Here is a 72089-nt window from a genome sequence, read left to right as displayed (position 1 = left end):
TTATCACATCAGAGTAGAATGGAATCAACATTGAATGCTATATCAAAGAAAGGTTAGGCTAATAGCTGAAGGCTATCACAAAAATAACTTTAAATAAAAGCTTCAAATAAACCTATCACAAATATAAGCAAATATATATCATCAAGCATTATGTAATGAAGAATTAACTTAAAGGTGATGCTTTTACAAACACAGAACAAAGGATGGCATCCAGAGATCGAGGAGAAGCTGACTGCATGAAATGTGATCACTTATATTTCTAGAGAACTACCACAGGGGGGCGCCAGAACTAAAACAACTATATAAAACAATACAAGTGACATTTAAAGTAGAAGCAGAACAGAATCTTTCGATTTAAAAAGAAATGGCTTCAACAATCAAGAGAAGGATAAAATCACTAATGTTACTTCCTGCTTGCGTTAGGGGTTGTAATGGCAATATAGTTGGAATTGCCCCCTTCTTCAGTATCAAACGCTGAGTGAAGCCTGCTTGATATTGTCCCAGGTTAGACAAACTATCAGTGGTGAAATGGGCAGAGCAAACTAACAACTTTGAATTAAAATGGTGCGGTATCCTGTTGTAGATAAACATCAACCATGCCTTGTTGACAGTTCGATTTTATGGAAGGTTATGAAAAATGCTCACATCCCCTGCACAGTCTGGAACATAACATTTATATTTATGATTTGCATGATTAGAACATGGGCTGGTATATGCAGATTTTCGGGGCATAAATATTAATGATCCCGACGGCAACGTCACAGTGAATTTTTCAGTGGTCCATTTTTCAGTGGTCTTTTGCAAACACGAGATTTACATAATTATGAAATAGGAAACAATGGTGTTTGAGGCTCACGGTATGTCATGGCCACCAAAGCGCTTTACATATTGCCTCACATTCACCCATTCATTCACTTATTCATACACCGACGGCGGTGTCAGCCGTGCAAGGCGCCATCCAGCTCGTCGGGAGCAGCTGGGGTTAGGTGTCTTGCTCATGGACACCTCGACACTTGGTCAGGTGGAACCGGGGATGGAACCACCAACCTTCCGGTTTGTAGACAACCTACATGAACCACTGAGCCACTACTTCCCAAAATTCTTTTGCAAATTGTATCACGTAGCCTAGAATATTTGCTCCAAAACTATGTGAAAATCATCCTGGGTACTCATTCAGATAAAACAATATATTGATTTAAAATTTGTAAGATATGTTTTGGGTAAGAAAGCTTTATGCAAGGAGGTGTGAATCATCATGAATATTGATGTGTTTCACACCTGACAAAGACCCTCCCATAATGGCTCTATCAGGTGCTATCAGGCCCTATCATTATGAGGAACATTGCACAAAGAATGAGGAGATTTAAAAAATAATTTATTTACAACACAACAATCCAAAGATGCACAACAAAGGACAAAAAAAAAAAAACACATTACTGAACACACTGAACTAAAGACAGAGACTTGAACAGTCTGACTTGACAGTACATACCTGTGACTTGACAGTACATACCTGTCATTTCCATGGTGTTTTATTTTTCATTTTACCATGTTCATGTACAGAGACTCATGTGAAAGATGAAGTCAGCAAGACTCATCAAATGGCATCTGGTATAAAAAAAAATAAAAAATAAAAAACACCACCTGTAAACATGCTGATATCAAGAGAAACTATAGGGCTGCACGGTTTTGGGGATACATTTTAGATTTTTCTGGTTAAAATTGCGATTTAAAATGTACTAATATATATATATATATATATATATATATATATATATATATATATATATATATATATATATATATATAAAATGAACACCAAGTTTGTTGTGCCTTGTAGGCATATATGTATAGGGCTAGATAAAATAATAACAATAGCATAGATAGCAGGCGGCCTATAAATCAGTAAAAAGAAACACTTCAGTAACACTACACTAGAGAAAAATATATGGATTATCATATGTTACTTCAAATGTTTCCATTCGTTATGACATTATGAAATGAGATTGGAGTAAAACATGAAGCCTAATGTTTGGGGCGCTTTGCTTTTCAAATGCACAGTGACTCAAACTCACAGCGCGTGCAGAGAACATTTACTGAAGCGATCAAGCCGCTCCAAACTATGAAACATTATTGTTACCATATTATACAGATCTACGTTTGAGCAGATATTCACAAACACAGTATTCAGCAAACACAGGTCTAAACATTATAATATTCACCATATTAGACAGAACACTCATACTAGCCTACTTGTATATCATGCTGTGTTTTATTATAGAACATAAAAACATCCTTGTGTCGTACAAGTATAAACATTTAGCATTAGGCTTCATGTTTTTACTCCAATCACATTTCATAACGTACATCATTAGTCACCAGTTTAACTAGTAGCTACAATGTAAAGTTTATGCAACAATAACATGCTTACGATTATGAGTGTCTTACCTTAAAAATCTTTCTCATAATCAAATCGTGTTCTTCTAATTCTTCTGAGGTAAATTCAAGGTAAACAGCACAGCACAAACACAGTCTTCCAAACTCGAAGAAAAGCAGAGGAGTATGTTACTGAAGTCTCAGATTCTTTGTTTTTGAGGTAATGGGGCATTTACAGCTCTGCATTCCTCCACGTGGACTATTTGCATATCAATCGCTCATGTGCACGTGGGTGTGGTCACAGAGTTAATGAGGACCCGTTTGAGAAACTGTACATGTCGTTGCTATCATACGGATTACTTAAACAGAGAATATTTGTTTTTGATATGATTTACATCATTTAAAAATGGAGACTTCAAGCTTTGTAAAGAAATATGTTTCATGTCACAGTGGACAAGCATTTGCTAAGTTACAGATCGTTTTCTGTCGCGTTTCAGAATGAACTTCACATTGATAGAGACGACAGAACGTGCACCATGTTTATTTTCTTTATTTTACGAAAAACAACATTTTGTTTTTATTATTAGTGTACACAAATAAAAGAAGTCATTTCACAGTTTTGAATGATGTATAACACTTGCCTGAATGACAAAAATCAACTTTTCAAGAAGTCAAAAATCAAGTTATTTGAGTATCTTTAGCACTGATAAGAAAAAAAGCGCGACCCCAGGGGGTTAAGGACCTCCCAGCGAGAGTCCTGAAAACTATCTCAGAGGCTAGAGCTCAGTCCACGACACGTCTCTGCAGTCTTAAGTGGGTCTGTTTTCTCTGACTGATGCTCAGTCCAGAACCAGAACCCTTTTTCATGTGAAGTACCCCTGGTACTCTCCTTATTGCAAGAGCTAATGAACGCGGATCGCACCCCTCCACGTCCAAAGACTATGTGGTGGCCATAGCAGCTTTCCATGATCCTGTGGCTGGCCAATCGCCGGGGAGAAGCGACCTGGTCGTCTGCTTTCTGAAAGGGGCAAAAAGGCTCAACCCGCCTCGTCCTCTTACCGTACCCTCTCGGGATCTATCAACGGTCCTTGGGCCCTCCATTCGAGCCACTACATTTGGCCGAGATCCGCTTAAGACCACACTACTGCTAGCATTAGCATTGGTCAAGCAAGTGGGCGACCTGCAAGTGCTCTCCGTCAGCGCTTCCTGCCTCGAGTTCGGGCCTAACGACTCTGAGGTCGTCCTCAAGCCGAGGCATGGCAACGTGCCCAAAGTGCTCTCTACGCCTTTCAGAGCACAAGTTATTACACTGTCCATCTTCCCGATTCGGAAGACGAGCGTCAACTTCACTTACTCTGCCCTGTTTGGGCTTTATGAGTATACATACAGCGCTCTGCCCATTTTAGACAGTCAGAGCAGCTTTTTGTATCCTACGGCGGTCGCACCAAAGGGCTTCCGGTCACGAAGCAGAGACTATCCCGCTGGATAGTGGACGCCATCACGTTGGCTTATGCTTCTGTGGGCCTTCAATGCCCCATCGGCATGGCACCCATTTCCTATGGGGACAGGGGGGACATGGCCCCCCCCACTTTTCGAAAGCCTGTTTGTGTCCCCCCAACTTTCAAATTCCTTTATGATTTTTAACCGTACGCCGTCATCGCCACAGAGGAGCAGGGCCGAGCCTGTGTAGATGCACGCGTCCAGGAACGTCGCGTGCACACTCTAAAAATAGCTCACTGAACGTTCTATTGAGCAGGTATGGCGGTTGCGGCACAGACAGCGATGAAATGCCAGTGACTTTAGGGGAAAGGAAAGGAGATGCAAGTTGATTGGTTGATTCAGTAAATTAGCTCAGGTCAGGATAATCATATTTTCTGTCTACACCTGTTGATGTTACACTGCTGCTTGGTAACTTCAGACTGTTAGCTAAATATTTAGCCTACTAAAAAAACAAGAACTAAAACATTCAGTAGGCCTACCATGTAAATGAGCTAAATGACCACTTTAAACCACAACATTTTCTGTCAGCAATGAATGAAGTAGTGCTGTCAATCCTGTCAGCAGCGGCAGATCTTAAAGTGACAGCAGCCACTAATTCTCTGTCAGTAAAGTTAACCAAAGAACAAAGGGAACAGAGAAAATTACTAACTGCTTTTGACTAAATAACGGATTAATCAAATAAAATTGTATTTTAAATTTAATATAAAAAAATATTTAAATGAATAAATATTTAATTTATAATTTATGCAGTGCGGACTGTATGATAATCTTTTTCAATTTCTGTATATTTCAAACCTGTTAGACAGGAAAGGCACAGGTAAATATAACATTTATTATGGGATTATGTGAGGTTTGTTTTAAGTTCACTTAAATTTAAAGTTGTTATATTTTTTGAAGCCTAATAAATGTTTAAAATTTGAGACATCAGAGTCATCGAGACATCAGTAGCTATATTAATATCAGTGATTGTGGCGTTTCATAAAAAGATGCAATTAAACAATTATTTAAAATATACTGTCTTTATGTTGTTTGTGTACAGCATGACCATAATAAAATGACATTAGTAGTATACTCAATAATCGGAAAATACCGATTGTCAATTTTACGTCACATTTATTTTAAGAAAGAAATAGTTAATTCTAGCATTAAATATGTTTTATATTTAACTGTTTGCCTATGGAAGCCAATATCTGCCACAAAAAAACAAAACAAAAATCATGCTTTGCTAAATCTTAAGAAATATGAAGTCATATGCATTTAATAATGACTAAATAATAATTATGAGATTAAAAAAATTAAATTAAGTGAAATTATTAACCTTTTATGTCAACATAACTTTTTATGTCATAGTGAATTTATAAAATGTGTCAATTACATCAAGTGCAGTGAATTTATCAATTACAACAGATTAGAGATTATTACAAGAGATTATTAAATGCAGAAACAATATCCAGAATTGAATAAACATCCATACCAAGAACCTGAAAGCTGAAACACAAATACAACATCCCTAAACAAAAGATGTGGAAATAGTGATAGACTTCAGCTACCATTCCTGCATTTGCTCTGTAAACCGCTAAACTGAGAGAATATTGATACACATCCATGTTCAGTTGGGGTTTGATCGTAATAATTCAAGTACCTGCAAGATGAAAAAATGAATAAATACCTGTAAAAGAACAGTGTTTTTCTGTAGAACGTTTAATGAAAATTTCTGTAAAAGTTTTTTGCACTTTTTTAAAATTAGGACATAAGGAATTACTGTAATTTGTCATTAATGGAATAATAGTTAAAACAACAGCTGAGTTGTTAATTTTACAGATATTGTTTGTAATTTTAAGTTTTGAGAACAACTTAAAAGAAAACGACTGTAAAAAAAAAAAAAAAAGTTAGTTATTTTCCGTAAAATTAGGAAACGCAAGTCTGTTTAGTGGCGTCACTCTTCTGGTCCTTCTTTTGGAAGACATTCCCATCGGATTGGGTTCTCCACGAAAGTTTAGCTTCTCCTGACACTCCCTTCTCCTTCAGGATCTGCTCCATCTGAAGAACACAAACTTTGAACAATATTTCTGCAGTGGAATTACGAGTGGTAAGCAGAGCGAATCTCACCTCGGCTAGAATCTTGTTCATCACTTCCGGATCATTCAGATTTTGACTTGATTTCACCTCCAGTTTCACAATCTGTCTCTTCCGATCTGTGGGACGAACACACGGATGAGGAATTCAGTCATAAAGAACAATGTACAATCAATAATTAAGCAGATCTTCTTCCATAAATAAAATGTCTTGCTCTGTTAGACATAAATGTATATGATTTGCTCAACACTAAATGAACATTTAGTGTTTAATCATTATTTTCAGAGTTTTGATCAGCAGATCTCATGATCATGATCTGATTTAAAGTTGTCCCCGCTGTGAATATGTTCTCATTAAATTATAAAAACTTTATTTTTGAATGTTCTTTAAAAAAAAAAAAATTCTTGATTATGCGAACTTTAAGGGAACATTCTGTTTTAGAATTTTGCAAACATTATGAGAACGTTTCAGAAGGTTTAGAGAACATTAAAAAGTAGCAAAATAATAAAAAAACGTTCAAAAGGTATTAGCTAAAACGATGACAATCTGAATTAAATCTAAGCATGTGTAAGGCAAAACACATTCAACTAAATGAAATTCTGCAAAAAAAGTGTATATATTAAGATAATAACTCACCAAAATAACACACAAAAGGATAAGTGCTCAAACACCAGCTGTCATACCAAACACCCCCATAAACTTTAACACACAATTGACTGCTTGGTTTTCCAGGTGCCCATTTTGAGAAAGTGGAGTTGCTCTGATCTGACCAGGCGTAGGGTCGAGGATTTGTAGTGCGAAACAATCCAAGCCATGCATCTCCCACTCCCACAGTTTTCAGCAGCTGATTGTGATCCTGCTGGTCATCGACGGTGGCGAGATCCGTGTAATGCTGTCTGCAGTACTTCTGCGCATTCGCCCAGATCATGGGCTGGGACACATAGACAAACTCATGAAGCCTAGAGAAGGTCACGTGCAACAGAGCTGAAGAAAGAAGAAGCCATCAGTTCACATTCATGATTCAGCCGTTAAAGGCCCGTTCACACCAAGAACGACAACTACAAATATACTAGCTTTCACACCAGCTAAAGATATCGTTCTGTTTATTATAAGCGCACGCTCGTCTGTCGCTTTAAATGCTCAAGCTCGTTACAGCAGGATGGATTCTGATTGGCTGTCAATGTTCAGCTGGATAAAATCGTTCTGAAAGTGATTCCAGCGACATCGTTTCTCTGTGCCGTTATCGTTATAGTTGTGCTGTGAACTCTGCTATTCTTTAATATCTTTATCGCTATCTTAATAGTTATCCTCCTGGGTGTGAACGGGCCTTAAAATAATTAAAATATCCGTTTCACCCCCTTTCCTCAGCTAACAAAAATAGCGATTTTTTTTTTTTTATGTTCAAAACATTTGAATTTAAAGGGAACATTCCATTGTATAATTCTTCAAACATTAAGTGAACGTTACTTTAGAATGTTCTCTGATCATTCCAAAACAAGTAGTTACAAATTAAAAAATGTTAAACCAACATTCAACCAAAATGTTTCAGAAATAAAAACATCCCATGATTGATGTGCAAATAATGTTGTTGTGCTAACGCTTTCAGAACATTATTAAAGATCCAAATAACATTGAACGAACATTCTATTGAGGTTACTGGAAGAACGATTGGTCAAAACTTTGCCAGAACGTTCCCTGTTTTGCTACTCGGATGGGAAAATCATTTTGAATGAGAAAGTAACCAGAGGTGTAAACTCCAGGTTCAGAAAGTAAAAGTCCTCCTCAGTATTTTGTTCCAATAACCTGGATTTTGCTAATTAGTTTTTCAGCCAGGAGAGAGAGCTAATTAGTGAAATCAGCTGAGTTCATGGGTGGAATAAACATATGGCAGGGCTTTTACTTTCTGACCACTGGACTTTACACCTCTGAAATGAACACATTTACAAAACCATAAACTAACCTGAGAAAAGAAGAAACTGGAAGCTGTTCCTCATGACGAGACGCCTATGAGAAAGACAAACACGTTGACTTAAACTGTTCAAATGCTTGTATTAAACATCATGTTTTAATTCAGAGTGCTCAAACTGCTCTTTGATTAGTCAAAACATATTTACATGTAGTTTTCACTCCTCTGAACGTCCGAGATGCGAGAGATTCCTGACGTCTCTGTGAAAGCGAATCGCAGTGCCTCAATATTTATGTCTCAGTGTTTAATTCAATGAGATCTTCATGTTACAATCTCAGCATGATGGGAAATAAAGGTCTATTGTTAAAATCACAAAAGGCCAATCATAGAGATTTAATTAAAACCAAAAACACCTTTCCAAAGTGACCAAAGAGTTTAACTTACATCCAGAAAACGCTTTCAAAGTCCAGAAGAACTGCTTGAGCGTTTCCAGGATCCTGTTAGATTCTCAGAATCAAAACTTCAGTTTTAAAACACGGAGATCTTCCTCAAATAAGCATGACCATCATTTACCAGCAGCGGACAGACTGAAGGACTATTTAGTCTCAATTTGTAAGTTATCACATATGGCATATGCAAAAACCTGTCGTCTCAGATGCAAAATCTTTTTGTATGAAGACAGACATTGATTTACATTTCGAATTTGCTAAAGCAATTTAAATGAATTCGCAGAGCGAATAGCCACTACAGCCATATATTGAAAACAGCCACTAACTGCTTACAAAATAGGCCTACAGTATATCTTAAAGCTCGACCATTAACATTGAGTTTTGTCTGACATTTGCTGCATGTTACGTCTCCATCTGAAAGGTCAACGTGTTTAGGACGACGTTGAACCATTTTCTCCTACAGACAGCGGCTTGCAGTTTACAACACAGATGAAATCCAATTACACAATAGATGCAATGAAGACATTTTTTGTTGAATCATCTGACGCATACATCGCAGAGTATAGAAGGACGTAGTCGTGCCTTGGCTTGAGGATGACCTTGGAGTCGTTAGGCCCAAACTCAAGGCATGGAGCGCTGACAGAGAGCGCTTGTAAATCGGCCACTCACTTGACTGATGCTAAGGCTAGCAGACGTGCAGTCTTGAGCGAAAGTGGCGTTAGTTCGGCCGACTGCAGCGGCTCAGACGGGGGCCCTTTGAGGGGCCTGAGGACCGTTGATAGGTCCCAGGAGGGTATGGTGAGGGGGCGAGGCAGGTTGAGCCTTCTTGCTCCCTTCAGGAAGCGTACAACCAGGTCACTTCTACCCAATGATTGGCCGGCCACAGGAGCGTGGCCACCACATAGACTGAGTGTGGAGGGGGTACGACCCGTGTCCAGCAGCTCTTGTAGAAAGGAAAGTACCAGCGGTATTTTACATGAAGTAGGGTCTTGGCTCCATTTGGAGAAAACAGACCACTTAAGGGCGTAGATGCGTCTCGTGGACAGAGCTCTAGCCTCAGATATAGTGTTTAGGAGAGGTCCGTATCAACTCTGGACTCACAACTCAGGTCCATATCAACTAAAGCAGCTGAATCAAGTCGGGGAACCAAGGCTGGTCAACAGTCTTGGACTTGAAACTCCCCAACCTGTGTTAGAGGTGTCCGTGGTGACCACCTTCCTACTCGAGACCAACCTCATGCTTACTCCCAACTAATAATGATTGGGGTCCTTTCAAGGGGCCAGGGCTCTGATGCAGCCTTGGTCCACTTTGATGCGAAGGCGACCTGATCGCCAGGCGTGGGTTGGGGCCTGGGGTGGGTTTTAGCCAGTACTGCAGGTGTACAGCAGGCCCAGCAGAAGTACTGACGATGTGGAGACCATGAGGCCTAGCATTCTTTGAAAAGCTCTGAGAGGGGGAAAAGCCCCTACTCTGAACGAAGTCGCGAGCCGCTAGACAGTCTGAACGCGCTCGGGTGTCAGCCATGCTCACATTTGGTTTGAGTCTAAAACTGCTCCCAGGAAAGAGATCCTCTGGCTGAGTCCAAGGCATTTCAAATGGCTGAGGAGCACAGCTGTGAGAGATCAACTCTTCCTCCGACTGGGCCAGGATGAGCATCCCCTTCTGTCTCAGGGGGAAAAGTGCTGCATCCGAATGGTAATTAATAATTAATTAATTTAACTTGGCGTGCCACGACTTAGTCAGTTCAGTGTGAACTTCAGGGAAGAATGGTGCTGATATATAACTTGGCGTCCAGTCCAGCTCTGGCATCGCTCTGGTCTCTAGCCGGCGTGAGCTCACTTACATCGGTTCGCTCAGTCCTTTCTTCGAGGTTCCTGGGAGAAAGGAAATGGGAGAGTGCGAGGGGCGGAGTCATTATCTGAAAAGAAAGCGATCCGCGAGAGGAGCGTGAGAGAGACATACTCTCGCAATGAGAGCAGCTCGTCTCTGTGAGCGCAGCTTCTGCGTGAGAGATTCACTCACTGTGAATAAAAGGCTTCAACAAATCGCAGAAAAAGGAGTTTTCCCCAAAGCGTCTAGCAGACGCAATAAGAGTAACCGTTTTGAAAGGGAACTACTATTTGGTGTGTCGTTGTTTTTCCATTGGCTTTTAATTTATTTAAGAGCAGCAACCATTCAATTTTTCTTTTTCTTATTGCGGCAGTGGGTTCAGTTGCATTTATATCGAATTTTTATATTTTCATTTTAGCATTAGCCACAGCACTCATGCAAAAGAGTAATCCAGAGCTCTGTACATTTGCAATATGGTGATACACAGATAAATGATTAGATAAGCCAAAGCACTTACTAGGACACCTATTAATTTAAAGTTCTATTTGTTTTCTTAAATGCTCTTCACCAAGTTTCATTTTATTACTGAACAGCAAGTTTTATTAACTGAAAAACTGCACTCTACAGAGACACACTTGTAAAAGTTTTAAATGATGTTTTAATGGCTACTGACTCGGGTGACTCTGTTGTACTGGTGCTTTTAGATTTAAGTGCTGCATTCGATACTGTTGACCATGATGGTTGTTTTTAATTGTGCTTTATAAATAAATTGAGATTGAGATTGAGATTTATTTCTTCACTTTTAAAACATAGTTTGTTCAGTGACATTAATTGTATGGTCCTTTCGGAAGACATTCCCATCGGATTGGTTTCTATATGTCAGTTTAACGTCATCTGTCAGTCCCTTCTCCATCAGCATCTGCTCAATCTGAAGAACACAAACAGCATTTAAGTATTTCACTCCAAAACCCTTTACTCTTCACAAAAAATTGTCAACTGGGGGGGGGGGGGGGGGGGGTCGGGGGAGAGAAAAGGAAGAAAGCCATAGAGTGAAATGCAAACTAACTGATGGCAAAATGTTCTTTTTAAGCAAACTAAACACCAGCTGACTAAAAACACAAAATGCAAATGAGGAAAAGCGAATGTTAGCAAAGAGAAAAGACGCGCATATTGCTTTGATATTCTGTTCTCTAATGCAACTACATTTACACATTTTTAAGTGTCCAGATAATTTTTGGGGTCACTATACATTAACTACACTGCGTTTCTACTCACCATTGATAAAATGTGTTTCTTTACTTCAGAATCGTTAACATTTTGACTTGATTTGACCATCAGTCTCACCGTCTGTGTCCTCCTCTCTGTGGAACACGCATAAAACACATCAAAGTGCTTAGTGGACAAAAGTGGGGAAGCAAAATGGCTCCTCTATGAGATTACTGCGAAAAACCTCTTTTAGAACCTTTATTTTTGAGAGTGTACCAATTTTTTACGCTAAAGTTCATGGCAACCAAGCTGCCGGGATTTAAAGGTGCAGTGCGTAATATTCAGGAGGCTCTGTTTACATGCAATATCATTTACATAACTATGTTTTCAGTGGTGTATAAAGACCTTACATAATGAAGCGTTATGTGTTTATTAGCTTAGAATGAGGCATTTATCTCTACACACACCGCGGGTCCGCTTACATCCACATGTTTCTACAGGAGCCCTAAACGGACAAACGCGCTTTGTCACGTTGTTCTTCGTGTAAAGAAGCGAGCTAAAGTCAGCGAATAAAACATTGACACAATGATGAACAAATAACAATAATATTCGCAATAACATATCGCTGTACTGAATAATTAAGTAAACCTAATTTCTTAATTAATCTTTGTAAAGAAACCTCATTGCTGAACTGGCTACTCTCTGCTGTCTCAGACGACGACATCACTTCCTGTCGGCCACCGTAACTTCTGTTGGGTGCAATTCGCAATCTCACCACTAGATGCCGCTAAACGCACACAGTGCACCTTTAATGTAAATTTCACGGATTCTCTATTTCAGGCATGTTCAATGTTTAATTGGTTCTACTTGCATCTTGAAGTGAAGAGGCAAAATGTGCAAGAATACTCACTATTGTAGCAGACAGCAGGATATTTAAGGTAACATTCCCCATCATTAAACATTCCATTATGAGACGTTCTCGCACAAAACTGGCTGCCACCATTATTGTTCGGCTGTCCAATGGCCCATGGTCTGAAGGAGGATTCGCTCTGATCGGACCAGATCCAGGGAGCAGCGGCATCCGTCTGATAGAGTCCAGTCCAGATCCATTCTGCTCCGAGACCAGCACGCAGAGTGTGCAGAAACTCTTGATGATCCGTGAGATCATCAATGGTGGCGAGGTCCGTGTAATGCTGTCTGCAGTGTGTCTGAGCCTCGGACCAGCTCATGCTCTCAGGCACAAAGTAAAACACATGAGTCTGTGAGAGCGTCACGTGCATCAGAGCTGAAGGAGGAAGATACCAACACTTTAACATCTTATGCCTTTATTTTGTCATTTCTGTGCATAAAGTAGGCTACAGCTATTTGTCGTTTTGGATGATTGATTGACAGAGACTGTGACATCATTTATGGACTCTTGTTTCACCCACAGAATAAAAAATAAATACTCTCACAATTCTGCGAAATAATGTCAGAACTGCAAGTTATAAAAACTCGGAATTGCAAGAAAATTCAGAATTACGAGATAAAAACTTGCAAACACAAAAGATAAAGTCTGAATAGCAATATATAAACTTGCAACTCTGAGGGAAAACCAGTCAGAATTGTGATATAAACTTGGAATTGTGAAGAGAAAAACACCCCAGAATTGCAAGACATAAACTAGTCTAAAAACTAAACGAGCTCTGTCTCCCAATTCTGAAATTTTCTCCAAATTGTGACTCACAATTGCAAGTTATAAAGTCCGAATTGTGAAATATAAACTCGTAATTATGAGGAAAAAGTCAGTATTGCTATATGTAAACACACAAATGTGAGGGAAAATGCTGAATTGTGAGATATAAACTCGCAAGAAAAAGTCGGAATATATATACTTGCAACTAAGAAAAAAAAAAAGTCTGAATTGTGAGGTATAAACTAGTCTAAAAAATTGAACTAGCCATATCTCACAATTCTAAGTTTTCTCCAAATTGTGACTCGCAATTGCGAGTTATAAAGTCTGGATTGTGAGATATAAACTCGTAATTATGATAAATGGTCAGAATTGCGAGATATGAACACACAAATGTGAGGAAAAAGGCTGAATTGAGATATATAAACTCACAACTCTGAGGGAAAAAAAGTCATAATTGCTAGATATAAACTGGGAATGAGGAAAAAAAGTCAGAATTGTGATATATAAACTCGCAAAAACAAGAAATAATGTCTGAATTGCGAGATCTAAACTCGCAAATACAAGAAATAAGTCTAAATTGCGAGATTTTAATTCACAATTGCTAGAAATAGTCCAAATTGCGAGATATAAAACGTGCAAATACAAGAAAGTCAAAATTTGTGAGATATAAACTTACAAATAAAAGAAATAGTCTGAATTGAGATATAATCTTGCAAATACAAGAAATAAAGCCTGAATTGTGAGATATAAACTCGCAAATACAAGAAATAAAGTCAGAACTGAGAGATATAAACTCACAAATACAAGAAATAAAGTCAGAATTGAGAGATATAAACTCGCAAATAGAAGAAAAGTCAGAATTGAGAGATATAAACTCGCAAATAGAAGAAAAGTCAGAATTGAGAGATATAAACTCGCAAATACAAGAAATAAAGTCGGAAGTGCGAGATATAAACTCGCAATTACAATAAAGTCTGAATTGAGAGATCTAAACTAGCAAATACAAGAAATAAGTCTAAATTGCAAGATTTTAATTCACAATTGCTAGAAAGTCCAAATTGCGAGATATAAAACGTGCAAATACAAGAAAGTCAGAATTGCGAGATATAAACTTACAAATACAATAAATAAAGTCTGAATTGCGAGATATAAACTCACAAATACAATAAATAAAGTCAGAATTGCGAGATATAAACTCGCAAATACAAGAAATAAAGTCAGAATTGAGAGATATAAACTCGCAAATACAAGAAATAAAGTCTGAATTGAGAGATATAAACTCGCAAATACAAGAAAAGTCAGAATTGAGAGAGATACTCGCAAATACAAGAAATAGTCAGAATTGAGAGACATAAACTCTCAAATACAAGAAATAAAGTCATAATTGAGAGATATAAACTCGCAATTACAATAAATAAAGTCAGAATTGAGATATATAAACTCGCAATTACAATAAATAAAGTCTGAATTGCGAGATATAAATTCGCAAATACAATAAAGTCAGAATTGCAAGATATAAACTCAAAACTGCTAGAAATAAGTCTGATTTGTGAGATGTAAACTTGGAATTGTGAGAAAAAAAAAGCCAGAATTGCGAGATATAAACAATATTAAGATACATATGCAAGACATAAAAATACAAATGTGAGAAAAGACAGAAATGCAAGATTCGATTATATCAATCTTTTTTCTTCAAATTGACAAACTCGCAATTATGAGGAAAAATTCAGAATTGCAAGCTATAAACTTGCAACACTGAGGGAAAAAAAAGTCACAATTGTGATATAAACTTGGATTTGTGAGGAAAAAAGCCAGAATTGCGAATATAACAATCATGACTTTTTATTCAAAATTGTGATAAACGTGCAATTGCGAGTTCTAAAGTGTATGACATAAACGTGCAACTCTGAGAAAAAGTCATAAATGTGAGAACTAAAAACGCAATTGCTATGTCGCAAAGGACAGCTTTTGGGACTGTCCAAAGCCAGGAGCTGTAGTTCGAGGGTTAGAGAGGAGTTAGGAAGGCATGGCATGACAAGATGGATTCCAGTGCAAAAAGAGATAATTTATTAACAATTCAAGGGTAATCCGTGCAATAAATACAATGGGTGCAGCTTTAAGCAAAATAACTTTCATAACCATAATAAAAATACATTAGACAGAACAAACATCACAATCCCCACATATGCCCCCTGGTTATGCCAAATGGTATGACCGCTGCTATTATAAGCGCATTCCGGGTTTGGCTCGAGCAGAATCAACAGGTAAGCACAAAACAACACCACAGAGCTGCATCATTTAAGGGACCAATAAACAGTCTGTAAAAACCACTAGACTCCTTGCGATTACTACACTTCAGCAAGTGCCAACAGTAAACAGTTAAAGAAATGGAACTTACATGATGTTACTGAATGAATGTCATAGCTGTGTGTACCCGGGATGATGTAATGAAATGTAAACAAAGCGCTTAAACGATGTGCTAGACAGACTAATTATCCCCCCCTTCAAGACAGCCCACTCTTCAAGAGTGGCGTGACAAAAAGTCAGCGATAATGTTCATAGCTCCAGCCCTATATTGGACTTTAAACTTAGAGGGTTAAAGGGAAAGATACTAACCGGTAATTCTGGCATTACTGTCTCTCATTTTGTTAAGCCATTGTAAAGCTCTATGGTCCGATTCTACCACAAAGTCTTTGCCGATTAAGTAGAATTTAAGAGTGTCCAATGCCAACTTGAATGGCCAGAGCCTCTTTTTTGACCGTAGAGTACCTGGTTTCTCTTGGAAACAATTTTCTACTTCTGTCCAGCACAGGATGGCGAGTTTCCCCCTCTCCCTGTAACAAACACAGCACCCAAACCGACTTCTCTGAATGGCATGTTGAAATCTGGGCTCTGCAAGACTGGAGCATTACACAAACATCCTTCAAGTCTCGAAAAGCTTGTTCACATTCTGGAGTCCAGGCCACTTTTTGGGGGCTGTTTTTCTTTGTCAGGTCGGTAAGTACAGCAGCTCTACTGGAGAAGTTGGGTTATAAACCTCCTGTACCATCCAGCCATGCCCAGGAGTGAGCGAACCCTTTTCTTGGTTTACGATAATGGACAAGACAAGATGGCTTGAAGGTAGCCCAGGTAAGAGACTTCTGACTTAGCAATGTGACACTTTTTAGCATTGGCGACTAAACCAGCACTTTGAAGTCTGTCGAACACCTTCATCAAATGTTCCAAATGCTCTTTCCAGGTTGCACTAAAGACAACAATGTCGTCTAGGTATGCTGCCGCCAACGCCGTCCATAGCTCTTAGGACTTGGTCCACCAGCCGTTGAAAGGTTGCCGCAGCCCCTTGCAATCCGAAGGGCATAACGTTAAAATGGTAAAGCCCACTAGGGACATGAAAAGCTGTTAATTCTTTAGCTGTCTCAGCCTAGGGAACTTGCCAGAAACCTTTGCACAGTTGTCAGGTACTTGGCCTTGCCCAGCCGCTCAATTAACTCGTCAACTCTTGGCATGGGGTATGGATCAAATGCAGACAGAGTTGAGTTCGTTTTCCCCATTGGTGCGGTTCGTTTGCAGCCTGGCAAGCCAGACCTACATCAAGATGTTAGGTCTGGCAACTCACCATTGGCACGGCTCAATCCGAGGGGTGGGATAAACGGTTGTCTCTCAAAATCCCTCAGCAAGCAATAGGATAGCGCTACAACCAATCAGAGCAACGAAGGCGGCTAGTTGGTATATTAAACTTTTGCCGTATCCAGTCGGCAAAACTCCGAACATATCTTCCTTTTTTAAAAATGACTTAAGTGCCGTTCTTTGCTCTTTTCTCAAAGAAAAGCTTAACTCCAAGTCCTCCAGAGTCGCGGCCAAAGCCGATTCGAAAGGCCGCGGTTCACCAGCAGCAGCCGCCATTCTTTGTTTTCAAGTAGCAGGGAACCGTCGCAACTCTGTCGCCATTATGTTAAGCCCCCCCACCTGCCTACTCTATACACAATGTGATTGGCCTGACCTGAGTTTGGTTTTTCCAGCTCGAAAGTCAACGGAGAGTTGCTAGACTCTAAAATAAATTTTGCTGCCGCTAGGCTGCGTCCAGATTTCTAGGCTAGTTCGTTTGGGCAGGTGTGAATGCGGCAATCGCACTCGGGTGCGCACCAAAAGCGGACTGAACAACGAGGTGGTCTCAGTACGATTTGAAACGAACTCTGGAGCGGTTCATTTGTGGTGAGAACGTGATCCGACCTCGAACAGAACCAACTGCCAAAGAACTGTGCATTTTTGGACTAAACCAGCTGCGCTGTGCATTATGGGATGAGGAGAAATGTTTGTTGACAGTTTGCACTTCAAGCATGGCAGCTCGCGGACAAACTTGGAGTTGTGAGGAGGTGCGGAGCCTGATGGAAATTATTAATGTTATTTTCGAGTCACATTCTCAAATATTATTGTTTGTCTAAAGTTGGTGATCAAATGAACCGAACTACAGATGTGAAAGCACCCTTAGTGTGCCATCTTTCTTTGGTACCAGTACCACTGGACTGCACCATTCACTGGAAGAAGTGGATGATCCGTAGCACCTTGGCTAGCAAACCATTGTCAGATGTTCGTCTGTCTAGTACATCGTTTAAGCGCTTTGTTTACATTTCATTACATCATCCCGGATACACTCAGCTATGGACGTTAGCAACTCCACAAGACATACATTCAGTAACACATGAATTTCAAGTTTAGCCATATCTCGCAATTTACTTTTTTCCACAAATTGTGAAATAAAATCAACATTGTGAGTTATAAAGTCTGAATCGTGAGACAAAAACTCGCAATTAAGAGAATGTCTGAATTGAAAGATAAGTTGCAATTACCTTTTTTTTCTTCTTTTTTTTGTGGAAGAAACAAGCTTTCATACTAAATCCCTAATTAAAAGATTAATTAATTAAGAGATTAAAAGAACAAAACTAACCTGGAAAAAGAACCAAGAGCGAAACATTCTTCATCATGAAGGACCTACTGTGAGAGAAAACAACCAAACTACTTAGACCCGCTGCTCTCCTCAGCCAATTCTTTTCCTCTCTCGTGTAGTTGAATGGCATTCACATGACCTGCTTTATCATTTTGCACACTTTGCAAAAGATATTGAAATTCAACGAGTGACATCACAGATTTGCATGTCAGAATCATTTATACTGCATAACTCACAAACAGTTGAAGCATGAGCATGTTAATTATTTACCATTTAAAGTCAAAGCATGCCAAAAACAGTGGAGTAAAAAATAACAATAATAATAATCATTATATATATATAATATATATTATATTATATTATATATACACATACATACATAAACATACCTCTAGAAGTTAACAGTTACTTTGATGCACAAAGAAACCTGTTTAGCCAAATGATTTGTTCTATGTAAGGCTGAAACTCAAACCAGCATCATGGAAACCTGGAAAGATTTTACCTGAGATTTAAAATGTATGTAAAAACTGTGTGTATGTAAAAACTGTGTGTATATATATACACATGATAGTGGAAGCTTGTGAACAAAACTTCTTCACATTGTCACATGAATGGTTTTACATTTCAGTTGCCCTTGTAAATTAAGATAAATAAATAAATCACATATACGCATATGACTGGTGTTTATTGACAAAAAAACAACAACAATACTGGCCAGTCTCTGTTTGCACAAAACTGCGGAGCTAAACTCAATCTCAATCCATTTTTGCATTACATTTACGTAATCAGCTAAAATGGGTAATTGTCAAATCACAGGTTCAGCTCTTACTATACTATAAATTCACCAAAGCGGATCAATAAAAGTATTTGCTTTTTTCCATTTTTCAAAGGCAAGTCTGTTCAGTGGCGTCACTCTTCCGGTTCTTCTGGAAGACATTTCCATCTGATTGAATTTTCCAACAGTTTTGCATCTTCGGTCAGTCCCTTCTCCTTCAGTATCTGCTCTTTCTGAAGAACACAAACACACTTTTATTAATCCGTACTCTTAGTAAGTTCCTCCGAAATCAGTATACTTTCAACAAACTGTACATTATGAACTCGCCTTCACCAGAATCTCTGCCTTCACTGAAGGATCGTTCACATTTTGACTTGATTTGACCGTCAGTCTGTTTGCTCCTCTCTGCGGGACACAGAAATACACAGTCATCAAAGTAATAAAGAATAATAGAATATTTTGCAGTAGTAGTTTCTGTTTTTCTATTAAAGCAATCTAGTAAAATAACTGTCAGTCATGCCATTTACCACTTTTTTTTTTTTTAAATGGGAGACTGATCTATTCAATACAATAAATCAATGCAAGTACAATAAAAAATTACATTTTCATAAACAAACTTTTACGCAGAAAAACTGGTCAGTATTTTAATGCAAATAAGTTGTCAAATTCAAGCTTAATCTGTGATAATAAACATGATAAAAAAAAAGAAAAGAAAATCAAGCTTCAACCACACAAATCTAAATCTGACGTTTAGGACCGACATTTTGTGTCAGAATTCCTTCTCTATTCCAGCATGACAGCAGTTTAATGAAAGCTTTGCACTTTTAAAGCCAATAAAGCAGTGAAATGTGTGTGCAAATACTCACCAGTGTAGCAGACAGAAGGCAATGTACGTGTACAATCCAGATCATTAAAAAACACGAGACTGTGAAAACGGCTGAAGAGGGAAGATACAAAAATAAAAAAAAAATAAAAAAAAATAAAATACAACTTTTTGTTTCTGTGGTTTCACAGCGGGTTAAAGTGAACTGAAACTTTACATTCAGTGGTCGATAGGCGCCTCATCTCATCCCTGATTAAAAGTTTATTAAATAAATAAGAAATTAACTAACCCACCAGGAGCAAAACACTTTACACCATGAACCACCAACAGGAAAACAAAACGAATCTTTTATTAAAAAGTAATCAAATTACTGTTTAAAACACCGGCGCTTTACAGATTGATCAAATTATCTTTACGCTAAATAATTCTAATTAATAAAAAAATGACTTCTTTCTCAAAGTAATGAGTAGGTGAATGGCATTACCGTGACTCTTTGTTATTTTACATACTTTGCATGTTTGCAAAAGATATTAAAATTCAGAGATTTGCGTGTCACCAATTTCATTTTATACACCAACACATCAATCACTGCCAACTCAACCCACCCAAGTCATCAATTTAGATTGATCATAAGTCAATGCACATTACTTATCAAAGGCTACTTCACTTCAGTGGTCAGAAAGTCAAAAATTCTTCTGGAAGTGCAAATAAAAACCAAGCAGATGAATTTTTACCAGCGGTGTGCCTCAGGGCTCAGTGCGAAGCCCGTTTCTCTTCTGGTTTCACACAGCTCTATCTATCCTCTCATCCTCAAACACACCTCCTCCTATATATACACAGTCAAACCAACATTTATTCACACACCTTCAACATTTCTCACATTATCTCAGTTTATTCGCTATAGTTTAGAAAATGGTGATAAATATGAGCAGAACTCAGTTGATATTTGACTGGTTTTGTCCGTCCTTCTGTTAGACTGTCTCACACATGAATTATGTTGAATATCTGTCAGCTGTTAAATTTAACTACACAATTAGATAATACCAGTTTAGCTCAAGCAATGCTTCATTTTGTTCAGTCTGTGTGTAAAAAGAGCATTAGCAATTAAAGAAAACACACTTCAGCAAAACATGATCAGCTCAAAGTGTCGGAATATTTTGCTCTCCTCACTTACATAAATGAACTATAGTGTCCTGCACACACTAGTGAAACAATATAAAAAATTATATCTGGTGTCTGAATAATTTTTGGTTTGACTGTACATCTTCCCTAACGCCAGACAGATATAAATGATACATAATACATACATTAATGTTCTCTGTATTGTTCTGCAGTTTTACTACTTTGGTATTGTCCTGAGTTCAAAAAGCATCTCATAACTATTGTCACTATGAAAAACATGCACATCCACTAAAAAAAGTCACTTTAGGTGAAAAATCATATATTTGATAGTATAAAGTACATTCCTCATATTTGTTGGCTACTTGTGTTGTTCCTGATTTGTAAGTTGCTTTGTATAAACCCTCTGCTAAATGCATGCAAATGCGGTGAAGCCTGTGGTCAGCGTCTGCAGTTTATAAAAGATGAACAGAAATCAGGAGGCCAGTTATAAACAGCCATTATCTGCTCAGACTGTGTCTAAAGAACTAGTCCGATCAAATCATAATCACAATAACTGATGGATGTGGTCAAACTCCACTTGTTGTGTTTTAGTAAATGGCCATTGCTGTGGAAATACTGTACCAGAGTCATGCAAACCAAGCTTGTTTGAATCTGGATTTGACTGTTAAGAGAGCGTGATGACCAGCGTCTGCTCTCTGCCATATGCATCTCTTACAGTCGCGTACAGTATTTTGGTACAGATGTGTAGGAAATCATGGTCAATTTACACAGTTAATGCCATTATGTAAATATATACACCCATAGAAAGACGCCACTGGCCGACAGACACTCCCAGAAGAGAAGTTTCCATGTTCGGCTTTTTAACACTGAACCTGTAGATACCAAACCTTAGGCATTAGGGGTATGTTCATGTATATTTCATGACAGAAATTCCCAAACATCCAAAACCATGCTGTGTTCTGGGCTTAATGTGCCTGTTGTATGCGTGTAGCCTATATATGATGGTATTCTGACCACCTGAGAACTCGTGAAGAGCTTATAAAATGTATAAAGGAGTCAAAACAGCAGCGCGAGATGTGGTCAAAAAAGACTAATTTTATCTAGTGGAAACTTTTGGTACTGCAGCCGAACAAAATCTGACTGAAAACTACATATTTGGAACAGAACTGGTTTAGATTTCATGACTTTCATGATTTCATATTTTCTTGCAGTTTTAGAGAAAAACGCGTTTTTGAAAATACAGATTTCATATGCAAATTTTAAGTAGTATTTTTGCGCATTTTTCATAACATTAAACGTAATATTCTGTAACTTCTTTTTTAAACTTTTTTCACTTCAGCAATAATCTGCCGAGTGTCGTCTTTAAAAAGAGATCAAACTTCAGTTTGTCGCTCTAAAGCGTTCAAGATTTACCACAGTTTGAGTTGTAAATGTAATTTTCAGGTCTATGCTCAAAACGTGAATAAATGGATTATAAAAACAGCGTAAATATAATTTAGTACCATAAAATCCCCTAAAAATACAAAATATTAAATAAAAAACATTATGAAACTAAAATAAAGTACATTCCTTTCATTGAAATGAAAAATAAATAAATATAGGTAATTTTTGACCGACACACTAAGAGCACCAGATGTCAAGTGTCAAAATATCTGCAATATCATACACGTGTTGTGTGGGGGGACATTAAGCGCGACAGATGTAGATCTGCAAAAGGACTCTTGACATCTGTTGTCATGGCAACATGTCAAACTTTAATAATCTTTTCGGGTGTTTTTTGAGCCTCTTAGCATGCTTCAAGTTGCATGAAACTCGACACACACACACACACACATCAGAGTTGTCAGCCAGTAGACATGGCCAAAGCCTCAGGATGAGTGTAAGAGGGGCTCTATAGCGCCACCTTTTGACTAAAGTGGGAAGCTGGTTTTACCTACAGTCACCAACTCTGTACACGTGACCCTGGACCACAAAACCAGTCACATGGGTCAATTTTCTGAAATTGAGATGTACACATCATCTGAAAGCTTAATAAATAATCTTTCCATTGATGTGTGGTTTCTTAGGATAGGACAATATTTGGCCGAGATACAACTATTGAAAATCTGGAATCTGACGGTGCAAAAAAATCTAAACATTGAGAAAATCTCCTTTAAAGGGGGGGTGAAATGCTCATTTTCACTCAATCTCCTGTTAATCTTGAGTACCTATAGAGTAATATTGCATCCTTCATATCTCCAAAAAGTCTTTTGTTTTATTACATTTTTAACAGAAAGATAGACTGTACCGAGTCTTTCCGGAAAAAACCGAGCGGCTGGGGGCGGGCCGTGTGGGCGAAGCTTAGCTGTGCTAACGCGCCAAGCTAGTGACAACACACAGAGACATTTGTTCAACAAACAGTTTTACTCACCGTCCGGTTCCAACGCACGACCGCGAACCTTTATCTTTGTGACTGCTCGATCCTTAAGCATTAGACGATCTGCAAATCCGTAGATCTGGGCTTTGTTTATAAAACAATCATCCTCGAAATGCAGGGAACAAACAGTCTACACAACTCCGTTTATGCTCAGGAAAACAAACTCCATCCACGGGTTCCTTAACGCTGGGTTCTTTGGGAATCTGTGCAGGGTTGTCTTGCCCTGGCAACCAAAAACACACTTCTTTGGTGACATTGACTTCCCAAAAGCCGGGCAGGGCGCTTTGATGGCGAACTGCTTTCGCTCTCTTGCTCTGGTCTACGAGTGCGCGCGCGGCCGCGATCTTACCGGAGAAGTGCCCTTAGGACCCATATAAGGAAATTCCGCCCTATCTTACGTAAGACAGAGCCATACTCGAAAAAAACTTTCCGAAGCTTGTGACAAACCGGAAGGAGTATTTTTGGAACAAAAATACTCCTTCAAACGTACAACTTAGTTTTTGAAACTTTGTCCATGTTTAGCATGGGAATCCAACTCTTTACCAGTGTAAAAAACTCAGTATGCATGAAATAGCATTTCACCCCCCCTTTAAAGTTGTGCATTTATGTTCCTGACTGTGCTGCATTCACTCACACAAATAAATGTTTTATATATTTATTTAAAGTAGGAAATTTACTAAATATCTTCATGGAACATGATCTTTACTTATTATCCTAATTGATTTTTGCCATAAAAGAAAAATCGATAATTTTGACCCATCCAATGTATTGTTGGATTTTGCCACAAATTTACCCGTGCGACTCGTGATTGGTTCTGTGATCCAGAGTCACATATTGTTCTCATTGAGCCAGACAACTTTCTAATTTAGAGTCACTGAGTCTGACCAACAGGAAGTCAGATATTTTTATTTGAATGTGGATTTTTTTTTAATCAAGCTCTGAATTTTTAAAGGGGTGGTATAATGCCCTTTCCACAAGATGTAAAATAAGTCTCTGATGTCCCCAGAGTGTGTATGTTAAGTAGAAGCTCAAAATACCCCACAGATATGTTTATATAGCATGTTAAAGTTCTCACTTTTTGAGGGTGAGCAAAAACGCACCGTTTTTGTGTGTGTCCCTTTAAATGCAAATGAGCTGCTGCTCCCGGCACAGGGGGCGGAGCTTCAAGAGCTTGTGTCTTTTCACCTCACACACAGAACATTTCAAAAACTTTTAGCCTTTTATGTTCAAACCGAAGTCAGACAATGATGGAGAGACTCGAGAAGAAGTGACAACATGTAGAAGCAACAGGACATTTCTGAATGGTTAGTTGATGAATTTATGTGTAGTTATCTTCTAGTCATTGATTAGCATATTCTGTCATGATACTATAAATCGTGTTCAGGGGCGGGGTTTATGTAAATTTTAGGGTTGCTGATGTCAATAACCCGGGAGGTTGTGTAGTTCCTACCAGCCGTTTGTTGTAGTCCTTAAAAAGTGAGTGTTGTAACTTTGCAGATGTTGTTTATGCTCAAACAGCAACATTACACACTAATTAAAGTTAGAAAAGTCAAATCATAATCAACCACCCCTTTAACTACTGGTCCAAAGGCTGTTATTTACAGATTGCAAACGGCTATTGGATATCTTGAACGGTGTTGCCAGGGCGAGGGATTAAAGGAAGGACTATAAGGGAAACCGGAAGTGTCACATATCTTCAAATAAACTATATTCCATTTCACTTCTATATAAAATAATACAAGTCACGGATAATTGCGTGACAGGTATGATTAGTTTATGGCACTTCAATGGAATCCGAATATTTTATATATCCGAAAAAAAAAAATCTCTCAGATATAAGGTGTCCAAAATACAACTTACAATGTATTTAATAATATATATATATATATATATATATATATATATATATATATATATATATATATATATATATATATATATATATATTAAATACAAAGTTTATAATGGCTATTATTGTTTAATAAATAATATTTTATATTATAATGTTGGCGTACTCGGCGTATCTAGAAAAGGTCTGATGGGGGTTTATCAGAATAATTTTGCGTGAAAAGGTTGTATTTGTTTTTTTAATGAAATTTCATGTAGTCAACATTTGAAGTGGATCAAAACCTTTCAAAGTTGTACATGAATTTTGAACAATACCCATTCTTGTCTTAGCACAACTTTGATGAACTTTTTTGATCCACTTCAAATGTTGAATGAAAAGGGGCGGAGCTTCATAAGGTCTATATAAAGAGCTAATTAAATACTAGCAAGGGGGCAGTAAAAGAGGACTGTGGGAAACGTGTGTGTGTGTGTGTGTGTGTGTGTGTGTGTGTTTAATGCTAGTTTTGGGTATTCATCAGTGTAACTAGCTTCTATAACCTTAACACAAAATAGCACTTAATGTGATATTTTCTAGATATTTGATGATTGTGGCGACTAACTTACTAACTTTATTGTAGGAACAGAAACTAGTTTGAGACTGTTATTTAATAGCCTTACCTTATAATATTTATTCATCAGAGTTAGTGGTAACACTTTACAATAAGGTTCATTAGTTAACATTAGTTAGCATGAACTATGAATGAACTGCACTTATACTTCATTTATTAATCTTTGTTAATTTCAACATTCACTAATACTTTATTAACATCTTGTTAACATTAGTTAATGCACTGTGAACTAACATGAACAAACAATGAACAGCTGGATTTTTATTAACTAACATAAACAAAGATTAACTTATACTGTAACAAATGTATTGTTCATGGTTAGTTCATGTTAGTTACTACATTAACTAATGAACCTTATTATAAAGTGTTGCCGTGTTAGTCATATTCTTACAATTTAAGTGTATGTTAATAGCGGTACGGCGCTTGTGCGTGTCAACCATTATTGAAAAATAAATTAGCTTTGTTTAAATTCCTAAAAAACGTGGATCACGGCTTAATGACCAAACCAGTCGAGAACCACGTCAACTAACCACTGGATGCGCTGAGAAAACCCTTGACCCAGAAATAAGGTTTAAATGAGAAACTAACAAGTTTTATTTTTAATTTCACTTAACTTTTATTAAAAAAAAAAAAAAAAAAAACTTTTTTGATTGAACAATACAAGACTACCAATCCAGAATGAGCAAAAGAGTATTAAAGGGAAAAAAAATAAGTGTATGTTTACAATGTGTGTGTGTTTGCGTCCCCTCGATTTAGAAAAACAGAAAAAGCACAAAGTGAATCATTATGTGCTAACGTAAAAGCCATGAACTATTCAGAAACGAGCAGGACTGGCGAGCGAGAGAGAGAGAGAGAGAGAGAGAGAGAGAGAGAGAGAGCGAGAGAGCGACATGAGCCGGAAGGATGAGTGTTACTTAAACACCAACACTACGTCACATCTACGCTTCAGAACAGCGCTCGCGCACACACACACACACACACACACCTGAGGGATGTAACGCAGGAAAATCCACGTCCATCCGCTGATATGAAAACCACTATCCTACAGCACACACCAGCGCTGGCCGACGCTATTTACATCAGACACACTGTGTGTGTGTGTGTGTGTGTGTGTGTGTGGGGGTGTGTGTGTGGGGGGGGGGGCAGTAAAAGAGGACTGTGGGAAACGTGTGTGTCTGTGTGTGTGTGTGTGTGTGTGTGTGTGAGTGTTTAATGCCGCCTCTTCTTCTTGCTGCTGGGCGGTGGAGCTGACGAACGGCCCTTCCTCTTGCGGTTGTTTGTATCCTCTGTGTCCTCATATTGACTCTCTCGATCAGCTGATGGAAACAACCAAAAACACCAATCACTGTGTTGTATAGGGTGATAGATCAGGAGGGACATTTTTTTTTTTCCATGCACTGGTCAATTTTGGGCTGATTTATATGGAAGCTTGTCTCCGCCAAAATGAAAAATAAAAAAGCTAATTGCGACTTTTTCATCTCACAATTGCCTGATATAAAGTCAGAATTGTGTGATATAGTCAGAATTGCGAGATATAGTCAGAATTGCGTGATATAAAGTCAGAATTGTGTGATATAGTCAGAATTGCGTGATATAGTCAGAATTGCGTGATATAGTCAGAATTGCGTGATATAAAGTCAGAATTGCGTGATATAAAGTCAGAATTGTGAGATATAAAGTCAGAATTGTGAGATATAAAGTCAGAATTTGCGTGATATAAAGTCAGAATTGCGAGATATAAAGTCAGAATTGCGTGATATAAAGTCAGAATTGTGAGATATAGTCAGAATTGTGAGATATAGTCAGAATTGCGTGATATAAAGTCAGAATTGCGTGATATAAAGTCAGAATTGCGTGATATAAAGTCAGAATTGTGATATATAGTCAGAATTGCGTGATATAAAGTCAGAATTGTGTGATATAGTCAGAATTGCGAGATATAGTCAGAATTGCGAGATATAGTCAGAATTGCGTGATATAAAGTCAGAATTGCCTGATATAAAGTCAGAATTGTGTGATATAGTCAGAATTGCGTGATATAGTCAGAATTGCGTGATATAAAGTCAGAATTGCGTGATATAAAGTCAGAATTGTGAGATATAAAGTCAGAATTTGCGTGATATAGTCAGAATTGTGAGATATAGTCAGAATTGCGTGATATAAAGTCAGAATTGCGTGATATAAAGTCAGAATTGCGTGATATAAAGTCAGAATTGTGATATATAGTCAGAATTGCGTGATATAAAGTCAGAATTGTGATATATAGTCAGAATTGCATGATATAGTCAGAATTGCGAGATATAAAGTCAGAATTGCGTGATATAAAGTCAGAATTGCGTGATATAAAGTCAGAATTGTGAGATATAGTCAGAATTGCGTGATAAAGTCAGAATTGTGAGATATAGTCAGAATTGCGTGATATAAAGTCAGAATTGTGAGATATAAAGTCAGAATTGCGTGATATAAAGTCAGAATTGTGAGATATAAAGTCAGAATTTGCGTGATATAAAGTCAGAATTGCGTGATATAAAGTCAGAATTGTGAGATATAGTCAGAATTGCGTGATATAAAGTCAGAATTGCGTGATATAAAGTCAGAATTGCGTGATATAAAGTCAGAATTGTGATATATAGTCAGAATTGCGTGATATAAAGTCAGAATTGTGATATATAGTCAGAATTGCATGATATAGTCAGAATTGCGAGATATAAAGTCAGAATTGCGTGATATAAAGTCAGAATTGTGATATATAGTCAGAATTGCGTGATATAAAGTCAGAATTGTGATATATAGTCAGAATTGCATGATATAGTCAGAATTGCGAGATATAAAGTCAGAATTGCGTGATATAAAGTCAGAATTGCGTGATATAAAGTCAGAATTGTGAGATATAGTCAGAATTGCGTGATAAAGTCAGAATTGTGAGATATAGTCAGAATTGCGTGATATAAAGTCAGAATTGTGAGATATAAAGTCAGAATTGCGTGATATAAAGTCAGAATTGTGAGATATAAAGTCAGAATTTGCGTGATATAAAGTCAGAATTGCGAGATATAAAGTCAGAATTGCGTGATATAAAGTCAGAATTGTGAGATATAGTCAGAATTGCGTGATATAAAGTCAGAATTGCGTGATATAAAGTCAGAATTGCGTGATATAAAGTCAGAATTGTGATATATAGTCAGAATTGCGTGATATAAAGTCAGAATTGTGATATATAGTCAGAATTGCATGATATAGTCAGAATTGCGAGATATAAAGTCAGAATTGCGTGATATAAAGTCAGAATTGCGTGATATAAAGTCAGAATTGTGAGATATAGTCAGAATTGCGTGATAAAGTCAGAATTGTGAGATATAGTCAGAATTGCAAGATATAGTCAGAATTGCGAGATATAAAGTCAGAATTGCGTGATATAAAGTCAGAATTGCGTGATATAAAGTCAGAATTGTGAGATAGTCAGAATTGCGTGATATAAAGTCAGAATTGCGTGATATAAAGTCAGAATTGTGAGATATAAAGTCAGAATTGCGTGATATAAAGTCAGAATTGCGAGATATAAAGTCAGAATTGCGTGATAAAGTCAGAATTGCGTGATATAAAGTCAGAATTGTGAGATATAGTCAGAATTGCGTGATATAAAGTCAGAATTGTGAGATAGTCAGAATTGCGTGATATAAAGTCAGAATTGCGTGATATAAAGTCAGAATTGTGAGATATAGTCAGAATTGCGTGATATAAAGTCAGAATTGTGAGATAGTCAGAATTGCGTGATATAAAGTCAGAATTGCGTGATATAAAGTCAGAATTGCGTGATATAAAGTCAGAATTGCGAGATATAGTCAGAATTGCGTGATATAAAGTCAGAATTGTGAGATATAAAGTCAGAATCGCGTGATATAAAGTCAGAATTGCGTGATATAAAGTCAGAATTGCGTGATAAAGTCAGAATTGCGTGATATAGTCAGAATTGCCTGATATAAAGTCAGAATTGTGTGATATAGTCAGAATTGTGTGATATAAAGTGAGATAAAAAGTCGCAATTATCTTTTAAAATGTTTTATTCTGTGGCGGAAACAAGCTTCCATAGATTTGTCTTTATTCAGATTAGTGGAAAGATAATACCCAAAACAAACATTTAAGTGTTTAGATTTCAATTACAATTCATATCATTAAAGGCTCAAACTGAGTTTTCCAAACTCCTCTGACAGAGGAAAACACTACTACTAATATAATAATGTAAAAATTAAAAAATAATAATACTAAATTATAGTGGTATTACTCCAAATAAGCTTAATACTAATTAAAGAAATGAAATATTAATAAACATAAAATAAAGCAAAATGTATTTACTTCTATCAAAAACTAAATCTTTACTTCAAATAACCTAAATACACATTGATCTAAAGAACATTTTATTCCTAAAACATTTTTATTTTTTATCTGTTTTACAGTGTTTGATGATTTATGAAGTGATAAAAAGAGGAATTTTGAACTTGGCTTTATCCCAAAGTTTACATTTCTGTTCTAAAAATGTGTGCAAATTAATGCATATTAAGTAAGTAATGCATCATTAATGCACCATACTATACCATAACAATAACTAACAAATCCTCCAGGAAGTGACATCATTCTGGAAGGAAAACAGTGGATTGAACTCACCTTTCCTGGCTTCCTCCTCCAGTTCATCCCAGTCTTTCCCACTCTCCTCTTCGCTGCCCAGTGACGCGCTGTAATCTGAGATCAACAATCACATGATCACTCAGACAACCAATCAGGAGCTTCCGCAACCAACTAACCAATTACACAGGGTACGGCTAGCTGCACGTGGCCGCCATTTTGGATTTCGGATCAGCGAGTGTGTGGGTAGACACTTCCGGTTTCGCATTACGCCCGGTGCAGGGAGCCGGAGAAAGCCGAAAATGATCGTTCATAGTTGTTTATAGAATCAATTATCACTTAAAATACTACAAAGATCCATATTACTATCACACGAGCCAATGGCAATTAAATGCATGGATGCATAGTCAGATTAATGAATGAAATACAACTGTTCACGAACAGAAGCTTGTGTTTGACTCATGCTGCATACACATACGCAATGACAGTTATGCCTACTGTAAATATAGAGTTAACTTACAACTACGATTAGAGTTGTTTGCATAAAAATGCACCGTGAACATTCACACGTTTGACCTGTGATCGGCTACAATTTATCTCCATAAATACTATTTTCTCAGTTCTGCTCATATATTTTCACTTACTTACATCAATTGCTCAATCAATATTATCATAACATATTTCACATTTACATTTTTAACTGTAGGTACCACAAACAATTGAATATAGGTAAGTTTGTGTATATTTTACACGTAGTAAAATACTGTACGTGCTGCTTATAAACACCAGACAGATAATGATTCATGATCTTTACTCATCTCACTTGCACAAAATAAATGCAGTAATAGAAAGCATAGAAACGCACAGGTGAAATACACTGAAAATTATATGCATTTAAAAATTTGGTCGGGTTGAAGTGATCCGTCCGGATCTTCTGCATCCACTCAGCCCGTACCGCAGCGACAACGGGGAATGCATGAACGCTGACTTCTATGGCAAGCCGTTTTAACTTTTATTCATTTCCAGGATATGAATCCTTGATATCAACAATTCAATTTTCACTAGCTAAAATTATAGTTATTGATATCAGGAATTAGATTTCTACTAGTAACAATGGCTATTTTGTTATATCAGGAATTACATTTCCACTAGTAACAATGCTAATTCTTGATATCAACAATTAAATTTTCACTAGTTAAAATGATAATTCTTGATATCAACAATTGAATTTCAACTAGTAAAAACTATAATTGTTGATATCTGTAATTGTATTTTCACTAGTGAAATGTCACCATAGGCTGCCATTCAAAATCAATTGTTGATATCAAGAACTGATTTCTTACTAGTTGAAATTCCAATTTCACATATCAGAAATACAATTATCACTAGTAAAAACCTTTATTTTTGATATAAAAAATTCAGTTGTCACTAGTGACAATGTTAATTTCTGATATCATGAATGTGATTGTTACTAGTAAGAAAGCCATTTTAGATATCTGAAATAATATTGATATCAGAAATACATTTTCAGATATCAAAAATGAAAAATTTTGCTAGTAGCAATTCAATTGTTGATATCAAGAATAGACATTTTTACTAGTGACAATTGAATTATTGATATCAGTAATTTGCATTTTTACTAGTAACAATGTAATTATTGATATCAAAAATTATATTTCTACTAATAAGAAATCAATACTTGATATCAACAATTGATTTTGAATGGCAGCCTATGGTGACATTTCACTAATGAAAATACAATTACAGATATCAACAATTAAATTTTTTTATATCAAGACTTGAATTGTTGATATCAAGAAAGTAAATTGTTGATATCAACAATTCATATCCCGGAAATGAATAAAAGTTAAAACGGCTTGCCATAGACTTCTCTGTTGTAACGTGACGAAACGGTGCATAACGGCACACAGCGATGAAGTGCTGAGGCTGTCACCCTCTGAAAGGCAAGTCGCCTCTCTTGAATCCTAAAAACACTCATTGTGAAAAAATATCTCTGTGGTAATGTGACTCGGTCGCTGTTGTCTCCCGCTCTCGCTGTCACATCACCGGAAGTTTTCACCGGAAGAACTGGCCCACACACTCAAGGTCGAACGCCAACGGCCGCCATATTGTGCATGGAGCGAATTCCAGGACTTTCAAGCACTACTTTTTGGTTTTCAAGGACTACAATCAGAGATTTCACTTATCAAACAATATCATTATTATCTTTCAAATTCTAAAAAAGGCAATAAACAAAAAGGAACTAATAAAACAAAATGGTAGGAATAAAGTGCAGCACAAGCAACGTATGCAACTGTGGAAACTACAACCGTTGAAAGGATACCGTGATAAAGAAATCGCTTTCCAGATTCAAACTGATTTTTCCCACATTAATGTTTGATTGACCTGAAGAATGAAAGCTGTATCATATACTTGGGTATTTATATGAGCAATACCACACTCATAGCCATGCGAAATGTCTATATATCAGACAGGCTGCAGTGTTCATTTTTTCATGAAAATATTGTCTCAAAAACATTAAGCACTCATTTCATATATATTGTCTATCAATAATTCAAGCACTTTTCAAGAACCTCTTCATAAAAATGTCTGCTTTCAAGGGTTTTCCAGGACTTCAATTTCAAAAGGTCAAATTTAAGCACCTCGTACGAACCCGGGTTCGTCGGAAACCACCAGCTCTCTACTGAAATGAATGGGATTGTGTGAACAGAACTCAGTTATAGGAACGATCCACCAGGATGGTCACCCGAGAACTAACGGCTCCCATAGGAACGTTTTCCTGGTTGCGTTCGCAGCGCCAGTACGAACTCTGAGGTGACGTGAGACGCGCTTGTTGTTGTGACTTTTATTTTGACGGCGCTGAGAACGAGTGTTCATTAGTGTACGATCTGTCTAACGGTCCTGTCTCATACGTTACTAGATAGAACTGTTAAACAGTCCCTCCAGGATTTCACGATTTTTTTGTGTGATTTTTGCGATCAAAATGACTGATTTTGTGGTGGTAATTTCCAGAAATTTGTGAAAAAATTTGCGATTTTTATATTTTATAATTAGGACATCACATTTACCATAAAAGTATTGTGTCAGATGCACAATAGTCATACATGACACAAACAAAATGCATAAAGCTTGTTTATTTTGGTCTAATCAAATTCTCATCAAATTAACTTTTAAAACAACCTATGGGCACAACCAGGAACATCCAAGAAATGATTTAAATAATCAAGTAAACACTCAGTAATGAAATAAGAACAAAGGAACAAATAACAAAAAGAAACAAAACAGGACAAATAAATACAAGGATACAGTTACAAACAGAGGATAATTTAGTTTTTTTTTTAATTGTGCTGTAGCCTATTGTTGTTGCTTGATTAACATTAACAACACTGACAACAGCAGGTAAATTAGGTTACTGTCACTTTAAGACCTACTACAGTAATGACAAACGTCCCAATCAGTTATTACTGATAGTTTTACGTAAATACTCGCCAAGATGACTATTTTGAAGTAATTGTTGCTATGTGTATTTGTTCAAGCACTATAAAGACAATTTACGCTGACAGGCGGTGACACGCAGTCAGTCACACACACACACGCACGCACACACACACACACTGCAGTCAGGCAGTCACTCGGTCAACACAAAACAATTTACCCCCACTCTCGTGCAATATATCAGGATATTGCTTAGCCCGCTCCTTGGCGCTTATGTGAGAGGGCAGGTGAGACAAATTTTCTTTCGCCATGTTTCTGACAGACCGCTCACAGACATAACGTTGCGTGCGCAACATCTGTATCCACGTAAAATGCATTGAAACTTTAATTAAACTTGAGATATTTCAATTGGGTGATTATAATTTAATGTTTTGTGAGGTCTTTTTCATTTTTGTGATTATTTTGCGGTTAAATTAGGAATTATGCAGGATCGCAAAAAAATGCGACAATTTGTTGATTTTGCGTTGTATTCAGCGATCGCGGAGTCGCGAAAAACTGGAGGGACTGGTTAAAGATAGACAGTAGACAGTGATGAAGACGACAGTGATGAAGAGTTATTAGCGTATGATATGATTAGCGATTCTCTTGGTCTCCTCAAAGTTGTGTGTGATTTTCTCCCCAGTGTAAAGGTTGAGAGGTTCATCTATCACTGTTTTACATGTTCGTAGAGTTTCTGGAGTAAATATATAGGCTATAATCTGTGTGTTTAAACAGCTTGTTTTTAAATGGCGGGTACTTGTGTTTCGCGAGTGTTCGGCCACTCAGCGAACCCTACCGCCATGGATAGTTCCTATAGCGCTGGTTTAGACCGACTCTGAAGTAGGAGTAAATTAGAACTAAACTCGTTCCTAGAACAAACACGCCGACATCCGGGAACTTCCGCCAATAGCTCTAGGGACGATGAAAAGGTTCCTCCGGTGCGAAAGCCCCTAATGCAGCAAGAGTGAAGCGAGCCTTACCATTACAGGAGTCCTCGGTCTCAGAGGAGTAATCTTCATCACTGTCCTCCTCCTCCTCCTCCTCCTCATCAGCCGAGGGGTTGAAGGTCTCGTCCTCCATCTCAGACTCCGAGTCGTCCTCCGCTCCGCTTCCCTGAGACACACGGCACAAACGCCAACACCGTTAATCACCGGGGGAACATTTAAAGAGGACCTGTTTCTCCACACTCATCTTTCTCCACATCAGTGTTTCTGAACCCCTGAGACGCCTCCACTGTAGTCTTGAGTTTCTTCCGGGAACGAACACGTCACAATATTCCTCATTACAGCAAGACGTCTCACCTCACTCTCGGGGTCGAGGAAGGACCAGCCGCCCTGCTCGAAGAAGCCCTCGGGGTCGTCCACTATAGTCTTCATGATCTTGGTCCAGTTCAGAGACTGGACGCCCTCGGTGTACTTGATATCACACGAGCTGCACACACACATTCACTCTGTTAGCATTAGCCATTTACCAATATTTTTTTTAGATGGCAGATGCCGACATCATCTATATTGGCTGATATGTTTAATTTAAAGGTGCAGTGTGTAATATTCAGGAGGATCTGTTTACATGCAATATCATTTACATAACAATGTTTTCAGTGGTGTATAAAGACCTTACATAATGAAGCGTTGTGTGTTTATTAGCTTAGAATGAGGCATTTATCTCTACACACACCGCGGGTCCGCTTACATCCACATGTTTCTACGGTGGCCCTGAACGGACAAACACGTTTCGTCACTCTGTTGTTGTTCGTGTAAAGAAGCGAGCTAAAGTCAGCGGATAAAACACTGACACAATGATGAACAGGTGACAATAATATTCGCAATAACATCGTTTTACTGAATAATTAAGTAAACCTAATTTCTTAATTTGTCTTTGTAAAGAAACATCATTGTTTAACTGGCTACTCTCTGCTGTCTCAGACGACGACATCACTTCCTGTCGGCCACCGTAACTTCTGTTGGGTGCAATTCACAACCTCACCACTAGATGCCGCTAAAATCACACAGTGCACCTTTAAAGATAATAGATAACATGAAAACAACTGTTGCACATAAACGTATTTATTTTACATGTACATCCAGTGAAAATCTTACTTGAGCCACTCTTTGATGGGATCCAGAGAGTTGACGGGCACGGCGTTGATCATGGTGACTTTCTTGTTGTAGTCTTTATAAACGATGACCACGTCGAAGTTCTTGAGGTGGAACTGGACTCGCTCGAAGTGAACCAGCTCTACCTCGTCGAGCGTCACCACGAACGGAGGCTGCGAGAGAGAGGCGGGGCGTGAGAACGGGGGTGTGTGTGTGTGTGTGTGTCGGTTAGGGGTGGAACGGACCAGCTTACCCCACGGTTCGCCACTCATGCGATTCGCGGATTGACTACTAAATTTAACCATCACAGAGTGAAAGTTTATAATTTGGACGTGTTTTGTCTTGCCAATTTACACATTCAAACAATTTTAAATGCAGAAGAGGCGAAAACTCGTGTTATCTGCACTTATCTGCCTTAAAGTGACAGCAGCCTAATGCTCCTGCTGTCATCCGTGTCGCTAATGTTAATACATATAGATTTATCTTTGTTAAAGCTGTATTTTGTCGCTTTCATTTCTAAAGGGAACAGTATTATTTTACATTTGAACTTCTGTACCTGAACACTACTGTTAGACTTTGCAAGTTTGTTATTTAGTATTCATATTTAGTATTCTGCTTGTAATTTGTTTATTTGTTATGTATTTTATTACCGACTGTCCACTTGTTTTTAATACTGCTTGAACTTTATCAGTTAGGCTAGTAGTTCTTAATGTAGTATAAAAAAAATTAAAGTGAGCCTTAAGTAATAAATGAAAAGCAAAGTTACACCCTCCTCTATATGACCTGATCCGTGGCTCAAAAATCGTAAATGATCCGAACCGTGAATTCTGTGATCCGCTCCAGCACTAGTATGGGTCGTGTGGCGCGACACTCACCCACTCGGTGACGTTGCAGAGCGAGCTGGACGTGGGCTGCAGTAAACAGGTGCTCCTGTAGGGGGCGCCCTGGAACCTGAAACAGTGGAGAATAACGGCTTAGAGCGCTCAAACCAGGAGCAATCTGGGACAAAGCCACAGGGTATCATTCACTAATAAGTACATGGATCATGCGTATTGATATGCACGGGAAAATATCTCACGAAAACGTTCTACTTCATGTACGTATGCACAGGAGTTTGTTCTTAAACTTGATCCAATGTTAAAAACCATCTCTATAGAAGGGCTTTTTGCAGAAACCTCACTTTATCGCCTTTTGTCACTTTCATTTGCTTAACGCTTGCATTCTCCCTCAAAAGTTTCGCGTTCCCGTGGCAAATTTTGCACGAAACTTGTTAACTTCAGTTAACTTAAACTTTTGCGTTATCCTGATAAACTACATTGAGTTAAGCAAAAAAACAACAACAAAAAAATAATTTATTAACCCCCCAAAAACTCTTTTGCATTAAGCAACAAAAAAAAACAAAAAAATACATAAATAAAAAAAATGTTAAGCCAAAAAAAAACTATTTTGCATCAAGCCAAAAAACCTACTTTGTGTTAACCCCCCAAAAAACTTCATTTGTTTTTGCGTTAACTCAAAATACTTTGCGTTCCCCAAAGAGTTAATTCTTAAAACTTTTGCGATAACTCGTGTTCGTTCACAAGTTTTGCATTTCCCCAAGAAACATTGCATTTGTGTTTCAAGCTTCACTCACAAAAGTGAATGTGACCCATTGTTTTGATTGAAATCTTATGTGTGTATGGGAACACTCAAGCATGTTTGAGCTTCATTTCATCTTTAGCTCACTCACCCGAGATCTCTGAAAGGGACCTCAAACTCCAGCTCTTCCTTGGTGAGAGACTCCACCTTCTCGATGAAGTTCTTGAAGGCGGATTTGAGTTTGTGTCTCATCTCTCGCTCCATCTGTTCTGCGTAGAGGTCGTCGCGGTCGTGCATGTGCTGGTGTTTGCCCAGATCCGTCGTGATCTCGCCCACCTCTGTGTAGAACTGCACGTCTGTGTGGCGCTTCTTACCGAACATGATGGCGTTCTACGACACACACAAAACTGAGTTAAATTCAGCCAATGTACTGAGAAACAGAAGGAAAAACAATACAGAAAATATAAAAAAAGAATAAAAAAAATTACAGAAAATATAATATAAATTAAAAACAAAGAAAATAAAAAAAGTAAAAATACAGAAAGTAAAAAGAATTATTAAAAATACAAAAAAGAATTAATATTACAGAAAATATAAAAAAAATATTTAAAATACATAAAATGTAAGAAATAATTAAAGAATACAGAAAATATAAACATTTAAAAATACATAAAATATAAGAAATTAAAAATACATAAAATATGAAAAAATTTAAATACAGAAAATAAGAAATAATTAAAAATACAGAAAATATAAACAAATATAAAAAATACATAATAAGAAATTATTAAAAAATAGAAAATAAACAATAAAAAATACATAAGGAATTATTAAAAATACAGAAAATATAAAAAATAATTAAAAATGATGCATAAAATATAAAAAATGTAAATACAGAAAATATAAAAAAGAATTCAAAATATTACAGAAAATATAAATAATAATTAAAAAGAATACAGAAAATACTTAATTAAACCTATTAATAAAAGCTACAATAGTGCATCACTGCTAGTAAAGTGACCCACCTTCAGATGGAAGTGCAGCACAATGATCATCTCCCCGTCGCAGGGCTGGAATACGGCGTGTTTGATGTTGTTGTAAAGGATGTCGACTTTATCTCCGCGTACTGACGTGAAACGGAAACCTGGAGACGCCAAGACAGTCAGTCTTTTGAGATTGATGAACTTTTATTTGATAGAGATGTATTGAATAGTTTGTTAGGAGACAATTATTGCAATTAATAAGTTACATTGTAATAATACGACTGACAAATGAAAAAAATTATCCAAAAAATTTAAGCTGGAAAGTTTTTTTTATTATTACTTTGAGTGTGAAACATCTTTTTAAGGCTGAACTATTTGGGATTTTTACAGTTGTAGTTTAAAATACAATTATTTTTGTTAAATACTCAATTTCTTAGTTTTACAGCATTTTTTTTTTGACAAATTTAGTATAAATTAAATAATAAATTGTGACTTATTAAATAAAATGCTAAATTAAATTAAAAAAATATTGTAATATTGTAACTGCTGTACTGTAAAATAAGAAATTAATTTAAAAAAGGATGTTATAGTACAACTGTAAAATTACAATACTAATACTCACATCTTAAATTCTTCATTTTCAATTGTGAAACCAGACTTTTATTTTGACGGGTTGGATGTATGAAACTGACAATCACAACACACCATTTGGATTTTATTGCGATATATGGTGCAGCTCTAATACAATCGAATATCAGCATTATCAGTTGTTAAAAACCCACATTAAAAGGGATAGTTCACCCAAAAGTTAAAATTAGCCCATGATTTACTCACCCACAAGCCATCCTAGATGTATATGACATTCCTCTTTCAGACGAACACAATCAGAGTTATATTTAAAAAATGTCCTGGCTCTTCCAAGCTTTATAATGGAAGTGAATGGTTGTTTCTGTTTTAAAGTCCATAAAAGTGCATCTATCCATCATAAAAGTGCATCCATCCATCATAAAAGTGCATCTATCCATCATAAAAGTGCATCTATCCATGATAAAAGTGCATCTGTCCATCATAAGTGCATCTATCCATGATAAAAGTGCATCTATCCATGATAAAAGTGCATCTGTCCATGATAAAAGTGCATCTGTCCATGATAAAAGTGCATCCATCCATGATAAAAGTGCATCTATCCATGATAAAAGTGCATCTGTCCATGATAAAAGTGCATCTGTCCATGATAAAAGTGCATCTATCCATCATAAAAGTGCATCTGTCCATCATAAAAGTGCATCTATCCATGATAAAAGTGCATCTTTTCATCATAAAAGTGCATCTATCCATGATAAAAGTGCATCTATCCATGATAAAAGTGCATCTATCCATGATAAAAGTGCATCTATCCATCATAAAAGTGCATCTGTCCATCATAAAAGTGCATCTATCCATGATAAAAGTGCATCTTTTCATCATAAAAGAGCATCTATCCATGATAAAAGTGCATCTATCCATGATAAAAGTGCATCTATCCATGATAAAAGAGCATCTATCTAGGGCTGGGCGATTAATCGAAAAGTAATCGAAATCGACATTCAGAACCTATAATCGATCAAATTTTCCAAGGTCGATTATTTCGATTACTTTCCCTTTAAAACACTACCGCGTGTGGAGTCACGTGACCCCGCTGCCTTACATTACGTTATTCCGCCGACATGTCGAGCATGGAGAGCTTAATCACTGAGACAACTGAGCAACAAGTGCATACCAGCTACTAGCTCCCCATCAGAACGGGTTTTCAGTTCGGGCGGAAACATTGTTACATGCCTCAGGTCCTGCCTGAAACCTGAAAAGGTTAACATGCTCGTGTTTCTTAGTAAGAACTTAGAGTAAATTCATGTTCATATAGTGACATAACAAGATCGCTAAGATTACCTCATGCAACAGTGTATTTTCATTACAACAATCTGTTGTTTACATTGATACATTGCACATTAAAATATTTGTTTACAGTATATGCAAGAAACGCACTGTTTAAAATATTATTTACAGGATATACAAGAGTTGTTTTATTTAGAAGAGATACTGCTTATTTTCTACTTTTAATAAGAAAAACATTGAAAGTAATTTATTTTGTTTCCAAAAGTGCAAGTTATTTATTTTTACTTTTTTATAAGAACAAAGTGACTGTTCGTTTTAGGCAATGTGTGCTTTAATTTAAGTTGTTTAACATTGATGTTCAATAAATAATCATAGATGGTAGATAGTGTGTGTTTCCTTCAATTATTTTAAAATCAAGTAATGCACCCTTCATTCAAAAATCTCTCACTTGTAATATGTGAGCATATTTACTGTAAAAAACTTGTCAGTGAACCATGAGGGCAAAAAAATAAAAAATAAATAAAATAATCGTTCATTAATCGTAATCGAGTTAAAATGTTCAATTAATCGAGATTTTGATTTTAGGCCAAATCGCCCAGCCCTACATCTATCCATGATAAAAGAGCATCTATCCATGATAAAAGTGCATCTATCCATGATAAAAGTGCATCTATCCATGATAAAAGTGCATCTGTCCATCATAAAAGTGCATCTGTCCATCATAAAAGTGCATCTATCCATCATAAAAGTGCATCTGTCAATCATAAAAGTGCATCTGTTCATCATAAAAGTGCATCTATCCATGATAAAAGTGCATCTTTTCATCATAAAAGTGCATCTATCCATGATAAAAGTGCATCTATCCATCATAAAAGTGCATCTGTCAATCATAAAAGTGCATCTGTCCATCATAAAAGTGCATCTATCCATGATAAAAGTGCATCTGTCCATGATAAAAGTGCATCTATCCATGATAAAAGTGCATCTGTCCATCATAAAAGTGCATCTATCCATGATAAAAGTGCATCTTTTCATCATAAAAGTGCATCTATCCATGATAAAAGTGCATCTATCCATGATAAAAGTGCATCTGTCCATGATAAAAGTGCATCTGTCCATCATAAAAGTGCATCTGTCCATGATAAAAGTGCATCTATCCATCATAAAAGTGCATCTGTCCATCATAAAAGTGCATCTGTCCATGATAAAAGTGCATCTATCCATCATAAAAGTGCATCTGTCCATGATAAAAGTGCATCTATCCATCATAAAAGTGCATGTGTCCATCATAAAAGTGCATCTGTCCATCATAAAAGTGCATCTGTCCATGATAAAAGTGCATCTATCCATGATAAAAGTGCATCTGTCCATCATAAAAGTGCATCTGTCCATCATAAAAGTGCATCTATCCATCATAAAAGTGCATCTATCCATGATAAAAGTGCATCTGTCCATCATAAAAGTGCATCTATCCATGATAAAAGTGCATCTGTCCATCATAAAAGTGCATCTGTCCATGATAAAAGTGCATCTGTCCATCATAAAAGTGCATCTATCCATGATAAAAGTGCATCTGTCCATCATAAAAGTGCATCTGTCCATGATAAAAGTGCATCTGTCCATGATAAAAGTGCATCTGTCCATCATAAAAGTGCATCTGTCCATGATAAAAGTGCATCTATCCATGATAAAAGTGCATCTGTCCATCATAAAAGTGCATCTATCCATGATAAAAGTGCATCTTTTCATCATAAAAGTGCATCTATCCATGATAAAAGTGCATCTATCCATGATAAAAGTGCATCTGTCCATGATAAAAGTGCATCTGTCCATCATAAAAGTGCATCTGTCCATGATAAAAGTGCATCTATCCATCATAAAAGTGCATCTGTCCATCATAAAAGTGCATCTGTCCATGATAAAAGTGCATCTATCCATCATAAAAGTGCATCTGTCCATGATAAAAGTGCATCTATCCATCATAAAAGTGCATGTGTCCATCATAAAAGTGCATCTGTCCATCATAAAAGTGCATCTATCCCTCATAAAACTGCCTCTATCCATCATAAAAGTGCATCTGTCCATCATAAAAGTGCATCTGTCCATCATAAAAGTGCATCTATCCATCATAAAAGTGCATCTATCCATCATAAAAGTGCATCTATCCATCATAAAGTGCATCTATCCATAATAAAAGTGCATCTGTCCATCATAAAGTGCATCTATCCATAATAAAAGTGCATCTGTCCATCATAAAAGTGGCATTATAAAAGTGGCATTATAAAGCTTGGAAGAGCCAGGACATTTTTTAATATAACTCTGATTGTGTTCGCCTGAAAGAATAATGTCATACACACCGAGGAATGCGTGAGGGAGAGTAAATCATGGGTTCTGGGAGAGGTATCCCTTTACCGGAGCGCTAAAGCCCTCTCACCGTTGGTGTGCGCCTCGAGCGAGCCCTGCATCCTCTTCTGGGCGATGTTGGGTCTGATGTAGAGGTCTTTGAGTTTGGGGTTGCTGCGGTTGAGGTTGATGACGAGCGAGTCCTGCTTGACGATGCCCTCCTTCTCCTTCTCCTCCGCCTCGCGGGTCTTGTAGCGCTTCTGCACCTCCTTGATGATGCGGAAGGCGTTCTGCAGGTTTGTGGAGGGAACCGAGTGATCGCCCGGGGATTTCAGGTTAGACGCGCGGTACGTGCTAAAAGAGGAAAAGAGCCGCGAGTGAAACCCAATGTTGTTCGTAAGGTCATGCTTGAAGTCAAGTCAAGTCTCCATTTATACAGCGCTTTAACAATATAGATGTTTCACAGCAGCTTTACAGTGATAACAGGAGATTACAGTAACAGAGAGTGTTCAGGCTTTACAGCAGATCTAGAGTAAAGTTATTGTCCAGATAAAGTTAGTTCTGATTGATTCACTTCCGTTGTAAAGATCATTAGTTATTAACTCAGGGGCCGCTAACACACACCGCTCACAGAAAACCCTTAACGCGCTCCGGCCGCTCTCTCACACAACAACAGTGTTTGGGGCTTGAGAACATAAACTTTGAAAACAAGGTGCAGGCGTTGAATAATTTTGAAAAAAAAAAAATGTATCAATGTTTCAAGTTATCAAGTTTAAACCTAAACCCTTTCCCTGATTTGGTGTTCCGGGTCAGAAATGACCCGCCTTTTAAATTGTAAATCTCTCATTACGCTGTATTATCAGAATATATTGTATTTAACCGTTTTTTTTTTTCAGCTTGTTTTCATTTAATTAGCACAGGTTTTGTATTTATTTTTGGAACTGATTGATCGTAGGATAAACCGTAAAATTCATAAGTCAACACCATTGCGGAGTATATATAGTATATAGTGTTTCTGACGTCACAAACTACCTTCTAACCAATCAGATCAACGTCTGATCGTTAACCAGTGGATCTCTGAGCTGAGTGAGTGAGTGGAGGCGGTGCTCATTTGCATATTCATAGAACCGCGCATACTAAATGAGGCAAGGGTGTCGAGTTACATTCAAGCAATTGTTTCCAAGGAAAAAACTTTTAAATGTGTCATTTTGGTGATTAAAGATGAGTTTTAAGGGAGAAAATTGACTACAGGGGGACTTTAAAAGATTTTGAGCAATTTATACACATTGTTTCATGAATCAGGCCCAACGATGGACTTCAACATCATGAAATCTCTTACATCTCTTTGACAAACGTGGCCTCTGGGTTTGGGAAGATGTTGCCCTCGTGACGCCCCAGCGAACTGCCCGGCACGAAGAAGTTTATCCTCAGATAGGTGTAGTCTCCTTCCACTGACATACTGATGTTCTGCACACACACACACACACACACACACACACACACACACACACACGAGAGAGAGACTCAGATGAGGCCAAAACACGGGCCAGACTCTATCTTCTTAAGCAAAAACATTTCAGATAAATCAGTTTGTAATATTTCGTTAATATTGTTATTTCATATATCGGTAACACTTTGCAATGAGGTTTATTAGCGAACATTAATTAATGTATTAACTAACATGAACTGACAATGACCAACACATTTGTTACAGTATTTATTAATCTATGTTAATATTAGTTAACATAAAATACAGCTGTTTGTTCATGTTCGTTCACAGTGCATTAACTAATGTTAACTAATACAACCTTTGATTTTAATAATGCATTAGTAAATGTTGAAATTAATATTAACGAAGATTAATAAAATGCTGAAGTATTGTTCATTCTTAGTTCATGTTACCTAAGGTAGTTAACTAATGCACCTTATTGTACAGTGTTACCAATATATCATGATATATTCTTAGGAATATTTGGTGAATCTGGCACCAGATGTACATCAGCGAGAGGTTACCTTGATGGTGGCGATGTGAAAAGGTGTAGCGATGCCAAACACGGGCATGATGACCGTCTCGTACTTCTTATCGATGAAGATCTTCATGTCTCTGATGTCCTTCTCCCGGGGCATCTGGGAAACGTTCTTATACGACACATTGGACTTTCTGGCTCTGAAGGGGGAACATTAGGAGAGAAGAGCGTTTACAATCGATGCTGGTTGTATTTAAATGTATTGAAGTTCACTACATGACACACAGATTCAACATTATAACAGAACACTTTTTATAAAATTCAACTTAGAAAAAAAAATGTATATTTACAATTGCATATCATCATTTTGACCCGAAATTAATTTTTTTTAAAAGTAACTTTTTTTTTAGTTTTGTGGTTGAAATTTAAAAACGAAACAAATCCTCCACTCGCGGGTCAATCTGACCCCCTTAGGAATGAATGGCATGAGAGGAATGCTTCAGTACACATAGAAAAACCTAAAAATGCTCAAAATCCAAACTAAAAATGCTGAAACTTTTTTATAATGTCTACATGTGTATCTGAATGCACACTGAAGGAAAACTGACTTTATGACCCAGAGGAACAGCTCGTTTGCTCCATATAGAGCTATAAGCCCATCTAGAGTCATTAAATATCCTGTTATATTATTATTTTTCCACAAGAGGTCGGCAAACACACACAATGTAAGATATTTTGAGCTGAATTAAAAGGGTTATGCATGAAATTGTGAGTTATTTTGAATTTAAGTTGAAAGAATGTGAGGAATGACCATTTATTTATTATTTATTGATCAAATCTAGTCATTTAAAGGTAAATAAAATAGGAAAAAAATAAATAAAATTGCATTAAAAAAAAAGAGAAAAAAAAAATCAAAATGAAATAGAATAAGCTTCCTGGACAAAAAGACAAGAATAATTTTAGGGCTTCGGGTCGTTTTTGTGTTACACAGTGCGAGCGAAGGATGAAGGGTAAATGTACTTGTGATAAAAGTGTGTTTTCTGTCTGGTTCCTTCTCACAAGTAAGTCCTTTAAAGTTTGATATGATAAAAATCATTGACTCATGAAGTTAAAAACTGACCAGACCAAAAACAGACAAGATAGGGGAGAGGCGGGACAGTTGAAACACTTTTCAGATAAATGTCGTTTTCTAAGATTAGGTTACAGATAGATTTTTTATTTTTTTGTGATTAACAACTCACATATGTGTTCTCTTAGTATCATGTGTTATTCGGTACAAATATAGAATGATTTAAGGAAAATATGACTTTGAACGGGAGTTGTGCTTTGTTTCAATCGTCCCGCCTGTGCGGGACGGTTGAAACACAGGGGTGGGACGGATGAAACATAACAGTTTAAATGGCAACTATTCATCTAATGCTTATTTTTGTGAACAACACCTGACAAGTAACTTATGTACATATTGTTACAAACATATTTTGTAATTTATTTTCATTTAAAGGTTCATATTAACCATTTTTGTTCTGTCGCCCAATAAACAATAGGCGATAAGCCTATGCGCATTTTGTAATCTTTCTAACAGGCTATTTTGACGAAGACAGACAAATCAGTTTACAATTAATTTTCTTACATTTCTTCCTTGAGTCATATTGAGTGTTTGCTAGTTGAATAGCCTGTTATTATGAAGAAAACGAGGCCAACCAGAAGACGATAAATTAAATTTATTGAATATTGAAGATTGGACAATCGATGATTATTACAGAGATAGCATGTGTTGCGTAATTGAAAATTAATTTGCATTAAAAGAAACACAAGTCTAGAAACAGTATATGAATCTATGAACAGTATAGGCTATGACCAGGTTTAACGTGCAGGACGCGCGGTCGTGTTTCAACAGTCCCAACAGCGCATCCTGTCATTTAAACCTATTTTGCTCTTAAACTAAAAAACTCTGATATTGCACACTTAAGGGTGTGTTGCAGTACTAATACACCTGCCGTATTATCATTACAATGGCACATGAAACAATAAATCCAACTTGTCAGTCCAAAAAAAGTACCGCACGAAAGAATTCACTCACCGCATTCAAAAACAGCTTTGCGGCTTTAACTCCAAAACGACACGACGTAAAGAAGAAATGTTTTCGCGGGTATGTTAGGCATTGCGTGCTGTACATGCTGACGAAATTTGACGTACATGACGTGAGTGGTTTTCAAGGAAATCTCAGTGTTTCATCCGTCCCGCGTTTCAATCGTCCCGCCTCTCCCCTACTGATATTTTCAATAAATGACCACGAGTTAATTCAGTTTTGAGACCCTATTCACTCTACTTGGTCAAAAAGAGTAAACGCATATTTTTCCCATCACAGGATTTACATCAAATTATTCGTTATTTTGAAATTCTTGTGTTTAGGTCAGACTAGCATGACCTATAGAAGCGTGTGTGTGTGTGTGTGTGTGTGTTGTAAATCTCACTTCTGGATCTGCTGTCCTCCTTTCTGCTCCGTCAGTCGCCGCTTGGCCTCCTCGTTCACCTGATTGGCCAGTTCTTTCTGATGGGCCCGCCTCTTTTCCTCAGCCGTCATCTCATTCTAACCAATCAGACCACAGCGAAAGTGAGCGCACACACATGAATATACAGTCACACCAAAAAACGATTCAGACACCACATATAATTTTTTATATTGTTTTACTAGTGTGTGCAGGACACTATTTTGCTCTCCTCACTTACATAAATTAACTATAAAGTAAACTGTGACATATTACACCCAGAAACTCTTCATTCAGAGACTGATTGGGACACTTTGAGCTGATCATGTTTTGCTGAAGTGTGTTTTCTTTAATTGCTAATGCTCTTTTCACACACAGACTGAACACAATGAAGCATTGCTTGGTGATTGGTTGAGCTAAACTGGTATTATCTAATTGTGTAGTTAAATTTAACAGCTGACAGATATTCAACATAATTCATGTGTGAGACAGTCTAACAGAAGGACGGACAAAGTTTAGTTCTGCTCATATTTTATCACCATTTTCTAAACTATAGCGAATGAACTGTGATAATGTTGGAGGTGTGTGAATACATGATGGTTATGGTTAATAAACAGAAGTAAATACCCTGGTTCTGTCGGTCAGCAGGGCGGCGCCACGAGCTCCTTTTCCCAGCAGCTCATCGGCATTATTATCCTCTTCCTCATCGTCATCTTCGTCATCGTTCTAGAAATGCACACAGAAAACAGTTCAACCTCTTTCCCATCTTTATTTATTCAGTACAAAGTTGCGAATTAAACTTTGAATATGGCATAAAATAACTGATTTCACATCTTGGTGTTTCCATCCAACATTTTTTTTAATAGCAAAATTTGATCCCACTTTATATTAAGTGGCTTTTTAAGCATCAGAAAATACGTACAATGTATTGAATTTGAAAGAATGTGAGGAATGTGCTTAAATTACTATTTCTTTATTATTTATTGATCAAATCTAGTCATTTAAAAGGTAATTAAAATAAAAAAATAAACTAAAGAATTGCATTAAAAATAGAAAAAAAAATAAAAATTAAAATAAGCTTTCTGGACAATAAATAAATAAATAAATGAATGAAGTATAATTTTAGGGCTTCGGGTCGTTTTGTGTTACACAGTGCGAGGGAAGGATGAAGGTCACATGTACTCGTGAGGGAAGTTCGTTTTCTGTCTTCTCACAAGTAAGTCCTTCAAAGTTTGATATGATAAAAATCATTGACTCATGAAGAGTCTCATTTTCAAAATATAAGTACAATGTAAAAACATGCATGTACACAGTAAGTCCACCGTATCAAATTATTAATTTCAATGTTAGTACATAGCAGTTAAAGCCACTTAATATAAAGTGGGACCCAAAATGTGAATAAAAAACACATGGATGGAAGAATATTTAACAAATCGCAGTCAATCGAGTGAGATTTTGTTTTTCTTGACGTTCTCAAACTGAAACGAACACGCAGGAGACGGACTGACGTTACCTTGAGGAAGATCCCGACGTTTTTAATCTTCTTCTTCACCGGGGTGAGGACGGTGGCTTGATCCTCCTGCGGACGAACACACGATCACAGGAACGTTTAATAGCGGTTCGCTCACAACGGGTCATTTCTATCCCGGCTAACAATGAACAGGTGAAGAGCATAACCCACCTCATTGATCTGTATGGAGTCTCCAATGAAGAGGGCGTATTTCTTCTGCTCGTCTTTCTTTCCTTCTTTGTTGATCAGATCAGCAAGTCCCAGACTGACACTGAAAACCATCCCTTCACAAACACACAGGCATCAGTAACCGCACACTGGGGCTCAAACATGCGTGTTTCAGAGTGAAGCGCAGCACTGCGTCCTTCCACATGTGAACATGTCAGCGCCTCAGAGTTTCATTCATAACGTGTGCTGCGTTTTCAAACGTGCAATGAGAAACACTTATAAACAGGCCGTTGTCAACAGAAGAGACGTTAAAGGCTTCTGTCCAGAAAGCTAGATGGTTTAATGTCTTAAAATTAATAAATTAAGACAACCTTTAGTATGGAAATCTACAGGTTACAGGAAAAAGTATTTAAATAATAATATAAATTATTCAATATTTTGGATGGATTGGATGAATGAATTGATTGATTGAATTAATGAATAAATGGATGGATGGATGAATAAACAGAAAGATGATTGGATGAATAGATAGATTGGATGGATAAATGAATGAAGGATTTATTTATATGTCCCCATTTATTCAGTTATTGCTCCAGGTTTGCTGTGCTAGTTTTCAGTACTGCACAATATGACACATTTTATTTATATACAGTACCAGTCAAAAGTTTGGAAACACTACTATTTTTAATGCTTTTGAAAGAAGTCTCTTATGCTCATCAAGCCTGCAGTTAAAAAAAAAAAAAAAAAAAGTAATATCATTCTAATATGCTGATTTATGATCAATGTTGGAAACAGTTACGCTGCTTAATATTTTTTTATAACCTGAGATACTTTTTTCAGGATTATTTGATGAATAAAAAGTTAAAAAGAACTGTATTTATTTAGAATAGAAATCTTTTGTAACAATATACACTACCGTTCAAAAGTTTGGGAACAATAACTATTTTTTTTTTTATAAATTAGTACTTTAATTCAACAAGGATGCGTTAAATTGATAAAAGGTGATGGTAACGATTTATATTGTTAGAAATGTTTTTATTTTGAATAAATGCTGTTTTTATGAATAAATGCTGTTAACGTTTTACTCAATGAATCCTGAAAAAAGTATTCCAAAAAAATATATTAAACAGCACAACTGTTTCCATCATTGATAATAACTGAGTATTAAATCATCATATTAGAATGATTTCTGAAGGATCATAAGACACCAAAGACTGGAGTACTTGCTGATGAAAATTCAGCTTTGCATCACAAAAATAAATTACATTTTAAAGTATATTAAAAAAGAGAACCATTATTTTAAATTGTAATAATATTTCATAATATTACTGTTTTTTTTTTTTTGTTTTTTTTTTTAACTGCAGGCTTGATGAGCATAAGAGACTTTTCAAAAACATTAAAAATAGTAGTGTTTCCAAACTTTTGACTGGTACTGTATATATATGTATATATATATATATAATGTTATTTTCAATATAAAGAAAATAAAATTAATTTAATTTTACAGACAAACTGTAGATAATCAAAAAACATTTTTAATCAGAAGAATTGCTATTAGAGTTTTTGATACAGAAACAAAACTGTACATTTTTGAACATTACACACAATAATACACTTTTCAAACAGCATCATGAATCTTTAAAAACAAATGCTAAATTAATACAATTTAATTACAGGAACAAAATATTTGTTAATAATTTAATGACAATGCAAAATAGTACGAGTGCTCCGATCAGGATCAGAGGAAGCAGAATCTGTTGATCACCCATACCGATCTATTAGACTTATGTGGAGTTATTATTATTATTATTATTATTATTTATTATACAGACATTCATTCATTTTTGAAGATGGGGGAATCCCTCCTTAAGTGACTCTTGTGGGGGGATTTTTTTATTTGAGGGGGTCATTTTTTATAGACATTTTTTTTTTTAAAGCCGGATTTATAATTATAACGGTGAACTGAATTCACAAACAAGACAAGTAAACAGCCAGTAATAAAATAGGAACAAATAAACAATTTACAAGCAGCAGCACAAATAAATTAAATAGAATAAAGATACAGAATAAATACACAGTGCTGTAAGTGTTTTTCAGGAAGGTCTAACATTTGTGTTGAGGGAAGAAACACTAAAGAAATGTAATATTTCTTCCCTGAGTAAATTAAAAACAGATTAAGGTTACAAATGTGAGAGCAGTGAGTGTCATTAATGCTAATCAAACAAGCGGGATTATTAGAGGCTGCTGTCACTTTAAGACGAGTGCACGGGTCTAATATGCTGTTACACAGCTACATGCATACTCATCGAAACGGTGCTCTTGTACATGTGTGTGTGTTTGACCATTTTAGCGCAGTTTGGTTTTCCGTGCTGTTTGTTTAGCGTGTCTTTATGCATGAGAACGGTTTATGATCAAACTTTCCAAAAGCGATTATCGGCCGACCAATCGGAGCAGCCCAACAAATACTGTGCAATACAGATAACTGGAAGCCTGAAAAGTATTCACACACACACACACACACACACACACACTCACCTCTTTTCAGTTTGAACTGATTTTTTGCGTTCAGCACGAGCGATCCTTCCCTGAACTCAATCCCCATGGCGAACCTGCAGCACACACACGCGTCACACACCGATGCCGTGATCACACGCCTCGTATTGAACATTCACAGTGCCAACACACACACACAACACATCCCGAGGGTTTCAGACACAAACCCGAGGTTTTTCGTGAGCTTGCTGACCAGGTCTGGTTTCTCTTTCTTGACGAACTCCAGGACGGTGTTGTAGGCGTCACAGAGCTTCACACCTGATGGACACACACACACACACACACACACGAAGATTATAACACTCCTCCTCACACACACAAACGTATACCGTATTTCTGGAATATTTACACTACCAGACACAAGTTTTGGATCGGTTAGATTTTTAATGTTTTTAAAAGAAGTCTCTTCTGCTCACCAAGGCTGCGTTTTTGATTAAAATAAATAAATAAATAAATAATAATAATAATAATATTGTTCAATATTATGACAATTTAAAATAACTGTTTTCTATTTTTATACATGTTAAAGTGTAATTTATTCCTGCGATCCAAGCTGAATGTTCAGCATCATTACTCCAGTCTTCAGTGTCACATGATCCTTCAGAAGGCTCTCAGCCAATCAGATTCGAGAAACAGGATAGTTCTGGTCCTTCATTCTGATTGGTTGAGCCGTGTTCGAAGCCGTTGTAAATGACTCACACACACACACCTGTGACCGCATTAGCAACCTCTTTGGAACTACATTGCTTGGCGGAGGAATAAATGTGTTATGATGTTCGATTTTTGATGGTGTTTATTTTATGAATAAAATAAATATTAAAATGAATATTTTATGGAGTAACCGTTTTATAAAAGCAATACTTTTTATATTTATATTTTATTGCTTTATATTACTTTAATACTAGTAATATTTATTAGGGCTGGCTGATAAAACTGTATTTATCGATGGTATCGTTTATTGTTGGTAACGATAAGATTTTTTCGTTATAGCGCTCCATCTTTTCATTCAAATGCGTGTGTGACGTGGCCCAACATCAAATAATTTTTAATAAATAATAATAATAATAATTTTTTTTTTTTTTTTAAATCAAGGAAATTTAAAGTCTGGTATTTCTTTCTTTTTGCTGTATCGAAACCGTACCTAACGTGACGCCGTGTCATTTTTGATTGCTAAAACTAATATAATGTTTTTTAAAATGTGGATAAAAAAAAGGTTATAAAAAAATGTCAATAATTATCGATACTGAGAAATATATATATATATATTTATTTATTTATTTTTTATTTTTTTAATAAATTAATATTAAATATTAAATATAAACATAAATCTCTTTTTTCTAAAGGTATGTAAAGCATAAACTGGTCTCACCGTGCTTCAGCTCTTTCAGGAGCTCCTCCTCCACCTGCAACAGGAAGTTGTAATTGTCCTGCATTTCCTGTGGCGGGTCGACCATGAGCGTGCGCACCAGATTGGAGCAGTACGACTTGTAGCGGATCCCCATGGCGCACGTTATGGCCCCGAAGTGCATGTGGTTCTTATCGCTGAGGGAGAAAGTCACAGGCGTTCAGGGACTAGCGTAGCCAGAGGAGGAGGAGAACTGTCAGATTAATGTGGAAACCCCTGACTGTGGCTCCACAGGATAGACTGAGGTGCACAACTGTCCTCATGATGTGCAACTGTACTATTAACCCTTTCATGCACTTGTCCTTCAGTCCTTCACTTGTCCAAGTAAACAACGTGCTTCTCCTGAAATAGGATTTTGTTTGTGTTGTGAATATAATGTATTCTAGCTCTGCACGATTAATCAGCGACACCTTATCTCATGCACAGTTCGTCAGTGAATAACGAGTGATCGTAGTAAACGCTCCATCTGAACACACACACACACCATATATCCCTCTGAACACTAGAGGATATCTCTCACACACACACATACACACACAGATACACACACACACCATATATCTCTCTGAACACTAGAGGGCGTCTCACACACACAGCAAATATCCCTCTGAACACCAGAGGATATCTCTCACACACACACATACACACACAGATACACACACACACCATATATCCCTCTGAACACTAGAGGGCGTCTCACACACACACACCAAATATCCCTCTGAACACTAGAGGGCGTCTCACACACACACACCAAATATCCCTCTGAACACTAGAGGGCATCTCTCACACACACACACCATATATCTCTCTGAACACCAGAGGGCGTCTCTCACACACACACACCAAATATCCCTCTGAACACCAGAGGGCGTCTCTCACACACACACACCAAATATCCCTCTGAACACTAGAGGGCGTCTCACACACACACACACACACACACACCAAATATCCCTCTGAACACTAGAGGGCGTCTCTCACACACACACACCATATATCTCTCTGAACACCAGAGGGCGTCTCTCACACACACACACCAAATATCCCTCTGAACACCAGAGGGCGTCTCTCACACACACACACCAAATATCCCTCTGAACACCAGAGGGCGTCTCTCACACACACACACCATATATCTCTCTGAACACCAGAGGGCGTCTCTCACACACACACACCAAATATCTCTCTGAACACCAGAGGGCGTCTCTCACACACACACACCAAATATCCCTCTGAACACTAGAGGGCGTCTCTCACACACACACACCAAATATTCCTCTGAACACTAGAGGGCGTCTCACACACACACACACCAAATATCCCTCTGAACACTAGAGGGCGTCTCTCACACACACACACCATATATCTCTCTGAACACCAGAGGGCGTCTCACACACACACACCAAATATCCCTCTGAACACTAGAGGGCGTCTCTCACACACACACACCATATATCTCTCTGAACACCAGAGGGCGTCTCTCACACACACACACCAAATATCTCTCTGAACACCAGAGGGCGTCTCTCACACACACACACCAAATATCCCTCTGAACACTAGAGGGCGTCTCTCACACACACACACCATATATCTCTCTGAACACCAGAGGGCGTCTCTCACACACACACACCAAATATCTCTCTGAACACCAGAGGGCGTCTCTCACACACACACACCAAATATCCCTCTGAACACCAGAGGGCGTCTCTCACACACACACACCATATATCCCTCTGAACACTAGAGGGCGTCTCTCACACACACACACACCATATATCCCTCTGAACACTAGAGGGCGTCTCTCACACACACACACCATATATCCCTCTGAACACCAGAGGGCGTCTCACACACACACACCAAATATCCCTCTGAACACTAGAGGGCGTCTCACACACACACACCATATATCTCTCTGAACACCAGAGGGCGTCTCTCACACACACACACCAAATATCTCTCTGAACACCAGAGGGCGTCTCTCACACACACACACCAAATATCCCTCTGAACACTAGAGGGCGTCTCTCACACACACACACCAAATATCCCTCTGAACACCAGAGGGCGTCTCACACACACACACCAAATATCCCTCTGAACACTAGAGGGCGTCTCTCACACACACACACCATATATCTCTCTGAACACCAGAGGGCGTCTCTCACACACACACACCATATATCTCTCTGAACACCAGAGGGCGTCTCTCACACACACACACCAAATATCCCTCTGAACACTAGAGGGCGTCTCTCACACACACACACCAAATATCCCTCTGAACACCAGAGGGCGTCTCTCACACACACACACCATATATCCCTCTGAACACTAGAGGGCGTCTCTCACACACACACACACCATATATCCCTCTGAACACTAGAGGGCGTCTCTCACACACACACACCATATATCCCTCTGAACACCAGAGGGCGTCTCACACACACACACCAAATATCCCTCTGAACACTAGAGGGCGTCTCACACACACACACCAAATATCCCTCTGAACACTAGAGGGCGTCTCACACACACACACCAAATATCCCTCTGAACACCAGAGGGCGTCTCACACACACACACACACCAAATATCCCTCTGAACACCAGAGGGCGTCTCTCACACACACACACACCATATATCCCTCTGAACACCAGAGGGCGTCTCACACACACACACCAAATATCCCTCTGAACACTAGAGGGCGTCTCACACACACACACCAAATATCCCTCTGAACACTAGAGGGCGTCTCTCACACACACACACCATATATCCCTCTGAACACTAGAGGGCGTCTCTCACACACACACACCATATATCCCTCTGAACACCAGAGGGCGTCTCACACACACACACCAAATATCCCTCTGAACACTAGAGGGCGTCTCACACACACACACCAAATATCCCTCTGAACACTAGAGGGCGTCTCACACACACACACACACACACCAAATATCCCTCTGAACACCAGAGGGCGTCTCTCACACACACACACACCATATATCCCTCTGAACACCAGAGGGCGTCTCACACACACACACCAAATATTCCTCTGAACACTAGAGGGCGTCTCTCACACACACACACCAAATATCCCTCTGAACACTAGAGGGCGTCTCACACACACACACACACACACCAAATATCCCTCTGAACACCAGAGGGCGTCTCTCACACACACACCCCAAATATCCCTCTGAACACTAGAGGGCGTCTCACACACACACACCATATATCCCTCTGAACACCAGAGGGCGTCTCACACACACACACACACCATATATCCCTCTGAACACCAGAGGGCGTCTCACACACACACACACACCAAATATTCCTCTGAACACTAGAGGGCGTCTCTCACACACACACACCAAATATCCCTCTGAACACTAGAGGGCGTCTCACACACACACACACACCAAATATCCCTCTGAACACCAGAGGGCGTCTCTCACACACACACACCATATATCCCTCTGAACACCAGAGGGCGTCTCACACACACACACCAAATATTCCTCTGAACACTAGAGGGCGTCTCACACACACACACACACCAAATATCCCTCTGAACACCAGAGGGCGTCTCTCACACACACACACACCATATATCCCTCTGAACACCAGAGGGCGTCTCTCACACACACACACACCATATATCCCTCTGAACACCAGAGGGCGTCTCACACACACACACCAAATATTCCTCTGAACACTAGAGGGCGTCTCTCACACACACACACCAAATATCCCTCTGAACACTAGAGGGCGTCTCACACACACACACACACCAAATATCCCTCTGAACACCAGAGGGCGTCTCACACACACACACCAAATATTCCTCTGAACATTAGAGGGCGTCTCTCACACACACACCAAATATCCCTCTGAACACTAGAGGGCGTCTCTCACACACACACACCAAATATCCCTCTGAACACCAGAGGGCGTCTCTCACACACACACACACCATATATCCCTCTGAACACCAGAGGGCGTCTCACACACACACACACACCAAATATTCCTCTGAACACTAGAGGGCGTCTCTCACACACACACACCAAATATCCCTCTGAACACTAGAGGGCGTCTCTCACACACACACACCATATATCCCTCTGAACACCAGAGGGCGTCTCACACACACACACCAAATATTCCTCTGAACATTAGAGGGCGTCTCTCACACACACACACCAAATATCCCTCTGAACACCAGAGGGCGTCTCACACACACACACACCAAATATTCCTCTGAACATTAGAGGGCGTCTCTCACACACACACACCAAATATTCCTCTGAACATTAGAGGGCGTCTCTCACACACACACACCATATATCCCTCTGAACACCAGAGGGCGTCTCACACACACACACCAAATATTCCTCTGAACATTAGAGGGCGTCTCACACACACACACACCAAATATCCCTCTGAACACCAGAGGGCGTCTCACACACACACACCAAATATTCCTCTGAACATTAGAGGGCGTCTCACACACACACACCAAATATTCCTCTGAACACTAGAGGGCGTCTCTCACACACACACACCAAATATCCCTCTGAACACTAGAGGGCGTCTCTCACACACACACACCATATATCCCTCTGAACACCAGAGGGCGTCTCACACACACACACCATATATCCCTCTGAACACTAGAGGGCGTCTCACACACACACACACACACACACACCAAATATCCCTCTGAACACCAGAGGGCGTCTCTCACACACACACACACCATATATCCCTCTGAACACCAGAGGGCGTCTCTCACACTCACACACACACACACCATATATCCCTCTGAACACCAGAGGGCGTCTCACACACACACACACACCAAATATTCCTCTGAACACTAGAGGGCGTCTCTCACACACACACACCAAATATCCCTCTGAACACTAGAGGGCGTCTCACACACACACACACCAAATATCCCTCTGAACACCAGAGGGCGTCTCACACACACACACCAAATATTCCTCTGAACATTAGAGGGCGTCTCACACACACACACCAAATATTCCTCTGAACACTAGAGGGCGTCTCTCACACACACACACCAAATATCCCTCTGAACACTAGAGGGCGTCTCTCACACACACACACCATATATCCCTCTGAACACCAGAGGGCGTCTCACACACACACACCAAATATCCCTCTGAACATTAGAGGGCGTCTCACACACACACACCAAATATTCCTCTGAACACTAGAGGGCGTCTCTCACACACACACACCAAATATCCCTCTGAACACTAGAGGGCGTCTCTCACACACACACACCAAATATTCCTCTGAACACTAGAGGGCGTCTCACACACACACACCATATATCCCTCTGAACACCAGAGGGCGTCTCACACACACACACCAAATATTCCTCTGAACACCAGAGGGCGTCTCACACACACACACCAAATATCCCTCTGAACACTAGAGGGCGTCACACACACACACACACCCCAAATATCCCTCTGAACACCAGAGGGCGTCTCACACACACACACCAAATATCCCTCTGAACACTAGAGGGCGTCACACACACACACACACACCCCAAATATCCCTCTGAACACTAGAGGGCGTCTCTCACACACACACACCAAATATCCCTCTGAACACTAGAGGGCGTCTCACACACACACACACAGCAAATATCCCTCTGAACACTAGAGGGCGTCTCACACACACACACCCCCCATATATGTCCCTTTGAACACTAGAGGGCGTCTCACACACACACACACAGCAAATATCCCTCTGAACACTAGAGGGCGTCTCACACACACACACACACACAGCAAATATCCCTCTGAACACTAGAGGGCGTCTCACACACACACACACCCCATATATGTCCCTTTGAACACTAGAGGGCGTCTCACACACACACACACACACACACAGCAAATATCCCTCTGAACACTAGAGGGCGTCTCACACACACACACACACACACACCAAATATCCCTCTGAACACTAGAGGGCGTCTCACACACACACACACACACACACACCCCATATATGTCCCTTTGAACACTAGAGGGCGTCTCACACACACACACCAAATATCCCTCTGAACACTAGAGGGCGTCTCACACACACACACCAAATATCCCTCTGAACACTAGAGGGTGTCACACACACACACACAGACCAAATATCCCTCTGAACACTAGAGGGCGTCACACACACACCCCAAATATCCCTCTGAACACTAGAGGGCGTCACACACACACCCCAAATATCCCTCTGAACACTAGAGGGCGTCTCACACACACACACCCCATATATGTCCCTTTGAACACTAGAGGGCGTCTCACACACACACAAACAGCAAATATCCCTCTGAACACCAGAGGGCGTCTCACACACACACACCATATATCCCTCTGAACACTAGAGGGCGTCTCACACACACACAAACAGCAAATATCCCTCTGAACACCAGAGGGCGTCTCACACACACACACCATATATCCCTCTGAACACTAGAGGGCATCTCTCACACACACACACAACATATATCCCTCTGAACACTAGAGGGCGTCTCTCTCTCTCACACACACACACACACACATTCCAGGAAACCCCTGTCGCTGTCTCTGAATAAACAGAAGATTGAAATGCTTTAATCACGACTAATAAACACACGACTGCCTTATTCTGTGTCAGAAGCTCATCGTCTCCCAGGAGGAGGAGCTCAGCCGTGTTGCTCTTTCAAATGCACGATATAAGCGACTGGAACTCAGAGTGCGCCGCGTTTACTGAGCCGTACGTCACTGACACGCTGCACATGAACAATCTCAGCATGGTGACCTCATCAGCCAAATCGGTTCATGCGCGATCACATGAAAACTGTTGTTAATCGTGCAGCGCTAACTTATTCTCTCATCAGTGTTCGGTCAGCTTTGACATATTAGAATAATCTCCGCCAAGTAAAAAATAATACATATTTACTCAGCCGTAATGCACAGGTGTTCGTCTGTGTAAAGTTCTGTTAGTGGTCCTGCCTCGGGACTACGGATCAGCATTTGGCTACATCCGTTACAATGCATGAAATGGAAACATTTATGGTTTTACACTACATGGTCCCTTTATAAATAAAGAAAAGAAAAAAAAAACTGCATATTTATGATATGTGACCCTGGACCAATACAATATCGACCCTGGCACCCCCGTGGCTACACCTATGGTTTAGCGTCTAAGCTAGCGTAGCTTCAGAAGAACAGAGCACTTGAGTCTCACCTGACGACGCTGAACTTGAGGCTGTAGTTTCCGCCGCTCTGGATTATGGGAGGGTAACACATCTCCACGGTGGACGGGTCGACGCCGCCCAGGAACTTCCTTTCCTCGATGGCCTTCTCCACCGACTCGGCCAGACGACTGTGCTTCACTTTCTGATCAACACACAAACACAGAGCAAACAGGTTAGCATACGCGCCAGTAAACAGTTGATATACAGTAGTCCACATTTGAAGAGGACCAATAGAGTTCATCAAAGTCGTGCTAAGACAAGAACGGGTATTGATCAACATTCATGTATAACTTTGATGAAAGGTTTTGATCCAGATGTTGACTACTGTATGTTATATGGCTCTTTCAGTGATCGCTTAAGGCTCAACGGCAGGAAAAACACAAAACAATCACATTTTTGGTGTGTTTGTATAATTAATAATCTATAGTCAAACCAAAATGTATTCAGACTCCAACATTATCTCAGTTTATTCGCTATAGTTTAGAAAATGGTGATAAAATATGAGCAGAACTCAGTTGATATTTGACTGGTTTTGTCCGTCCTTCTGTTAGACTGTCTCACACATGAATTATGTTGAATATCTGTCAGCTGTTAAATTTAACTACACAATTAGATAATACCAGTTTAGCTCAACCAATCACCAAGCAATGCTTCATTTTGTTCAGTCTGTGTGTAAAAAGAGCATTAGCAATTAAAGAAAACACACTTCAGCAAAACATGATCAGCTCAAAGTGTCCCAATCATTTTTGCTCCCAAATGTCACTGGTAGTCTCTGAATGAAGAGTTTCTGGGTATAATATGTCTCAGTTTACTGTATTCTGCTCTCCTCACTCACACTAATGAACTACAGTGTCCTGCACACACTAGTCAAACAATATCACAATGTATATCTGGTGTCTGAATAATGTTTGGTTTGACTGTACACAGTGTATATGCAGAATATTTCAAATCAAATTTAAGAAGTGCACATATAAAATTAATAATGTATATCTAAACAGAACAAACTTATATGAATAAAATATTAAATTAATCATGTTCATCTATCAGCAAAACAGAGGAACTGCAAGCTTACAAGACTCAAGACATCTGCGTTATACGAGGGATAAAGTGCGTGAACAAACCTCGTCGGCATCCACGATCTCCATCACTCTCTCCTTGAAGAACTTGGTGAAGACGTCGCTGGTGATGGCGGCCGCTTTCTTCATGAGCACCAGCTCTCCGTCCTCCTTCACCGCCATCGTATACGCCACCACTGTGCTGATGTCCACCTGACACGCCAACACAAGAGCAGTCGTGACGTTTCATTTCAGGGATAAACAGACAGGAACATTTTGGCCGATACCGATAACTCTTTATATTTGAAAGCTGATAACCGATAACTCTTTATATTTGAAAGCCGATAACTGATCATTCTTTATATTTGAAAGCCGATAACCGATAACTCTTTATATTTGAAAGCTGATAACTGATAATTATTTATATTTGAAAGCCGATAACCGATAACTCTTTATATTTGAAAGCTGATAACTGATAATTATTTATATTTGAAAGCCGATAACTGATCATTCTTTATATTTGAAAGCCGATAACCGATAATTCTGTATATTTGAAAGCCGATAACTGATATTTTTTTATATTTGAAAGCCGATAACCGATAATTCTTTATATTTGAAAGCCGATAACTGATCATTCTTTATATTTGAAAGCCGATAACTCTTTATATTTGAAAGCCAATAACCGATAATTCTTTATATTTGAAAGCCGATAACCGATAACTCTTTATATTTGAAAGCTGATAACTGATAATTATTTATATTTGAAAGCCGATAACTGATCATTCTTTATATTTGAAAGCCGATAATTCTGTATATTTGAAAGCCGATAACTGATAATTCTGTATATTTGAAAGCCGATAACCGATAATTCTGTATATTTGAAAGCCGATACCGATAATTCTGTATATTTGAAAGCCGATAACTGATAATTCTGTATATTTGAAAGCCGATAACTGATAATTCTGTATATTTGAAAGCCGATAACCGATAATTCTGTATATTTGAAAGCCGATAACTGATCATTCTTTATATTTGAAAGCCGATAACTGATAATTATTTATATTTGAAAGCCGATAACTGATCATTCTTTATATTTGAAAGCCGATAACCGATAACTCTTTATATTTGAAAGCTGATAACTCTTTATATTTGAAAGCTGATAACTGATAATTCTTTATATTTGAAAGCCGATAACTGATAACTCTTTATATTTGAAAGCCGATAACCGATAATTCTTTATATTTGAAAGCCGATAACCGATAATTCTTTATATTTGAAAGCCGATAACTGATAATTCTTTATATTTGAAAGCCGATAACTCTTTATACTTAAAAGCCGATAACCGATAATTCTTTATATTTGAAAGCTGATAACTGATAATTCTTTATATTTGAAAGCTGATAACTGATAATTCTTTATGTTTGAAAGCCGATAACCGATCATTTGAAAGCCGATAACTGATAATTCTTTATATTTGAAAGCTGATAACTCTTTATATTTGAAAGCCGATAACTGATTTTTTTTATATTTGAAAGCCGATAACTGATATTTTTTTATATTTGAAAGCCGATAATTCTTTTTTATTTGAAAGCCGATAACCGATAATTCTGTATATTTGAAAGCCGATAACCGATAATTCTTTATATTTGAAAGGCGATAACCGATAATTCTTTATATTTGAAAGCCGATAACTGATAATTCTGTATATTTGAAAGCCGATAACTGATAATTCTGTATATTTGAAAGCCGATAACCGATAATTCTTTATATTTGAAAGCCGATAACTGATAATTCTTTATATTTGAAAGCCGATAATTCTTTTTTATTTGAAAGCCGATACCGATAATTCTGTATATTTGAAAGCCGATAACTGATAATTCTTTATATTTGAAAGCTGATAACTGATAATTCTTTATGTTTGAAAGCCGATAACCGATAATTTGAAAGCCGATAACAGATAATTCTTTATATTTGAAAGCTGATAACTCTTTATATTTGAAAGCCGATAACTGATATTTTTTTATATTTGAAAGCCGATAACTGATATTTTTTTATATTTGAAAGCCGATAATTCTTTTTTATTTGAAAGCCGATAACCGATAATTCTGTATATTTGAAAGCCGATAACCGATAATTCTTTATATTTGAAAGGCGATAACCGATAATTCTTTATATTTGAAAGCCGATAACTGATAATTCTGTATATTTGAAAGCCGATAACTGATAATTCTGTATATTTGAAAGCCGATAACCGATAATTCTTTATATTTGAAAGCCGATAACCGATAATTCTTTATATTTGAAAGCCGATAATTGATAATTCTTTATATTTGAAAGCCGATAATTCTTTTTTATTTGAAAGCCGATTCCGATAATTCTGTATATTTGAAAGCCGATAACCGATAATTCTTTATATTTGAAAGGCGATAACCGATAATTCTTTATATTTGAAAGCCGATAACTGATAATTCTGTATATTTGAAAGCCGATAACTGATATTTTTTTATATTTGAAAGCCGATAACCGATAATTCTTAATATCTGAAAGCCGATAACCGATAATTCTTTATATTTGAAAGCCGATAACTGATATTTTTTTATATTTGAAAGCCGATAACCGATAATTCTTTATATTTGAAAGCCGATAACCGATAATTCTTTATATTTGAAAGCCGATAACCGATAATTCTTTATATTTGAAAGCCGATAACCGATAATTCTGTATATATGAAAGCCGATAACACAATTATAATGATCTCATGATATTTTATTAAGCCGATATAACAGACTTGCACTACTTTACTGTATTTTTTTCCTTTTTTGAAGTGATTTCAATCATATTTCACACAATTCAAACCCATCATGTTGAACAGTGCGCATCTGAAGTGTCTCAGCTGAAGGAAACACTACATTATTTATTGACTTTAATATATCGGCCATATGTTATCTGGCCGATAACGATATCATAAAAATGATCATATATCGGCCGATACCGTTATGGTGGCATATATGTCGAGCATCCCTAATTTATTTCGTCGCAATCACAACAACGGCATGACAATCTCAATCTCAATGTTTAGTACGGCATGTAATGGTTACAAAAGAACAAAATGACTAAAACTTGAACTAAAACTGAAAATATAAAAATAACTATGTTAATAATATTATAACAACACTAATTTAAAATATTGTTTTCAATGTGCGATTTAAAAACACAGTGTTGAAGATACAGGAGGCGTAACGGGATCTGACCCTCTCCAAGCCCTCGGCCGTGATCATTTCGCTCCAGTTCTTCATGTATTCTCCGGGGAATTTGTCCTTGATGAACACGCCGACCGTCTTGCCCTCTTTACTTCCACGAATGGCTTCGATCATCTTCTCAAAGTTCACCTTGTTGCTCTCGTTCTGTCACACAATCAGATTTAAACAAGTTACACGCGTTTCAGATCGATGTGTGTCCATCAGATAAACACGTTAGTTCGTAAAGTATGATATGTGCAAATGTGGCTGCATGACATGTTGAAATATTGATATATATTACACATGTATAATATATACACACATAAATATATACATTTACAAACATATACATATGGCTTATGTGGTTGTCAAAACACACAAACTGTGATTTATCCTAATATATGCACTAGCGTTTTCATGCGTGTAAACGAACACAGTGCCAAGCTTCACTTTCGAAATCAGCAGCGCATATTTTTATTTGCTGGAAAGTATCATAATTTTACAGTTAAATAACTTTTTATATTGCTCATTTTTTCTTTATTTTGCAATAGTGCTTTTACAATAATTCTACTTTCTAATATTAATCACAATAAAATTATAACATTTTATAGTCTTTTGTATTTTTATATTTTATGTGGCCTATGAAAACTCAAAAGAATTTTTTTTCATGTAGAACATTTTATTTATAAGTTTTGTAAATAAATTTTACATTACATAAAAAAAAAAAAAAAAATTTCTACACTAGAAAAATATAGCCTACTTTGAGTCATGACGGATTATAAAAAAAAAAAAAAAAGTCAAGTAACTTTTCACGTTTTTTATTATATATATAAAAAATGTATGTATAGTACAATCTAGTATATTACACATAGGCCTATATACTATATTATTATGTATATTAAAATACATAACTTTAAAATTATTTATTCTTTCGAAATATAGCTATGAAAGTCATTTTTTCATATACCGCTAAAAAAACCTAAATGTCGCGACGTCAGTTTTTCGTCCAATCGCGTGCGATACCTTTTCCCGGACGAGCAGCGTGATTGGAGGAATCCCGTTTGCGTTCTCGTTGCCCTTGGTTACGGCGACCTGCTTCAGGAACTCCACTTTCTTCTTACTGGCCAGAAATATTATCTTGGTCTCACAAAACACCATTATAGTGTCGGTGAGCTCGTAGCCAAACAGCCACGTCTGCCAGAGAGAAACAACAACATGATGATTATTGATTATGATTAATGAGCTGCGATCATGTAATGATGATATGATTATGATGGTATTTCATTGTACCTGAAGCGCTGTAGATTTGGCGTAGACGATCTCCTCATCGACTCCAACAGACACGACAATGGCGTCCACCTTCCCGAACTCATCTTCACCTTTCTGTGATGGAGAAACAGGGTTATGATGCAGAATTATATCATAAAGAGTTATGAGAAACCCAACATATCAGCCCTCGCCATTCAAAACTTTTCTAAAGCAAGTTTTTAGTACTATATACGGTTATCTTTACAACTTTTGGTACAAGATGTGTAACAATGACACTGTAAAATAAAGTGTTAAATTTTCTATACAATAAATAATTACAAAATAACTTTCTGCAAAACTTCTATATTCAGAAGTATTAGGATAAACATTTTCCAAACAATGTAACAGTGCTAGAAGTAAAGAAACAATATTTAGATTGCTTGCATGATTTAGCCTTTTATTGTTTGTTGTAAACAAAAATAACTAATAATAATCATCTTTCCCACCTGCAGCATGTCTGAATATAAGCTAGCCCACAGCTACATGCTACATCAGACAAATGTTTGCCATCCAAATTAAACTTTTATGTGATAAACATTTGCTGAAACACAAAGTCTGACTGGTTTTAGATTTACTTCACAAACGTGAATAAAAGCCGAGCGGAAATGGAGTGAAAACATTGTATGCTAGCAGGCTAACACATTAGCCGCTGTGCTAATCACACATAAACGCTATGAAATAACCACAAACTCCAGCGATTTCGCAAAGAAAATAAAACAATACACTACACTTACAGACTGTCCGACACAAACGGAGTCGATTGAGTGTGTTTGTATAACAGTTATATGGAAATGAGGCCTGAGAACGTGTATGTGTGTGTGTATATGTGTGTGAGGATTTTCAGCATCACATCTGCGTTTAAACACATCATACATGAATAAATATGATCGAATATTCTCGAGTTAGTGATGTTTGTGACAGGCGTTGAGTTCTCTGTACCTTCCAGTTGCCGTAGAGTCGCTTGATGCGGCGATAAAACGCGTCTTTATCCAGATTCACCGCCATAATATCACATCAACACACACACACTCACACACTGAGAGAACAAACACACACTTATACACACTCTCTCTCGTGTGATTTTCACTATTTCCACTCTCTATCGGACGATAGAACAACAACTAACGCAAAATGAACGAAAATATGAAAAATTAATTTTTCAATAATTTCAAAAGTGTCTATTAAAAAGACGGTTATTCTTCTTTAAAATGTAATATTTTCAGTGCTCGTTCGGTCTGTGGTGGTGGTGATGATGTGAATATATCATGTTAAAACACGCATGTGTGTGTTATCTTTAGCTCCTCCCTCTTTCTGCTCGGTATGCATCTATTTAATATTTATTAAATATATATTTTTTTTAAAACATGGTATTTATTTTTAATTACCCATTTGTATTCTTTTGAATATGTTGTATTAATTTCTTTGTGCTATGTATATATTTATTTATTTATTTGAGCTGCCATTTTGTGTATTTATAGGTGATTTGTTTATTATTAAAAATAAACAATTGTTTATTATAAAAATGCGCGAATGATGTGTTTAAAATGGATTAAAAACTGAACAAGTTGTACACCTGTGTTCATTTATAAACTCTATATTCGATATATAAAAAGACACCAGGGTACTTATTATGGCTTTTGTTTTCCTCCCTCACAGAAACTCCCGCCCTGACGGTCACGTCATCAGGTTAGCGACCAATGAAATCCCGCCGTTGAGGTCACATGCTTTGCTCCGGCTTCCTCCGCACATCACCGCGTTCTAGCAGTCCGCGCGCACGGCCTTTTTTTTCCCGCCATCTAGTGTCATTCAAAAGCGCGCGAATTCCATCAGAGCACGTGGTTTTTCCTCGCGCTCTCAGACCAAGTTGCATACAGCGCATTTTCAGATTAATAAGAGGTTTTTTTTAAATAATTTTTTGTCATCTATACGTATATTAACCGATCATAATATAATACATATATAGTATGAATATAGGCAAATTACCCTCAATTAATTTTGCAATTACACAAGTTTCAAGAACTGAGGGAAAATATATAAATATGATTTCAGTTATTTTAGGCTTTTTGAGTATTTTAATTAAGTTAGATTATTTTATATATTAAATCATACTAACTATATATATATATATATATATATATATATATATATATATATATATATATATATATATACATAGTAATAATTTGCAAGTTACTGATACCCCTGTCTAAATGTGATTTCAGAGTTTGTTTATAAAACATATTTTATGTATCATCTCATACTAAACCATTATGGTAATGACACACCTAAAAGAAATTAGTCAGATGTAAAATTATTTGTCATGTATAAAGTGTTTCTCAAATGTCAATTCTCCATCATAACCATAACCATAGATGTCAATAACCAGAAAAGCACTGTCGTTTTTACCCTACGTATATTACAAAATATGAAAAATTTAACAACAACCAGTTACATAAATATGATACTGATTTTCAGCTTTAAGGACAGAATTTACACCAAAAAAAATCTAGTTTAACAATTTGACTAATTATGTGTTAAACCACTGCTGGATAAAACTGTTTATGAAATCAAAGATTCTGATCATTATTGTGAGCTCTTCCTGTTTAACTATTATAATTAGTAATTTAAAAGCATTTCTGTGTAGGTTTCAACTGAAGAATCACACCGATTATAGATAGAGAAGCAAAACAAACACGTCACGGTTTTATTTCATGTCTTTTATTTCATTTTTTCCATTTGATTGATCTCGTAAACTCCTCAACAGAACTGAGATGATGATGATGATACAACAGTCCAAAAAGTAAAGTAGTGAATAAAAATCGAAATATTTTCATGCGAAGTTAAAAGTATGATGTCTTTTCCTGTACATTTCCCTAATATACAATCCACTGTTTTTTGTCCCACAGCATCACAGTACGTTTTACTCCTGATGATGTAAAAAGATAATAAAGCAAAAAAGTACTATAGTAAACCAACCTTTTCCCATTTTTTTCCAGGTCACGGGATGGATTCCCAGGGAATGTAACTAATCAAATGCAATGGATAAAAGCGTCTGCCAAATGCATCAACGTAAATGTACAATATAACAAAAATCACAATAAATATGAAATCTCAAACCGGTTTCTAGAACATTTGTCATTGTGCGGAATCGCTACTGTAGCTGGTAACCATAGCAACCACGGAATTCTGGGCATAGACAGTAGCTGGTAACCATAGCAACCACGGAATTCTGGGCATAGACAGTAGCTGGTAACCATAGCAACCACGGAATTCTGGGCATAGACAGTAGCTGTTATCCATAGCAACCACGGAATTCTGGGCATAGACAGTAGCTGGTAACCATAGCAACCACGGAATTCTGGGCATAGACAGTAGCTGGTAACCATAGCAACCACGGAATTCTGGGCATAGACAGTAGCTGGTATCCATAGCAACCACAGAATTCTGGGCATTGACAGTAGCTGGTAACCATAGCAACCACGGAATTCTGGGCATAAACCGTAGCCGCTGTGGTCAATGTTTGGAAGAGCCGGAAGATCAAAGTCTCGTTTAACATACAGTCGAGCGGGAAATTCAACTCGTGGTTTTAATAGTCTTTCGTGATTCAGAACATCCAGTACGCTCACACACACACACACATGTGAGCGCAGCTCATGAACCATTTCTGGCCGGTGTTTCACAAACACCTTCAGATACACACTTACCTTAATTAAATCGTTTTAAATACTCCTATTTTTCCTCCTAAAGTAGTTAGTTTGAGAAAGCCTTGATTGAGTCTGTGGGTCTGCACTGATCTGAGGACAGTCGCTCGTCTGTCCATCTATGTGACGGTGGTGGAGTTCTGTCCTCTGATCGCACACCAGGCCATGAACACGTCCCTGCAGGAGAGATGACATCATCATCACATCATCACTACACCACCACTTCAGACGGTTCACTTCCATAATGTGATGCGTTTCCTGGATCTGATCCTGATCACCTGATTGGATGCTGAAAGTCTTTATATGAAGCGGAATCAATAATGAATGCGATTGATGACATCAGTTGAAAAAGGCGACGCAAGTTTTTATATTTTTGATTATTAAGAGAAACGTTTTCTTTAGGAATATCATAAATGATGAATTGGTCACAATCAGATCAGGAATATGAATTAATAGAGTTAATACTGAATTCATGAGGACGGTTTTCTGCCTTTTGTTTGAAATGAAGCGACTGACTGAATAATAAACGTGCATTAAATAATTCCAATATTTATAATGAATTTCATTTTGAATTTGCACTAAACAATTTTAAATATTTTATATATATTGCTCAGACTTAATGCTTTTTAAAGTTGGAGAAGAGCTGTGTGTGTGTGTGTGTGTGTGTGTGTGTGTACCTGCAGTGCGTGTGAGAGTGTGTGTGTGTGTGAGAGTGAGTGAGTGAGTGAGTGTGTGTGTGTGAGTGTGTGTACCTGCAGTGCGTGTGTGTGAGTGAGTGAGTGAGTGAGTGAGTGAGTGAGTGAGTGAGTGTGAGAGTGAGTGAGAGTGTGTGTGCGTGTGTGAGTGAGTGAGTGAGTGTGTGTGTGTGTGTGTGTGTGAGAGTGTGTGAGAGTGTGTGTGTGTACCTGCAGTGGGTGGCCACACACTCGTTGCTGCAATACTCTCGGTCCCAGTCTTTGCTCTCTATAGGTGGGTTGTTGCAGCCGGCGCGGACACACACACACACACCGGGAGCGTCTGCAGGAGCCGGAGAAACACTGAGCTCCACCTCCATCTAAACAATTAGCAGAATAAAAACACATAACAATAAAACACTTTCTTAACGTCAATTAAACCATAAAAATATAAAAGTAAAATAAAATAAAAAATTTAAATTTTTTTTTTTTTATGATTTAGTGCATTTTTAGAAAGCGTTTTATTTTTAAATGACTGATTTCATTGTCAGTTTGCATCGACTCACTTCGCCAACAAAGCAACTGAAAAATAAATAAAATAAATAAAACTTCCGTTCAGAATAGAATGTTCGGACTCACCGCTTCCTCCGCCGCGTCCTCCGTTGCCGACGGCGACAGGGTGGTGACGATGGCGGCGGGTGGCGGCACCTCCAGCGCGGCGGCGGCCGATGATGCGAGCGGCGTCACGATTATCGGAGCGCTGGCGTCGCTCTGCGGGACGATCTTGATCTGCAGAGGCGGCGGCGGCGCCGTGGCAACCACCTGTCCTGCGAGGGCGGCGGCTCCGCGCGGTTTAGCTAGCAGAGGGGGCGGAGCCTGGGAGTGCACCATCTGCTGCAGCCGCGGGGGGGGAGGCGTGTTCTGCATCTGCTGGAGGGGCGGCGGCTGGCGGGGCGACTGAAGCTGCTGTCTGGAGATGATGATCTTGCTGACGGTGGGCGGGGCCGGGGTCTTCTGAGTGGGCGGGGCCGGAGGCGGGGTCTTGTGCGCACCCGTGCGCGAGCGCGTCGTCACCTGCGGCAGGTCTAAGATGATGTTGGACGTGCAGATGTTGGTGATGGTGTTGTTGTCGGGCGCGTGGACGGGGATGCGGGAGGAGCGCGGCGGGGGGGCGGCAGGCGTGGGCTCGGGAGGCGGAGCTACGGGTGGAGGAGACGGGGGGGCGTCTAACACTTCTATAGTCGGCTGCGGCGGGAAACAAAACACAGATGTCATTTTACTAACTGACTGCATTTAACAACTAGTCAAGTCACATGGTTTTACAGAATGCGAAGCAGCAAACACAGATTACAGCTGCACGCTTCCGGATACACTGAGGAATTACGGTCAAATAGTGATTCTCTCAGACAACTAAACAAAATAACATCTAAACTACTTGAGGTTCTGACAAACTACCGGTAATTAGAATGAATATTTAAAGAAAATCGGGTTGAGTGAATGATTCAATGACTCGCTCATAAAGATTTCACTTGTTTCATCCTGGATGATTCGCCCTGCGTCTCAATGTCCACACTATTCATCATAAAGAGTGTGTGAGATTAAGACAGGTGTGTCCTAAAGCGTAAAGAGTCTGCCGGATGGTCAACTATTTCTGGAGAACTTTCAGAGTGTGGATCTGTGCTCACTATACAGCTCATATTACCCACAACCCACTGCGCTTTGCATGAATATAAGGAGAGTCTCCGTATGAAAGACCCGCGACTGCAGATCAACGCACTACTGCAATTCAAGGGAGTTTGATTGACAGGCGATCTGACCAATCACAATCCGCCATCCGCCGAATCCACCAGAGCGGTCAGGAGAGTTAGAGGATTAACGTTGCAGGATTTGAACGTGAAAAACGGCGTGTCCTGACGTCTTCCCGCGGTTAAAACAACATTCCTCCTGATGTTCATTCATGTTTATTTGATGCTATAAATGAACTTTACGGAAGAGATGATCAGTTCACGAGCCGCTTTAACTGAGCGATCTGTCAGACACATTAAAGACACACAAAACGCTATTTATTGTTTACATTTCTTTAACAAAAATGACCAAATTTGAAAGTTGAGACTTTGTCTCATATCAAAAGTACGTAACCTGCACTGTCCTGTCCGTCAGCACGTTGTCATAGCA

The 72089-nt window shown here is 38.0% G+C and overlaps 3 protein-coding genes across 12 annotated transcripts in view; all 3 read right to left on the bottom strand.

The window, feature by feature from the left end:
• Positions 1-5784: 5784 nt before the first annotated feature.
• Positions 5785-9963, bottom strand: LOC307156289 (uncharacterized protein; the record flags this gene model as incomplete). Its single annotated transcript, XM_079867583.1, has 7 exons — positions 5785-5916; positions 5986-6071; positions 6589-6936; positions 7913-7956; positions 8067-8118; positions 9002-9250; positions 9777-9963. The coding sequence occupies 7 exons, from the start codon at positions 9961-9963 to the stop codon at positions 5785-5787; spliced, it is 1098 nt and encodes a 365-aa protein (XP_079723709.1).
• A 15412-nt stretch (positions 9964-25375) lies between these two features.
• supt16h (SPT16 homolog, facilitates chromatin remodeling subunit) lies at positions 25376-66841 on the bottom strand. 3 transcript variants are annotated; one of them, XM_079865908.1, is made up of 25 exons: positions 66479-66841; positions 65522-65614; positions 65255-65425; positions 64244-64396; positions 61059-61205; positions 59928-60079; positions 52599-52771; positions 51397-51487; positions 51212-51285; positions 48680-48792; positions 48512-48577; positions 47626-47724; positions 46984-47099; positions 44556-44709; positions 43882-44009; positions 42634-42896; positions 38370-38488; positions 37496-37734; positions 36642-36717; positions 35770-35939; positions 34972-35101; positions 34651-34783; positions 30218-30292; positions 26765-26871; positions 25376-25418 (listed from the first exon to the last, which is right to left on the bottom strand). In XM_079865908.1, exons 1-24 carry the CDS (start codon positions 66542-66544, stop codon positions 26765-26767), a joined length of 3108 nt encoding a protein of 1035 aa, XP_079722034.1. In that variant the 5' UTR covers positions 66545-66841; the 3' UTR covers positions 25376-25418. The 3 variants fall into 3 exon arrangements, with proteins under 3 accessions (XP_079722034.1, XP_079722035.1, XP_079722033.1); XM_079865909.1 differs by having other exon boundaries at positions 25407-25426; XM_079865907.1 differs by lacking the exon at positions 25376-25418 and having other exon boundaries at positions 26133-26871.
• A 1395-nt stretch (positions 66842-68236) lies between these two features.
• The window catches only part of tox4b (TOX high mobility group box family member 4 b), a 10250-nt gene continuing 6397 nt past the window's right edge, over positions 68237-72089 (bottom strand). For all 8 annotated transcript variants that reach the window (XM_079866313.1, XM_079866315.1, XM_079866312.1 and 5 more), the window contains exons 7-9: positions 70554-71159; positions 70146-70294; positions 68237-69417 (exon numbers count right to left, since the gene is read on the bottom strand). In XM_079866313.1, coding sequence (XP_079722439.1) covers positions 69360-69417; positions 70146-70294; positions 70554-71159 — 813 coding nt within the window. In that variant the 3' untranslated portion in view covers positions 68237-69359. The remainder of the gene's footprint in view (positions 69418-70145; positions 70295-70553; positions 71160-72089) is intronic.

This window comes from Squalius cephalus (genome assembly GCF_949319135.1).
Source record: "Squalius cephalus genome assembly, chromosome: 3".
Classification (NCBI taxonomy): Eukaryota; Metazoa; Chordata; class Actinopteri; order Cypriniformes; family Leuciscidae; genus Squalius; species Squalius cephalus.
Note: the sequence above shows the minus strand (reverse complement) of the source record. Positions and strands in the feature narration are given on the sequence as shown.

Bases quoted from the DNA above. Each gene is read 5' to 3' on its own strand.
- supt16h (XM_079865908.1), bottom strand. From the start codon at position 66,544: ATGGCGGTGAATCTGGATAAAGACGCGTTTTATCGCCGCATCAAGCGA. The intron at 42,897-43,881 runs GTAAGAGATTTC...TTCCTCTTTTAG, and splicing joins GCCACGTTTGTCAAAGAGAT to CACGTACCGCGCGTCTAACC. The intron at 36,718-37,495 runs GTGAGTGAGCTA...CCACTGTTTCAG, and splicing joins GTCCCTTTCAGAGATCTCGG to GTTCCAGGGCGCCCCCTACA.